This window comes from Scyliorhinus torazame, chromosome 2 (assembly GCF_047496885.1).
Source record: "Scyliorhinus torazame isolate Kashiwa2021f chromosome 2, sScyTor2.1, whole genome shotgun sequence".
In the NCBI taxonomy this organism is placed as follows: Eukaryota; Metazoa; Chordata; class Chondrichthyes; order Carcharhiniformes; family Scyliorhinidae; genus Scyliorhinus; species Scyliorhinus torazame.
Genome location: NC_092708.1, coordinates 25,941,183 through 26,013,271, shown reverse-complemented (window position 1 = coordinate 26,013,271; position 72,089 = coordinate 25,941,183). Strand labels below are relative to the sequence as shown.

Sequence of the window (72,089 nt, the reverse complement as noted above, 5' to 3'; positions counted from 1 at the left end):
CTGCCCGCTTATTATCTATAACTCTTTTCTATAATTCCTCAGTCATTTATGTATATTGATTTAATATATAGCCTCCCCGACCTTCTCCGAATTCCCACAGTATCCAAATTCCCAATTAAGCCACTCTGTTCGGAGGTCGCTCCGATCCACATCCGTTCTGCAGAACCATTGCTGTGATTTGGGGTAAAGTGCTTTGGGCAGTGCTGCGGTTGTGAAGCGTGATAGTTAGCACTGTTGCTTCACAGCGCCAGGGTCCCAGGTTTGATTCCCAGTTTGGGTCACTCTGCGGAGTCCTGCATGTTCTCCCCATGACTGGGTTTCCTCCGGGTGCTCTGGTTTCCTCCCACAAGTCCCGAAAGAGTTGCTTGTTAGGTGAATTGGAAATTCTGAATTCTCCCTCAGTGTATCCAAACAGGCGGCGGAATGTGGCGACTCGAGGATTTTCACAGTAACTTCATTGCAGTGTTAATGTAAGCCTACTTGTGACAATAAAGATTATTATTTATTTATGTAAGCCTGCTTGTGATATAAAGATAATTTATTATTATAAAAGTCTGTATTCGAACAGGCGCCGGAATGTGGCTACTAGGGACTTTTCACAGTAACTTCATTGAAGCCTACTTGTGACAATAAGCGTTTATTATTATATTACTATTCATTGGCCACATTGCTATTGGGACCATTTAAAATCAGAGGGGGGGGGCATGTACCTGAAGGCGGCCCCGCCCACACCAGCCTCCCATGACGTCAGTAGTAACAACGTCACATGAGGGACAGCGGACCGGGCCAATCAGGAAGGGAGGCGGCCCCGGGCCTGTCACATCAATCACAGGCCGGGACCAATGAGAGGCGGGCCGAGAGGCGGATCCCGTGTCATTGTTCTCTTCCCCCCCCCCGGGACTCAGCCGTAAAGTTTGGTGGAGCGGCGCCCGCGGCCACAGAGGCGGCAGCCGGGGAGAAGCGGGGCTGGCAGGATGAATGGGGGAGCCCTCTCTCACTTTGACCACAAGGAGCACCTCCTCAAGCTGGGCTCCAGCTTTGACAGGCAGCCCAAGTGCGGCTTTCACACCATCAGATGTAAGTGGCGGCCCTCTGCCGGCGGCTGGCTCGGGGTCAGCCCAGGGAATGCGCCCCCTGGCTGCGGGAGGAGGGAACTGTGGGCAGGGGCAAATTATACTGAGGAGGGGATTGAGGGAGATGACAGAGAGAGGAGGGGGATTGAGGGAGATGACAGAGAGAGGAGGGGATAGAGGGAGATGACAGAGAGAGGAGGGGATTGAGGGAGATGACAGAGAGAGGAGGGGATTGAGGGAGATGACAGAGAGAGGAGGGGATAGAGGGAGATGACAGAGAGAGGAGGGGATTGAGGGAGATGACAGAGAGAGGAGGGGGATTGAGGGAGATGACAGAGAGAGGAGGGGGATTGAGGGAGATGACAGAGAGAGGAGGGGATAGAGGGAGATGACAGAGAGAGGAGGGGGATTGAGGGAGATGACAGAGAGAGGAGGGGATTGAGGGAGATGACAGAGAGAGGAGGGGGATTGAGGGAGATGACAGAGAGAGGAGGGGATTGAGGGAGATGACAGAGTAAGGAGGGGGATTGAGGGAGATTATAGTGAGGAGGGGGATTGAGGGAGATTATAGAAAGGAGGGGGAGTGAGGGAGATTATAGTGAGGAGGGGGATTGAGGGAGATTATAGAGAGGAGGGGGAGTGAGGGAGATTAGAGAGGAGGTGGATTGAGGGAAATTATAGAAAGGAGGGGGGGTGAGGGAGATTATAGTGAGGAGGGGGTTGAGGGAGATTATAGAAAGGAGGGGGAGTGAGGGAGATTATAGTGAGGAGGGGGATTGAGGGAAATTATAGAGAGGAGGGGGACTGAGGGAGATTATATAGAGGAGGGGGATTGAGGGAGATTATATAGAGGAGGGGGATTGATGGAGATTATAAAGAGAAGAGGTGGATTGAGGGAGATTATAGAGAGAGGAGGGATATTGAGGCAGATTATAGTGAGGAGGGGGATTGAGGGAGATTATAGAAAGGAGGGGGATTGAGGGAGATTATAGAAAGGAGGGGGAGTGAGGGAGATTATAGTGAGGAGGGGGATTGAGGGAGATTATAGAGAGAGGAGGGATATTGAGGCAGATTATAGTGAGGAGGGGGATTGAGGGAGATTATAGAAAGGAGGGGGAGTGAGGGAGATTATAGTGAGGAGGGGGATTGAGGGAGATTATAGAGAGAGGAGGGGGACTGAGGGAGATTAGAGAGGAGGGGGACTGAGGGAGATTAGAGAGGAGGGGGATTGAGGGAGATGAGAGTGAGGAGAGGGATTGAGGGAGATTATAGAGAGAGGAGGGGGATTGATGGCGATTATAAAGAGAAGAGGTGGATTGAGGGAGATTATAGAGAGAGGAGGGATATTGAGGCAGATTATAGTGAGGAGGGGGATTGAGGGAGATTATAGAAAGGAGGGGAAGTGAGGGAGATTATAGTGAGGAGGGGGATTGAGGGAGATTATAGAGAGAGGAGGGGGACTGAGGGTGATTAGAGAGGAGGGGGGTGGAGGGAGTTTATAGTGAGGAGAGGGATTGAGGGAGATTATAGAGAGGAGGGGGATTTATGGAGATTATAAAGAGAAGAGGTGGATTGAGGGAGATTATGGAGAGGAGGGGGATTAAGGGAGATTATAGAGAGAGGAAGGGGATTTATGAAGATTATAGAGTGGAGGGATATTGAGGCAGATTATAGTGAGGAGGGGGATTGAGGGAGATTATAGAGAGGGGGGGTTGAGGCAGATTATAGAGAGAGGAGGGGGATTGAGGCAGATTATAGAGAGGAGGGGGATTGAGGGAGAATATAGAGAGGAGTGGGTTTGAGGGAGATTATAGAGAGGAGGGGGATTGAGTCAGATTATAGAGAGGAGGGAGATTGAGGCAGATTATAGAGAGAGGAGGGTGATTGAGGGAGACTATAGCGAGGATGGGTATTGAGGGAGATTTTAGTGAGGACGGGTATTGAGGGAGATTTTACTGAGGAGGGGGTTGAGGGAGATTATAGGGAGAGGAAGGGGATTGAGGGACATTGTAGATAGAGGAGGGGGATTGAGGGATATTAGAGAGAGAAGGGGGATAGAGGGAGATTATAGTGAGGAGGGGGACTGATGGAGGATATAGAGAGGAGGGGGATTGAGGGAGATTATAGAGAGGAGGGGGATTGAGGGAGATTATAGAGAGGAGGGAGATTATAGGGAGGAAGGGGATTGAGGGAGATTATGGAGAGTAGAGAGAGAGGAGGGGGGTTGAGGCAGATTACAATGAGGGGGATTGAGGGAGATTATAGTGAGGAGGGGGTTTGGGGCAGAATATATTGAGAAGAGGCGGTTAATGGAAATTATAGAGCGGGATTGAGGGGGATTATAGAGAGGAGGGGGATTGAGGGAGATTATAGTGAGGAGGGGGTTTGATGGAGGTTATAGAGAGGACGGGAATTGAAGGAGATGAGTGAGGAGGGGGACTGAGGGAGATTATAGAGAGGAGGGGAATTGAGGGAAATTAGTGTGGAGGGGGATTGAGAGATATAGAGGAGGGGAATTGAGGGAAATTAGGAGGGGGATTGTGGGAGATTATAGAGAGGAGGGGAATTGAGGGAGATTCGTGAGGAGGGGGATTGAGGCAGATTATAGAGAGGAGGGGAATTGAGGAAGATTAGTGAAGAGGGGGATTGGGGGAGATTATAGAGAGGAGGAGAATTGAGGGATATTCTAGAGAGAGGAGGGGAATTGAGGGATATTATAGAGAGAGGAGGGGGATTGAGGGAGATTATTGTGAGGAGGGGGATTTAGGGAGATTACAGAGTGAGGAGGGGGATTGAGGAAGATTATAGAGAGGAGGGGAATTGAGGGAGATTAGTGAGGAGGGGAATTGAGGGAGATTAGTGAGGAGGGGGATTGAGGGAGATTATAGAGAGGAGGGGAATTGAGGAAGATTAGTGAGGAGGGGAATTGAGGGATATTCTAGAGAGAGGAGGGGGATTGAGGGAGATTATAGAGAAAGGAGAGGGATTGAGAGAGACGATAGTGAGGACGGGTAGTGAGGGAGATTTTAGTGAGGAGGGGGATTGTGGGAGATTATTGTGCGAAATGTGGGATTGAGGGAGATTATAGAGAGGAGCGAGATTGAGGCAGATTATAGAGAAAGGAGGGGGTATTGAGGGAGATTTTAGTGAGGACGGGTAGTGAGGGAGATTTCAGTAAGGAGGGGGATTTAGGGAGATTATAGAGTGAGGAGGGGGATTGAGGGAGATTATAGAGAGGAGGGGGACTGAGGGAGATTATAGAGAGGAGGGAGATTATAGAGAGGGGAATTGAGGGAGATTATAGAGAGAGGAGGGGGTTGAGGGAGATTATAGAAAGGAGGGTGATTGAGGGAGATTAGTGAGGAGGGGGATTGAGGGAGATTATAGAGAGGAGGGAAATTGAGGGAGATTAGTGAGGAGGGGGATTTAGGGAGATTATCGAGTGAGGAGGGGGATTGAGGGAGATTATAGAGTGAGGCGGGGGATTGCGGGAGAATATACTGAGGATGGGAAATGAGGCAGATTATAGCGAGGAGGGGAATTGAGGGAGATTATAGAGAGGAGGGGGATTGAGGGAGATTATAGAGAGAGGGGAGGATTGAGGGAGATTATAGGGAGCGGAGGGGAATTGAGGGAGATTATAGAGAGAGGAGGGGGATTGAGGGAGATTATAGAGAGAGAGGAGGGTGTATTGCAATCCCAGACAAGACCCCAACAGTGGCTGTGATGCTGGACAGAAACCCCAAATTTTACTTTTATTTCGTAAAACTGAGGAAAGGTTACCTCACTCCAAGAGTGATTTCGCGAAGAAATAGGAATATGGTATGTCAAAACAAACTTTATTCCTCGTACAGTATTAAAATATCTTGAACATCACACCAGAAAAGTGCTTACTATTACTCCTTAAACAATGCTAATTAAGACAGTGAATGCAGTAACCCTCACAATTCCCACTCAAACAACAAGAATTTCACCTCAGCCATCAAACCATTCTCAAAACACAGTTAGCACAGGAATACCTTTTTAAAAAAAAAAAAACATTTAGAATACCCAGTTCATTTTTTTCCAATTAAGGGGCAATTTAGCGTGGCCCATCCACCTACCCTGCCCATCTTTTGGGTTGTGGGGGCAAAACCCACGCAAACACGGGCAGCACGGTAGCATTGTGAATAGCACAATTGCTTCACAGCTCCAGGGTCCCAGGTTTGATTCCGGCTTGGGTCACTGTCTGTGCAGAGTCTGCACATCCTCCCCGTGTGTGCGTGGGTTTCCTCCGGGTGCTCCGGTTTCCTCCCACAGTCCAAAGATGTGCAGGTTAGGTGGATTGGCCAGGATAAATTGCCCTTAGTGTCTAAAATTGCCCTTAGTGTTGGGTGGGGTTACTGGGTTATGGGGATAGGGTGAAGGTGTTGACCTTGGGTAGGGTGCTCTTTCCAAGAGCCGGTGCAGACTCGATGGGCCGAATGGCCTCCTTCACTGTAAATTCTATGAAAATTCTATGAATGTGCAAATTCCACACTGACAATGACCCAGAGCTGGGATCGAATGTGGGACCTCGGTGCCGTGAGGCCGTAGTGTTAACCCACTGCGCCACTATGCTGCCCCGCACAGGAATACCTGCTTACAGAGGCGTCTGGATACTTAACTGTGGGAAAGGGAGATCTTTCACCTTATATTTAAAAAAACTGACTCCTGTCAGAACCATGCAGGAACTCTTGCTGTATTCCTTCAGAAGATGCTTATCAGCTTGTTTCAGCTCACCTTCCAACCAGACAATTCTGAACTGCTTGGAAAGAAACTACTAACATGTCTGCAGACACATCTTAAACTGAACTGAGAAGGGTTCTGCTCACAGCTCCATTTAAAACTCCACTAACACTCCTTTCCTGAGAAATACCTGAAACCGTGGCTCCTCCCAGTAATTACATCATCTCAGCAAGCTGAAACATAGTTAACTCCGCAGGGAGCCCCCTTAATCCAAGCAACATTCCATCAGCCCAAGCTATTTACAATGCTTTAATTGCACCCCTGAATCCCACCCTTTCAAACCAGCCTTTTAAAAACATAACTGCAGCAGTCACATAGACACTAACCCAGGTGTTTAGCCCTTACTGCACCACATACATATAAAACAGTACATCCAAAATTCCTAAATTCATCTCAGTGGATTGAAAGCGGAGGGGGGTTGAGGGAGATTATAGAGAGAGGAGGGTGATTGAGGGAGATCAGAGAGAGAGGGGGATTGAGGGAGATCATAGTGAGAGCAGGGATTGAGAGAGATCATAATGAGAGAATCATAGAAGTTTACAGCATGGAAACAGGCCCTTCGGCCCAACCAGTCCATGCCGCCCAGTTTTTACCATTAAGCTAGTCCCAGTTGCCCGCACTTGGCCCATAACCCTCTATACCCATCTTACCCATGTAACTATCTAAATGCTTTTTAAAAGACACAATTGTACCCGCCTCTACTACTACCTCTGGCTGCACATTCCAGACACTCACTACCCTCTGAGTGAAGAAATTGCCCCTCTGGGCCCTTCTGAATCTCTCCCCTCTCACCTTAAACCTATGCCCTCTAGTTTTAGACTCCCCTACCTTTGGGAAAAGATGTTGACTATCTACCTTATCTATGCCCCTCATTATTTTATAGACCTCTATAAGATCACCCCTAAGCCTCCTACGCTCCAGGGAAAAAAGTCCCAGTCTATCCAGCCTCTCCTTATAACTCAAACCATCAAGTCCCGGTAACATCCTAGTAAATCTTTTCTGCACTCTTTCTAGTTTAATAATATCCTTTCTATAATAGGGTGACCAGAACTGCACACAGTATTCCAAGTGTGGCCGTACCAATGTCTTGTACAACTTCAACAAGACGTCCCAACTCCTGTATTCAATGTTCTGACCAATGAAACCAAGCATGCCGAATGCCTTCTTCACCACCCTGTCCACCTGTGACTCCACCTTCAAGGAGCTATGAACCTGTACTCCTAGATCTCTTTGTTCTATAACTCTCCCCAACGCCATACCATTAACTGAGTAGGTCCTGGCCTGATTCGATTTGCCAAAATGCATCACCTCACATTTATCTAAATTAAACTCCATCTGCCATTCGTCGGCCCACTGGCCTAATTGATCAAGATCCCGTTGCAATCCTAGATAACCTTCTTCACTATCCACTGTGCCACCAATCTTGGTGTCATCTGCAAACTTACTAACCATGCCTCCTAAATTCTCATCCAAATCATTAATATAAATCACAAATAACAGTGGACCCAGCACCGATCCCTGAGGCACACCACTGGTCACAGGCCTCCAGTTTGAAAAACAACCCTCTACAACCACCCTCTGTCTTCTGTCGTCCAGCCAATTTGAATCCAATTGGCAACCTCACCCTGGATCCCGTGAGCTTTAACCTTCTGCAACAACCTACCATGCGGTATCTTGTCAAAGGCTTTGCTAAAGTCCATGTAGACAACGTCTACTGCCCTGCCCTCATCTACCTTCTTGGTCACCCTCTCAAAAAGCTCAATCAAATTTGTGAGACATGATTTTCCACGCACAAAGCCATGCTGACTGCCCCGAATCAGTCCTTGCCTCTCTAAATGCTTGTAGATCCTGTCTCTCAGAATACCTTCTAGCAACGTACCTACTACAGACGTTAGGCTCACCGGTCTGTAGTTCCCAGGCTTTTCCCTGCTGCCCTTCTTAAACAAGGGCACAACATTCGCCACTCTCCAATCTTCAGGCACCTCACCTGTGGCTGCCGATGATTCAAATATCTCTGTTAGGGGACCCGCAATTTCCTCCCTAGCCTCCCTCAACATCCTGGGATACATTTCATCAGGTCCCGGAGATTTATCTACCTTGATGCGCTTTAAGACTTCCAGCACCTCCTCCTCTGTAATATGCACACTTCTCAAGACATCACTATTTATTTCCCTTAGTTTCCTAACATCCATGCCTTTCTCCACTGTGAATACCGATGAGAAATATTCATTCAGGATCTCACCCAACTCTTGTGGCTCTGCACATAGATGTCCTTGTTGATCCTTAAGAGGCCCTACTCTGTCCCTAGTTACTCTTTTTCCCTTTATGTATCTGTAGAAGCTCTTTGGATTCTCCCTTGCATTATTTGCCAAAGCAATTTCATGTCCCCTTTTTGCCCTCCTGATTTCCCTCTTAACTCTATTTCGACCATCTCTATACTCTTCAAGGGATCCACTTGATCCCAGTTGTTTATGTACGTCATATGCCTCCTTTTTTTTGACCAGAGTCTCACTATCTCGAGTCATCCAGGGTTCCCTACTTCAACCAGCCTTGCCCTTCACTCTAAAGGGAATGTGCTTACCCTGAACCCTGGTTAACACATTTTTAAAAGCCTCCCATTTACCAGCCGTCCCTTTGCCTGCCAACAGTCTCCCCAGAGAGGAGGGGGATTGAGGGAGATTATAGAGGGAGCGAAGGGGGATTGAGGGAGATAATGGAGAGGAGGGGGATTGAGAGAGGTTATAGAGAGGAGTGGGATTGAGGGTGGTTATAAAGAGATGGGGAATTGAACTGAATGAAAATGAAAATCGCTTATTGTCACAAGTAGGCTTCAAATGAAGTTACTGTGAAAAGCCCCTAGTCGTCACATTCCGGCGCCTGCTCGGGGACGCTGGTACGGGAATTGAACCGTGCTACTGGCCTGCCGAGGTCTGCTTTAAAAGCCCGCTATTTAGCCCACTGTGCTAAACCAGCCCCTATTGAGGGTGGTTATGGAGAGAGTAGGCGGATTGAGGGAGATTATAGAGAGGGAATGGATGAAAGCGAAAAGTGACTTGAAAATAGAGGAGGACTGAAAATTGAAATGGGCTTGGAAGGAGCAATGGAGGAGAGCTGGAGAAGGCGAGGCGGAAGAATTGGAGAAAATGGGGAATAACGAAGGAAAGAGGGATGAAATGAAGGGAAAGGGGAGGGAGTGGAGAGCACTGTGATTGTCGAGGAAATCCTGGTTTCCAGTCTGCAATGGGCGTGTGACTCATGGCAGTTTGCTAAACTTGCATTTACGTACGAATTGTGTAATTAAACCGTACGTGTGCTCCATGATTGCTGAGTAGATAAATGTAATGGGACTGACTATTCAGGACGGCACATTTCCCAGGTTTATCTTCATCTTGGCTGGAGTAGCCAATAGGATGTTGCAGTTCTGCTCAGTGCCGTGGGTTAGGGAGAGGATGAATCAGCCAATGGGTAAGCTCCTGGTGGTTCTGATTGCTCCTGATGAAGTGCAGGCTTTCAGGAAATGTTTGTGGCTGGGCGTGAGGATAGCACCCTCAAGTGTATTGACAGTCAGAGAGATCTAGGTGTACTGGTCCACAGGTCACTGAAAGGGGTAAGGTAGTCCAGAAGGCATACGGCATGCTTGCCTTCATTGGCCGGGGCATTGAGTATAAAAATTGGCAAGTCATGTTGCAGCTGTATAGAACCTTAGTTAGGTCACACCTGGAGTATAATGTTCAATTCTGGTCGCCACACTACCAGAAGGATGTGGAGGCTTTAGAGAGGGTGCAGAAGAGATTTACCAAGGTATTGCCTGGTATGGAGGGTATTAGTTATGAGGAGAGGTTGAATAAACTCGGTTTGTTCTCACTGGAACGAAGCAGGTTGAGGGGCGACCTGATAGAGGTCTACAAAATTATGAGGGGCATAGACAGAGTGGATAGTCAGAGACTTTTTCCCAGGGTAGAGGAGTCAATTACAAGGGGGCATAGGTTTAAGGTGCGAGGGGCAAGGTTTAGAGGAGGTATACGAGGCAAGTTTTTTATACAGAGGGTATTGGGAGCGTGGAACTCGCTGCCAGAGGAGGTGGTGGAAGTAGGGACGATAATGACATTTAAGGGGCATCTTGACAAATACATGAATAGGATGGGAATAGAGGGGTACGGATCCCGGAAGTGTAGAATATTTTAGTTTAGACGGTCAGCATGGTCGGTGCAGGCTTTGAGGGCTGAAGGGCCTGTTCCTGCGCTGTACTTTTCTTTGTTCTTTGTTAGGTAGTTCCCGTCTTGTAATTCAATAAGGTGTATCCTTTATGATTAAAATGATGTACAAAAGTAACCCTGCTACCACCCTGGCCTCTCTCCTCACACCCTCACCATACCCGCCTGAAGGATATGCTGATGGTCAGCATCAAGGCTGACAGCAGATATTAACCATTTGAACATAGAACCATGCAGCACATAGAGGTCAATTGTCTCTTTGTTGGGGAAATCCAAAACTAATGCCACTGCCCAGATATCTCCCCAGAATCCTGCCTCTGGCCTCGCATGGAGATTTCCCTCAAAAGATGCAGTGGTCCTAATCGTTTTTCAATCTCTTACTGACCCTTTCAAAAATTCGTTCATGGGATTCACCATCACTGGCTGCCTTTGAGAAACGGTGGTGAGCTGCCATCTTGAACTCTTTGTGTTCAGTACATCCAGTGCTGTTAGTGTTGGGAGAGTTGCAGGATTTTGATCCAACAACAGTGAAGCAACAGCTATACAGTTCTACGTTAGGATGGTGCGCAATTTGGAGGGGAACTTACAGGTGCTGGTGTTCCCATGCCCCTCCTGCCCTTCTAGGATGTGAGTTTGGATGGTGCTCTTGATGGAGCCTGGGTGAGTTGCTGCAGTGCAGCTTATAGATGGACACACTGTAAGCACGGTGAATATTAAATTACTGATACCCTGTCCTCTTGTCTCTGACCCCTCAATTGGAGGAAACAGACACCCCCTGCAACTTCCCCCCAGTCACTTCCATCAAAATTGGATTTTGACAAAATGCGGTTGAACAGTTGGCAAACTTTATCCACATTTGTAGGTTAGTTTCAGAGGACAGGGTGAAGACATTAACAGGAGGACTTGTGCTGCTTTTGGACGATTGAGCAGGATGTGGTCGGCTAAAGATATAGTGGTTCAAATGGCGTGAATTTGTCAAGTGATGGTTAACCCCATATTAATTATATGGGCAGCACGGTGGCACAGTGGTTAGCACTGCTGCCTCACACTCCAGGGACCCGGATTCAGTTCCAGCCTTGGGTGACTGTCTGTGCGGAGTCTGCATGTTCTCCCCGTGTCTGCGTCGGCTTCCTCCGGATGCTCCAGTTTCAAAGCATGTCCAAAGATGTGCTAGTTAGGTGGATTGGCCTTGCTAAATTGCCCTTATTGTCCAAAAAAGGCTAGGCTGGGTTACGGGGATAGGGTTGGAGGCGTGGGCTTAAGTAGGGTGATCTTTCCAAGGGCCGGTGCAGACCCAATGGGCCGAATGGCCTCCTTCTGCACGGTCCATTCTATGTGGAGATGCCGGCATTGGACTGGGGTGGGCACAGTAAGAAGTCTTACAACACCGGGTTAAAGACTTCTTACAATGCACAGGGTTATGGGAATAGGGAAGGGGGAAATGGGCATAGGTGGAGTGCTGTTTTGGAGGGTCTGTGCAGTCTCGCAGTGCCTCCTGCACTGTAGAGATTCTTTGGATCCATTAGGATGTAAAAGCAATTCCCTGTGGTAAACACTAAACCACAGGAATAACAGTCTCAGCTGCTGACAGCTGTGTTTGTGTGTGAGAGAAGGAAGTGATTCGGTCCATTGTGGTCCAGTCATTTAGGAATATAATGTTTGGTATTTTGCATATCTCCTTTGCACAGAAATACATATGACGATAATAAATTGGTGAGAGCAATCTTTCTATTCATTACTTTTCACCCCAATTATTAAATGGCCCCAAATTGCTGGATTCCATCTCCCTCCCTTCCCAATAAATCAGTCTAATATTAAGCTAACTGGCAGGCTTTGTTTCCAGTGATGCTGCTGTCTCCCCTCGATCACTGGAAATCAGGTTCATTATTTTCAGGCTTCAGTGCATCAGCCCAGTCAGTCTCCAGAGAATGACAGAGAATTTCAATCAGCGAGTCCGTTCTCCTTCTCACCTCTCTCTCCAGTCTCAGAATAATTTCACCTGAGCCCCCATCACCTTGCGGCCGCTCTCTCTCTCTTCCCCTTCGCCATATTTTTATTGCTTCTAATCTCTCGGGTATCCCTTTGTATAAATATCGCCAGCTCTGGGGCTGAGAAATGCCACAGCTTGTTCTCTTCTCTGATTCGTAGAACTTGGTAAACATAGAACATTACAGCGCAGTACAGGCCCTTCGGCCCTCGATGTTGCGCCGACCTGTGAAACCGCTCTAAAGCCCATCTACACTATTCCCTTATCGTCCATATGTCTATCCAATGACCATTTGAATGCCCTTAGTGTTGGCGAGTTCACTAGCGTTGCAGGCAGGGCATTCCACGCCCTTACTACCCTCTTGTAAAGAACCTACCTCTGACATCTGTCCTATATCTATCTCCCCTCAATTTAAAGCTATGTCCCCTCGTGCTAGACATCACCATCCGAGGAAAGGCTTTCACTGTCCACCCTATCTAATCCTCTGATCATCTTGTATGCCTCAATTAAGTCACCTCTTAACCTTCTCTCTAACGAAAACAACCTTAAGTCCCTCAGCCTTCCCTCATAAGATCTTCCCTCCAAACCAGGCAACATTCTGGTAAATCTCCTCTGCACCCTTTCCACATCCTTTCTATAATGCGGCGACCAGAATTGCACACAATACTCCAAATGCGGCCGCACCAGAGTTTTGTACAGCTGCAACATGACCTCATGGCTCCGAAACGCAATCCCTCCACCAATAAAAGCTAACACATTGTACGCCTTCTTAACAACCCTCTCAACCTGGGTGGAAACTTTCAGGGATCTTTGTACATGGACACCGAGATCTCTCTGCTCATCCACACTACCAAGAATCTTACCATTAGCCCAGTACTCTGTCTTCCTGTTATTCCTTCCAAAATGAATCACCTCACACTTTTCTGCATTAAACTCCATTTGCCACCTCTCAGCCCAGCGCTGCAGCTTATCTATGTCCCTCTGTAACTTGTAACATCCTTCTGCACTGTCCACAACTCCACCGACTTTAGTGTCATCTGCAAATTTACTCACCCATCCTTCTACGCCCTCCTCCAGGTCATTTATAAAAATGACAAACAGCAGTGGCCCCAAAACAGATCCTTGTGGTACACCACTAGTAACTGGACTCCAGTCTGAACATTTCCCATCATACACCACCCTTTCTTCCAGCTAGCCAATTTCTGATCCAAACTGCTAAATGACCCTGAATCCCATGCCTCCGTATTTTCTGCAATAGCCTACCGTGGGGAACCTTATCAAACGCTTTACTGAAATCCATATACACCACATCAACTGCTTTCCCCTCATCCACCTGTTTGGTCACCTTCTCAAAGAACTCAATAAGGTTTGTGAGGCACGACCTACCCTTCACAAAACAGTGTTGACTATCTCTAATCAAATTATTCCTTTCTAGATGATTATACATTCTATCTCTTATAAACCTTTCCAAGACCTTGCCCACAACAGAAGTAAGACTCACTGGTCTATAGTTACCGGGGTTGTCTCTACTCCCCTTCTTGAACAAGGGGGACAACATTTGCTATCCTCCAGTCTTCTGGCACTATTCGTGTAGACAAAGATGACTTAAAGATCAAAGCCAAAGGCTCAGCAATCTCCTCCCTAGCTTTCCAGAGAATCCTAGGATAAATCCCATCCGGCCCAGGGGACTTATCTATTTTCACACTTTCCAGAATTGCTAACACCTCCTCCTTATGAACCTCAAGCCCTTCTAGTCTAGTAGCCTGAATCTCAGTATTCTCCTCGACAACATTGTCTTTCTCCTGTGTGAATACTGACGAAAAATATTCATTTAGCATCTCTCCTATCTCCTCGGACTCCATGCACAACTTCCCACTACTGTCCTTGACTGGCCCTACTCTTACCCTAGTCATTCTTTTATTCCTGACATATCTATAGAAAGCTTTAGAGTTATCCTTGATCCTCCCTGCCAAAGACTTCTCATGACCCCTCCTGGCTCTTCTTAGCTCTCTCTTTAGGTCCTTCCAAGCTAACTTGTAACTCTCGAGCACCCTAACTGAACCTTCATATCTCATCTTTACATCAGACTCCTTCTTCCTCTTGACAAGTCATAGAATTTACAGTGCACCATTCGGCCCATCGAGTCTGCACCGGCCGTTGGAAAGAGCACCCTACCTAAGCCCACACCTCCACCCTATCCCCGTAACTCCACCTAACCTTTTTTGGACACTAAGGGCAATTTAGCATGGTCAATCCACCTAACATGCCCATCTTTAGACTGTGGGAGGAAACCGGAGCACCGGGAGGAAACCCATGCACACACGGTGTTTTGATTGCTTTAGTAAACCACGGTTCCCTCGCTCGACCACTTCCTCTTCCTCCCTGCCTGACAGGTACATACTTATCAAGGACATGCAGTAGCTGTTCCTTGAACAAGCTCCACATTTCCATTGTGCCCATCCCCTGCAGTTTTCCTCTCCATCCGATGCATCCTAAGTCTTGCCTCATCGCATCATAATTGCCTTTCACCAGATATAACTCTTGCCTTGCGATATACACCTATCCCTTTCCATCACTAAAGTAAACGTAATCGAATTGTGGTCACTATCACCAAAGTGCTCACCTACCTCCAAATCTAACACCTAGCCTGGTTCATTACCCAGTACCAAATCCAATATGGCCTCGCCTCTCGTTGGCCTACCTACATACTGTGTCCGGAAACCCTCCTGCACACATTGGACAAAAACGGACCCATCTAAAGTACTCAAACTATAGTGTTTCCAGTCAATATTTGGAAAGTTAAAGTCCCCCATAACAATTACCCTGTTATCATAGAATTTACAGTGCAGAAGGAGGCCATTCGGCCCATCGAGTCTGCACCGGCTCTTGGAAAGAGCATCCTACCCCAAGGTCAACACCTCCACCCTATCCCCATAACCCAGTAACCCCACCCAACACTAAGGGCAATTTTGGACACTAAGGGCAATTTATCATGGCCAATCCACCTAACCTGCACATCTTTGGACTGTGGGAGGAAACCGGAGCACCCGGAGGAAACCCACGCACACACGGGGAGGATGTGCAGACTCCGCACAGACAGTGACCCAAGCCGGAATCGAACCTGGGACCCTGGAGCTGTGAAGCAATTGTGCTAGCCACAATGCTACCGTGCTGCCCCTATCCGTTGCTTTCGCTCCTATCCAGAATCATCTTTGCAATCCTTTCCTCTACATCTCTGGAACTTTTCGGAGGCCTATAGAACACCCCCAACAGGGTGACCTCTCCTTTCCTGTTTCTAACCTCAGCCCATACTACCTCAGTAGACAAGTCCTCCTCAAACGTCCTTTCTGCCACCGTAATACTGTCCTTAACTAACAATGCCACCCCTCCCCCTCTTTTACCACCTTCCCTGAGCTTACTGAAATATCTAAACCCCGGCACCTGCAACAACCGTTCCTGTCCCTGCTCTATCCATGTCTCCGAAATGGCCACAACATCGAAGTCCCAGGTACCAACCAATGCCGCAAGTTCACCCACCTTATTCCGGATGCTCCTGGCATTGAAAAAGACACACTTTAAACCACCTTCCTGCCTGCCGGTACACTCCTGCAACTTTGAAACTTTACTCATGACCTCACTACTCTCAACCTCCTGTATACTGGAGCTACAATTCAGGTTCCCAATCCCCTGCTGAACTAGTTTAAACCCTCCCGAAGAGCATTAGCAAATTTCCCCCGCAGGATATTGGTACCCCTCTGGTCCAGGTGTAGACCATCCCGTTTGTAGAGGTCCCACCTACCCCAGAATGAGCCCCAATTATCCAGGAATCTGAAACCTTCCTGCACCATCCCTGTAGCCATGTGTTCAACTCCTCTCTCTCCCTATTCCTCGTCTCGCTAGCACCTGGCACGGGTAACAACCCAGAGATAATAACTCTGTTTGTCCTAGATCTAAGTTTCCACCCAAGCTCCCTGAATTCCTGCCTTACATCCCAATCCCTTTTCCTACCTATGCCGTTGGTACCTATGTGGACCACGACTTGGGGCTGCTCCCTCTCCCCCTTAAGGATCCTGAAAACACGATCCGAGACATCATGGACCCTGGCACCTGGGAGGCAACACACCAACCGTGAGTCTCTCTCGTTCCCACAGAATCTCCTATCTATCCCCCTAACTATGGAGTCTCCAATGACTAATGCTCTACTCCTCTCCCCCCTTCCCTTCTGAGCAACAGGGACAGACTCAGTGCCAGAGACCTGCACCCCATGGCTTACCCCTGGTAAGTCTCCCCCCCCCCCCCCCCCCCCCCAACAGTATCCAAAGGGGTATACTTGTTACTAAGTGGAACGACCACAGGGGATCCCTGTACTGACTGCTTCCTCCCAGCCCCTCTCACCGTCACCCATCTATCTTTATTCTTCGGAGTAACTACATCCCTGAAGCTTCTATCTATGACCACCTCTGCCTCCCGAATGATCCGAAGTTCATCCAGCTCCAGCGCCAGTTCCCTCACGCGGTTTCTGAGGAGCTGGAGATGGGTGCACTTCCCACAGTAAAGGAAAGGTCAGTCGTCTTACTTTACTGTCGATGCTACCTGAGCATTCAGGAACCCCCTGCTAATCTCAGCCACTTTACCTTTGCTGATTTACTGTCGCAAATAAGGGCATGTTTTTCTCCTTTGATTGTCACTAATTTGTTTTTCCAATATGCCGAACTGTCCACTAAACAAACCCATTAATAATTATATTTCCAAAGCTCTGCCCGATTCATCGGTCTAACCCAGTGTATAGTTGCACTGTACAGATCAGGCAGGTACCAATAACAGCTTCCATTTTATCTAGTGCCTTGAATGAAGTGAAACATACCAAGGCACTTTACTGGAAAGCTTTCTTTAAATGCCTTTAAGGGATGAGGACATCGCTGGATGGGCCAGCGTTTGTTGCCCATCCCTAAATACCCTTGAACTGAGTGGTTTGTTCGGCCACTTCAGAGGGCAGTTAAGGGTCAACCACATTGCTGTGGGTCTGGAGTCACAGGTAGGCCAGACCAGATAAGGACAGCAGATTCCCTTCCCTAAAGAACATTAGTGAACCAGGTTGATTACTACGGTGTTAAAATCTTCCTGTTTATTTCCTTTGTTCCAGTCCTTTTATTTTATTATTTTTGGTCCGTGGACCGATGTGTCTTTAAGCAGAGGACTAAGTTAAAACAGCCTTGCTAGGACGGTGTGTTCCCAAGTTTTGTTTTTTGAGAGGAGAAACCAGACTCTCAGGTGCCGAGTGGATCTTGGGAGTGGAGGCATTGGGAGAGGGCGGAGAGAGGTTTACCAGGATGTTGCCTGGTCTGGAGGGTGTTAGCTATGTGAAGCGCCTGAATCGCCTCGGACTGTTTTCATTCGAACAACAGAGGTTGAGGGGTGATCTGCTAGAGGTCTACAAGATTATGAGAGGCATGGATAGATGGATGGACAGGCATTCTTTTCCAGTGTGGAGGGGTATAGGTTTAAAGTCCGTGGGGCAAAGTTTAGAGATGTGCGAGGCAGGTTTTTTTACACAGAAGGTGGTGAGTGCCTGGAGGTTGTGGAAACATATATTAACGGCATCTCAACAAATACATGGATAGTGTGGGTTTAGAGGGACATGACACTAGGAATTGTTGAGGGTTTTGGCCATGGGTGGTATCATGACCGGTACAGACTTGGAGGGCTGGAGGGCGTGTTCCTGTGCTGTATTTATCTTTGTTTTTTGAACCAGCTTTGGACGGACTTGGTTCAATTGATTAACTGGAACTGCTGGGTTGGCCAGGCTCAGGTTCTGCCTGCCAACAGCGAATAATTGGTTCCTGCATGATGCTTTCTGAGAGAACTGAGCAGAAGTTTTTAGACCTTGGAAGTATAAAGAAAAGCTCTCTTTCTCTCTCCTTGCTGAAGTGAAAGAACTGCTCTATTGTTCTGAAAGCAGTGAGTGCCTGGCACATCCTTCACTGTGAACCTGAAATGAAGCTGATTCTGCAAAGAAATGAAATGAAATGAAAATCGCTTATGAAAGCAGGCAGCCTTGCCAGAAAAAAAACATCTCAAGTCTTGAAGGAAGAAGTACTGAAACAAAAGCCTGAACTTCAAAAAGACATTAACTGCAAGTCATCCCAGTGCATCAAAAATCCTTATCCGTTTATTTTTATTAATATTTTCTTCCCTTCTCAACCACCCTTTCCTCTCTGTGTTGTTTGTCTGTATGTGTGCAGAGAGTGGGGGTAGTAAGGGGGGGTGGGGGTGGTTGATAAAGGGGTATTAGTCAGTTACATTTTCCGTCAGTTTAATTAAAAGGTTACCTATGTTAAAGTCACAAAACTGGTGACTGCAGTTAAGTGGGCTCAACCAAGGACCTCGGGTGTCACGACACCCTGGGCTAGTGCACAGGTCACAACACAGGTGAAATTAGGAACATACCAGATCATAACTCTCAATACAAGAGGAGATTCTCTCTTCCCGCTCTGGTTCCTTCGTCAATTAACTTAGATCTGTCTGGCCTCTGATTTACCGACCCTCCTGCCGATGAAATAGTCCCTTCCCTACCAACTCTGGCAAAACCCCTTCTGTATTTTGAACCCCTCTTCCCTTGATCTTCGAATTGGGTAATTTGGGAGCTGGCTCCAGGCAACTGTGATCACTAAACCTGTTGGATTGGCTTAAAAATCCACCTCCAGGGAGGGGAGCCTCCCAACCCCTTGGAATGCTGTCAGCTCCAAGTTGTATGACTCTTAACACTAAGATTTTCACAGTAACTTCATTGCAGTGTTAATATAAGCCTGCTTGTGACACTGATTAAAATCGGCCGAGCAAACAATTCTGCTGTAAGTCACTACACAAGAATCCGGGTTTTGGTTCTGTTGGCATTTCCCACTCCTCTTGAATTAGAGATTGTACGTTTAAGTTTATATAGCACGACCTCGAGATGCCCTAAATCACTTTGCATTCAATTAAGTAATTTTCAAGTGTAGCCATTGCCCAAAACGTAGGTCAAATGCACACAGCATGCTCCCACACAAACAGCAATATGATCATGGCCAGATCATCAGTTTGGTGATATTGATTGAGGGATAAATATTGACCAGGACACCGGAGATACCACTGCTCGTTTTCAAAAGAGGGGCCAGGGTTCTTTTATATGTCCACTTGAGAGAGTAAAGGTGGTACCTCTCTGCCAGTGCAGCACTCCCTCAATTCAGCTGCAGATCATTATGGTTAAAACAGGCAGAGATTTTAATTCAGGTCAGAGTTAGAAAGTAAAAGCTACATACAGATCTAAAATTTTAATAAAAACTAGAGAAGCATCGCATGAAATGAAGAATAGCCTCGATGGTGAAGGACTCTTGGACCTTTATCTCATCGCTAACTAAAGGGGGGTTGGTGAGAAGAGCCCGTGTAAACTGTCCCACCCATAACTTAACTCTTGTGTTGACTTGTCACTCTGCTCGCTGACCTTCATTGGCTCCTGGCCAGAGAACAACTCTGCATGTTCATCTCTGTGTGGCTCGCCCCATACTATTTATTTAATCCTTTCCAGCTCTACAACCCTCCGAGATCTCTGTGCTCCTCCAGCTCAGGCCTCGTGCATCCTCCACTTCCTTTGTCCCACCATTACAGGCTGTGCCTTCTGCTTAGCCCTCAAGCTCTGGAATTTCCTTCCCAAACCGACCTGTTCCTTGTCGTTTCAGTTGAGCTTCTGATCACCAGTCCGAATATTTCATCGCGTGGCATGGTGCAAACTGTTGTCTGATAACGGCTCTAAATAAAGCGCCAAATACAAATTGTTGTTGGGGCATTACTTCATATCATACTTGGACTGACCATTTAACATCTGGTGATCAGAAGCTTCTAAAAGTAGAGTGAGATCTCCACCCACCTCTCCCCATTTAATATTCTTGCTGCTTCATCCCAAATTAAGGCCGATTAATGTTCCCATAAAGAAATAGAGTTCCAAGTTTGCTAGTTCTGGCCATCGGAGTGTTGAACCATCATGTCATAGATGTTTACAGCATGGAAACAGGCCCTTCGGCCAAGCTTGTCCATGCAGCCCAGTTTCTATCACTAGGCTAGTCCCACTTGCCTACATTTGGCCCATATCCCTCTATACCCACCCTGACCATGTAACCGTCTGCTTTTTAAAGGACAAAATTGTACCTGCCTCTGGCAGCTCGTTCCAGATGTTCACCACCCTGTGAAGGAATTTCCCCTCTGGTCTCTTCTGTATCTCTCTCCTTTCATCTTGAACCAATGCCCTTTAGTTTTAGACTCCTCTACCTTTGGGAAAAGATGTCAACTCTCTACCTTATCGATGCTCATTATTTTATAGACCTCTATAAGTTCACCCCTAAGCCTCCTACGCTCCAGGGAAAAAAGTCCCAGCATATCCAGCCTCTCCTTATACTCAAACCATCAAGTCCTGGTAGCATCCTTGTCAATCTCTTCTGCACTCTTTCTAGTTTTGAGTTTCAAATTTCAACCCTGTGCATTGACTCCCTAAATTAGCACTAGTAAAACCACCTCTAATCATATCAGCTGATTGGTCCATGAAAATCGGAGTCTGCCAATGATGCGATTGCTGGAATACAGTAGATTTTACAATGCAACGCGGGTAGCCAAGGCATTGATATTACTTTGCCCCAGAACACAAATCTGACCACCTGGAGCATTTTCTCCTGTGTTAGGTTTGCAGAGCTGGGAATTCTCCCAACTCTGCAGCAAAATTCTAGGCCTTGGTCTCCAGTGATGTTGGATCTATTGTGGTCATTTACATGAAAACGCCATCAAATGACACTCCATCCCATCAATGTAAACCATCCCGGTAACAGAAAACCATCTAATCTAGCAGGCATATGCCAACAACTGTTTGGCTTTGGATGATGACCTTTCATCGAAACACAAGGAGGCTTTCCTTTCTGTCAATCACAAGATGAGCATCAACACTGCAGGGATTACATCAACATTGGCTAAACCAGAGATGGCATGCAGAGCTGCGAGCTGAGGCAGTGTCTTGCCGTTTCACAGAATAGTGGGTAGTCAAGGAGGCTCATTTAATGATTGCACTGAGAGTAGAAGACCAGAAATGTGGGCATATTTCTTCTCTCTCTTCTCCCCCCTTGCCATCCTCTCCCCAGCAGCCTTAGATTCAATGGCAGGAAAAGTCCACGGTAGGGTGAGCCCATTTTCAAAGCCGCACTTTTGATAGCCAGGAAAATGTGCATGAAACATTAGGGCAAAAGTAATGCTGACCTCTTTATTAAATATTTTACTAAATACATTTTTAATATAAGTCTCATCACACCTGGTACAAACACACATCGCAAAGAGAGAGAAAAAAATATAACTTTACTGGCAGCATCGCTCAGATCAAGGCGGGACCAAAAGTGCAATTGTAATCAAATTGCCATGGTTATTTTCTTCTTTACTAAACTGGTCACAGTGCAAACAGCCAAAGGAAATCTCTATTTTAAAAAAAAGTGCTTTCCAATAAAAGAAACCTCCGAGTACGTATTTATAAAGCAGATATTTATACGCACGTGTGTGTATGTATATATCAGAATTCCTCTGAAATAGAACAAAGAACAAAATGTTTGAAACCTCATGGCCTGATTACAGCAAAATCTAATTGTGATGTAAGTTCCTCCCTTTCTTGATCCTCTGCAGGAAGAGCACTCAATTGATTTAATGAAGACATCAAGTATTGCTCAAGACATTAAGGCATTGAACAGTTCAATTCATTTCACCTGACAAGACCCATTCACTCACCATTTACACTCATTACTTCCAAGTTCTTGCAGTAGCCGTTTTCTTGCTACAAAAAGTTTATTAAATTATATTTATCAGAATGTACAAACATGCGCGCACACCCACACACACACACACACACACACAAAGCACCGCTACATATTGGCCACTGTATTCCTATTCCTTTCTCTTGGCATAGTTTCCGTTTTTAAAAAAAGTTTGTAGTATAGCCAAGCTCCGTCTCTGCAGTCATATTGGAGGCTTCTTTAGTTGTCGGTGTCACTTCCAGAGTCACTTAGCTGCAAATCACTTCCTGAAAATGTAATAAAGAAGAAGCATTTTAATCCGCACGAGTGTAAGAGATTCCTGTGCAATAACTTCAGAAAATCCCAATAAATTTATTGAATTCTACAGAAATCGCTCTCCCTCGCTTGAAAAAAAGCCCCTAAAGAGCCTCCTGAGTGGCACGGTAGCACAGTGGTTAGCACTGTTGCTTCACAGTGCCAGGGTCTCAGGTTCGATTCCCGGATTGGGTCACTGCCTGTGCGGAGTCTGCACGTTCTCCTCGTGTCTGCGTGGGTTTCCTCCCGCAGTCCAAAGATGTGCAGATTAGGTGGATTGGCCATGATAAATTGCCCTTAGTGGCCAAAAGAAAAAGGTTTGGTGGGATTACTGGGTTGTGCAGATACGGTGGAGGCGTGGGCTTAAGTAGGATTCTCTTTCTTGCAGACTCGATAGGCTGATTGGCCTCCTGCACTGTAAATCCTATGATTCTATGAGCTGAGAAAAACAGGATAATGGGAGCTGTTATTTTTCCTCTCATACTAACCCCCCCCTCCCTATTCCAACCTCCATTAAAGTAGATGGATTTGGAAGTTACTCAACACCAACAGGCCAAGTTACCAAACCTATGAAATCATGCTGTTGATTAAAAAAATTTAAGGACTTCCGGGTGCGGCGATGACCAGCTGAGTCGCATGTTTCGGCAGCTCCCTGTGAAACGGACTTTTGGGCTCTTGATAGGAGCCCCAACGGCAATTTTGACGGCTAAAAACACTGTGCGGTAAACCAGAAGGGAATCCCCCCTGGATACGGATGGAAAAAGGAGAGAGTGGCCAGATTGCAGTGGATCCTTTAGAACAGCGGCAAGGAAGGCAAGCAAAAACCAAGATGGCGTCGGAAGGTGGCAGTTTAACATGGGGCCCTGAACAACAAGAGTTCTTGACATGCTGTGTGGAAGAGATAAAAAAGGAAATGAAGAAAGAGCTGTTGACCCCGATACTACAGGCGATCGAAGGGCTAAAGGAGGAACAAAAGACCCAGGAGCGGGAGCTTCGGGTCGTGAAGGCAAAGGCAGCCGAGAATGAGGACGATATACAGGGCCTGGTGGTGAAGACGGAGACGCAGGAGGCACATCAGAAACGATGTGTGGAAAGGTTGGAGGCACTGGAAAACAACGCAAGGAGGAACAACCTGAGGATTCTTGGTCTTCCTGAAGGTGTGGAGGGAGCGGACGTCGGGGCATATGTGAGCACGATGCTGCACTCGTTAATGGGAGCGGAGGCCCCGGCGGGTCCGTTGGAGGTGGAGGGAGCATACCGAGTGATGGCGCGAGGACCGAGAGCAGGAGCAATTCCCAGAGCCATAGTGGTGAGATTCCTCCGTTTTAAGGATAGAGAAATGGTCCTTAGATGGGCGAAGAAAACTCGGAGCAGTAAATGGGAGAACGCGGTGATCCGCGTTTATCAAGACTGGAGTGCGGAGGTGGCGAGAAGGAGGGCGAGCTTTAATCAGGCCAAGGCGGTGCTTCATAAAAAGAAGATAAAATTTGGAATGCTGCAACTGGCAAGACTGTGGGTCACATATCGAGGGAGGCACCACTACTTTGAGACGGCGGATGAAGCGTGGACTTTTATTGTGGAAGAAAAACTGGAATGAGCGGGTTATTAAAAAGAACGTTCGAACAAAGTGGTGGGGCGAATGTGGGGGGCAAAGAGGGGTTTTATGTACTAATCCTGCGATGTGGTAACTTTTCTCTCTCCCACAGGTGGTGATGGGGGGAGGAGGGGAGGTGGAGGAGATGGGGCGTTGGCCATTGGGGGCGGGGCCAAGGGAGAAGCGCGGGCTTGGTTCCCGCGCTATGATAATCATGGCGGGAATAGAGAAGCAGGAAGGAGGGGGCGTCGCACGGTGCGAGCCGAGGTCACGGGGGGAAGCCGAGGTCAGCCAGAGTTTGCTGACTTCTGGGAGCAACATGGGGGGAGTAATTACGCTAGCGGGGGATCTAGCGGGGGGGGGTGGGAGGGGGGAATTACTGGGTTGCTGCTGCTGGGGAGAGGGGGGAGCTGGTATGGGAGAGGATGGGCGGGGGGGCACCGCCTGGGGGAGATACAGCTGCGTGGGAACTGGGTGAGGAGCTGGAAAAAGGTGATGGCTAATCGACAAGGGGGGGGGGGGGGCGGTAGGAAGCCCCCCAACTCGGCTGATCACGTGGAACGTGAGAGGGCTGAACGGGCCGATAAAGAGGGCACGGGTACTCGCACACCTTAAGAAACTTAAGGCAGATGTGGTTATGTTACAGGAAACGCACCTGAAACTGATAGACCAGGTTAGGCTACGCAAAGGATGGGTGGGGCAGGTGTTCCATTCGGGGCTAGATGCGAAAAACAGGGGGGTGGCTATATTAGTGGGGAAGCGGGTAATGTTCGAGGCAAAGACTATAGTGGCGATAACGGGGGCAGATACGTGATGGTGAGTGGCAAACTACAGGGGGAGACGGTGGTTTTGGTAAACGTATATGCCCCGAACTGGGATGATGCCAATTTTATGAGGCGGATGCTAGGACGCATTCCGGACCTAGAGATGGGAAAGCTGATAATGGGGGGAGATTTTAATACGGTGTTGGAACCAGGGCTGGATAGGTCGAAGTCCAGGACTGGAAGGAGGCCGGCAGCAGCCAAGGTGCTTAAAGATTTTATGGAGCAGATGGGAGGTGTAGACCCGTGGAGATTTAGCAGACCTAGGAGTAAGGAGTTCTCGTTTTTCTCCTATGTCCATAAAGTCTACTCGCGAATAGACTTTTTTGTGCTGGGTAGGGCATTGATCCCGAAGGTGAGGGGAACGGAGTATACGGCTATAGCCATTTCGGATCACGCTCCACACTGGGTGGACTTGGAGATAGGGGAGGAAACAGGAGGGCGCCCACCCTGGAGAATGGACATGGGACTAATGGCAGATGAGGGGGTGTGTCTAAGGGTGAGGGGGTGCATTGAAAAGTACTTGGAACTCAATGATAATGGGGAGGTCCAGGTGGGAGTGGTCTGGGAGGCGTTGAAGGCGGTGGTTAGAGGGGAGCTGATATCAATAAGGGCACATAAAGGGAAGCAGGAGAGTAAGGAACGGGAGCGGTTGCTGCAAGAACTTTTGAGGGTGGACAGACAATATGCGGAAGCACCGGAGGAGGGACTGTACAGGGAAAGGCAAAGGCTACATGTAGAATTTGACTTGCTGACTACAGGCACTGCAGAGGCACAATGGAGGAAGGCACAGGGTGTACAGTACGCATATGGGGAGAAGGCGAGCAGGTTGCTGGCACACCAATTGAGGAAAAGGGGAGCAGCGAGGGAAATAGGGGGAGTGAGGGATGAGGAAGGAGAGATGGAGCGGGGAGCGGAGAGAGTGAATGGAGTGTTCAAGACATTTTATAAAAAATTATATGAAGCTCAACCCCCAGATGGGAGGGAGAGAATGATGGGCTTCTTGGATCGGCTGGAATTTCCCAAGGTGGAAGAGCAGGAAAGGGTGGGACTGGGAGCACAGATCGAGGTAGAAGAAGTGGTGAAAGGAATTAGGAGCATGCAGGCGGGAAAGGCCCCGGGACCGGATGGATTCCCAGTCGAATTCTACAGAAAATATGTGGACTTGCTCGCCCCGGTACTGACGAGGACCTTTAATGAGGCAAAGGAAAGGGGACAACTGCCCCCGACTATGTCTGAAGCAACGATATCGCTTCTCTTAAAGAAGGAAAAGGACCCGCTACAATGCGGGTCCTATAGACCTATTTCCCTCCTAAATGTAGATGCCAAGGTCCTGGCCAAGGTAATGGCAATGAGAATAGAGGAATGTGTCCCGGGGGTGGTCCACGAGGACCAAACTGGGTTTGTGAAGGGGAGACAGCTGAACACGAATATACGGAGGTTGTTAGGGGTAATGATGATGGCCCCACCAGAGGGAGAAACGGAGATAGTAGTGGCGATGGATGCCGAGAAAGCATTTGATAGAGTGGAGTGGGATTATTTGTGGGAGGTGTTGAGGAGATTTGGTTTTGGAGAGGGGTATGTTAGATGGGTGCAGCTGTTGTATAGGGCCCCAGTGGCGAGCGTGGTCATGAATGGACGGGGATCTGCATATTTTCGGCTCCATAGAGGGACAAGGCAGGGATGCCCTCTGTCCCCATTATTGTTTGCACTGGCGATTGAGCCCCTGGCGATAGCGTTGAGGGGTTCCAAGAAGTGGAGGGGAGTACTTAGGGGAGGAGAAGAGCACCGGGTATCTTTGTATGCGGATGATTTGCTACTATACGTGGCGGACCCGGCGGAGGGGATGCCAGAAATAATGCGGATACTTGGGGAGTTTGGGGATTTTTCAGGGTATAAATTGAACATGGGGAAAAGTGAGTTGTTTGTGGTGCATCCAGGGGAGCAGAGTAGAGAAATAGAGGACCTACCGCTGAGGAAGGTAACAAGGGACTTTCGTTACCTGGGGATCCAGATAGCTAAGAATTGGGGCACATTGCACAGGTTAAATTTAACGCGGTTGGTGGAACAGATGGAGGAGGATTTCAAGAGATGGGATATGGTATCCCTGTCAATGGCAGGGAGGGTGCAGGTGGTTAAGATGGTGGTCCTCCCGAGATTCCTCTTTGTGTTTCAGTGCCTCCTGGTGGTGATCACGAAGGCTTTTTTTAAAAGGATTGAAAAGAGCATCATGGGTTTTGTGTGGGCCGGGAAGACCCCGAGAGTGAGGAAGGGATTCTTACAGCGTAGCAGGGATAGGGGGGGGGCTGGCACTACCGAGCCTAAGTGAGTATTATTGGGCCGCTAATATTTCAATGGTGAGTAAGTGGATGGGAGAGGAGGAGGGAGCGGCGTGGAAGAGATTAGAGAGGGCGTCCTGTAGGGGGACTAGCCTACAGGCTATGGTGACAGCCCCATTGCTGTTCTCACCGAGGAACTACACCACAAGCCCGGTGGTGGTGGCTACACTGAAGATTTGGGGACAGTGGAGACGGCATAGGGGAAAGACTGGAGCCTTGGGGGGGTCCCCGATAAGAAACAACCATAGGTTTGCCCCGGGGGGAATGGATGGGGAATATGGAATGTGGCAAAGAGCAGGAATAACGCAACTGAAAGATCTGTTTGTGGATGGGAAGTTCGCGAGTCTGGGAGCGCTGACCGAGAAATATGGGTTGCCCCAAGGGAATGCATTCAGGTATATGCAACTGAGGGCTTTTGCGAGGCAACAGGTGAGGGAATTCCCGCAGCTCCCGACACAAGAGGTGCAGGACAGAGTGATCTCAAAGACATGGGTGGGGGATGGTAAGGTGTCAGATATATATAGGGAAATGAGGGACGAAGGGGAGACTATGGTAGATGAACTAAAAGGGAAATGGGAAGAAGAGCTGGGGGAGGAGATAGAGGAGGGGCTGTGGGCAGATGCCCTAAGCAGGGTAAACTCGTCGTCCTCGTGTGCCAGGCTAAGCCTGATTCAGTTTAAGGTATTACACAGGGCACATATGACTGGAGCACGGCTCAGTAAATTTTTTGGGGTGGAGGATAGGTGTGCGAGATGCTCGAGAAGCCCAGCGAATCATACCCATATGTTTTGGTCATGCCCGGCACTACAGAGGTTTTGGATGGGGGTGACAAAGGTGCTTTCAAAAGTAGTAGGAGTCCGGGTCGAACCAAGCTGGGGGTTGGCTATATTTGGGGTTGCACAAGAGCCGGGAGTACAGGAGGCGAGAGAGGCCGATGTTTTGGCCTTTGCGTCCCTAGTAGCCCGGCGCAGGATATTGCTAATGTGGAAAGAAGCCAAGCCCCCGGGGGTGGAGACCTGGATAAATGACATGGCGGGGTTTATAAAGCTAGAGCGGATTAAGTTCGTCCTAAGGGGGTCGGCTCAAGGGTTCACCAGGCGGTGGCAACCGGTCGTCGAATACCTCGCAGAAAGATAGACGGAATGGGAAAAAGAAGGCAGCAGCAGCAGCCCAGGATCGGGGGGGGGGGGGGGGGGGGGGGGGAGGAGGAACCAGAAGGACTCTCAGGGTTGTTAATATATACTGTATAGTATGTATAGGTCGTTGCTACAGATAATTATATATTGGACTGTTAAATTATATTTTTGGAGAGTGTTACTTGTGACAAGGCAGTTGCCAATTAGGGCTAGTTTTCATTTTTGTTATTTATTATTTATTCATTTTTTGTTTATAAAATAGGTCATTGTTATTTGTGTTGTTATAATATTGTGTAAAGGATGCACAATGTACTGTGTTGGTTGACCAAAATTTTTCAATAAAATATTTAATAAAAAAAATTTAAGAAGAAAACTTACGCAATGTATTCAAAGTCTCCTCGGGTCTGTTGCTGAAAGCATCTGCCGTTGAGGTGTGATGCTGAGGTAGTGGAGGTGGTATTACTGGCATTGAAACCAGATGAGAGGAAGGCATTGGAGGTGGCGGTACAGCAGGTTTGTGTGTCTCGTCCTCAGAATCACTGGAGCTATCGCTACTTGAGGAAGAGGATGAAGAGCCATTGGAGTCGGATGAACTGTCCGATGTACTCATCTGGTTCATGGTGCCAACCTCTGCCATCAGCTCTATAAAACAAGAATATTTCCATGCAAGTCAAATATGAATGTTTTTTTGGAGGAGATGCTGAGATGACTAGTCGGCTGGATGTAATGCAAGAGATTCCAAAGTGCTTTTTGCAAGGACTTCTCACAGTACCCTGGTCTAAATTCCTTAAACGCAATTGCCAGGAACACATTTTGTCACAGGTCTCACTGGCAATTGCTACATGCAAACGGACTTCTGCAAATACATATCATTTTGCTCAGCCTCCATGAGGGATGGGCATAGTGTTCAACTGTGATGCTGAGCAACTGACACTGGCTCAGTATCTAAGCTTAGACAAGAATGGACATTCAAGCAAAATGCTAAAGACGCAGGTGCCCATTGAAGCACACATACTATCAAGAGTTGACATGGCACCTACGAAAGAGGAAGAGAGAAAACAGGAGGAAAAGAATGAGCATTAAATAGAATAGAATAGAACATTACAGCGCAGTACAGGCCCTTCGGCCCTCGATGTTGCGCTGACCTGTGAAACCAATCTAAGGCTCATCTACACTATTCCATTATCATCCATATGTCTATCCAATGACCATTTAAATGCCCTTAATGTTGGCGAGTCCACTACTGTTGCAGGCAGGGCATTTCACGCCCCTACTTCTCTCCGAGTAAAGAACCTACCTCTGACATCGGTCCTATATCTATCTCCCCTCAATTTAAAGCTATGTCCCCTCGTGCTAGCCATCACCACCCGAGGAAAAAGGCTCTCACTGTCCACCATATCTAATCCTCTGATCATCTTGTATGCCTCTATTAAGTAACTCTATGCCTCTATTAATGAAAAGTCCAAAAGAAATTTCACATTTTAAATGACAAGGACAAACTCAAATCACAGAATCACAATTGTTACGGCGCAGGAGGCGACTATTTGGCCCATCGTGACTCAGTGCCATTCCCCTGCCCTTTCCCTGTAACCCTGCATATTGTTTCTATTCAAATAATCATCCAATACCCTCTTGAAATGCCTCGATTGAACCTGCCTCCACCACACCGTGCATTCCAGACCTGAACCACTTGGGTGAAAAGGGTCTCTCTCAAATCACATTTGCTTCTTTTGCAAATCACCTTAAATCCGCGTCCTCTCGTTCTTGCTTCATCACAGAATGGTTACATCACAGGAGGTGGTCGTTTCGCCCACTGCGGCCATGCTAGCTCAGTGCATAGGCAACTACCTCATCCCATTCCCCGGCCTCTCTCTGTAACCCCGCAGTTTCTTTCCTTCAACTCCCTTTTGAAAGCCACAATGGAACCTGCCTCCACCACATTCTCAGCCAGTGAATTCCAGAGCCCAACTCTGGCTGCGGAAAACATTTTTCCTCATGCCTCCATTGCTACTTTTGTCAAATCACCTTAAATTGGTGTCCTCTGGTTCTCAATCCTTTCCCAATCTCCTCTGTCCAGACTCCTCATGGTTTTGAGCACTTCTAAAGTGTGGTGACTAGTACTGGATACGAAAGGAGTAGGCCATTTGTTCCACCATTTAACTAGATCATGGCTGATCTTCTACCCGAGCGCCATTTTCCCGTACTATCCCATCAGGGTGGGTGCCTGGAACGCACTGCCAGAGGTTGTGGTAGAAGCAGGCACATGAGCAACATTTAAGAGGCATCTGGATGGGTACATGAATAGGGAAGAAGTAGAGGGATGTGGACCGAATAAGGGCAGAAGGATTTTTAAAATAGTTATGGAATCATGATCGACACAGGCCTGAAGGGCCTGTTCCTGTGCTGTACCTTTCTTTGTTCTTTCTTTGTATCCCTTAATATCTACACATCTATCATAAAAATATAGGAGCCAGGAGTAAGCCATTCATTGTGGTAATGGCTGATCCTCTATCTCAATGCCATATTCCCTCTCCCTTATCTCATAGCACCTTTTGTCTAGAAATCTTATCTATTTCTTTCTTAAATACATTCAGTGACTTCGCCTTCACAGCCTTACGTGGTACAGAATTCCACAAGTTCACCACCCTCTGGAGTGAAGAGGTTTCTCCTCATCTCAGTCCTAAGTGGCCCAGCTCAAATCCTGATCCAATCTCTCCTCGTATGACAATCCTGCCATCCCAGGAATCAGTCTGATGAACCTCTGCTGCACCCCTATGGCAAGAATACCCTTTTCTCAGGTAAGGAGACCAAAACTGCCTGCAATACTACAGGTGTGGTCTCACCAAGGCCCTGTACAGCTGCAGTAAGACATCCTTGCTCCTGTACTCAAGTCCTCATGTAATGAGGGCCAACATTTGCCTTCCTGACTATTTGCTTTCAGTGACTGGTGTACGAGGACACCCAGTCACTTTGTACATCAACATTTCCCAGTCTATCTCTATTTAAATAATCCTCTGTCATTCTGTTTTTCCTACTGAAATGGATAACTTCACACTTCTCCACCTCATACCGTGTCTGCCATGTGTTTGCCCACTCACTCAACTTGTCTAAATCACCTGGACACCTCTTTACAGGGTAACACGGAGGCGCAGTGGTTAGCACTACTGCCTCACTTAGTGCTGAATTTGGTGCATTTGAGTGCGATAGTGAGAGTTTGGTGACCGAGGGAGTTAGGTGAGGAGGGAGTAAGGCGCTCCTTTCATTTTGTTTCCGACATTGCCGCAAAGAGTGCGAAGAGAGCCAGGAGTTTACAGAAAGTGTAGCTGACTGGGAGCAGGGTCGGAGGGCGGAGATCTAGTTAGTCCACAGGGCAGCTATATTCTGTCAGTTAAGAGGGGATGGAGGCTAGGCCAGTTACATGCTCCTCCTGTAGGATGTGGGTGGTGAGGGATACCACCGGTGTCCCCGCTGACTATACCTGCGGGAAGTGCACCCAACTTCAGCTCCTCAAAGACCGTGTTAGGGAACTGGAGCTGAAGCTGGATGAACTTCGGATCATCCGGGAGGCAGAGGGGGTGATTGAGAAGAGTTACAAGGAGGTAACCACACCCAAGGTACAGGACAAGAATAGCTGGGTTACAGTCAGGGGTAAAAAAACAAACAGGCAGAAAGTGCAGGGATCCCTCGTGGCCGTTCCCCTTCAAAACAAGTATACCGTTTTGGATGCTGTTGGGGGGGGATGACCTACCGGGGGAAGGCCCTAGCGGCCAGGTCTCTGGCACTGAGTCTGGCTCTGGGTCTCAGAAGGGAAGGGGGAGAATAGAAAAGCAATAGTTGTAGGAGATTCAATGGTTAGGGGAATAGATAGGAGATTCTGTGGTCGCGAGCGAGACTCCCGGAAGGTATGTTGCCTCCCGGGTGCCAGGGCCAGGGATGTCTCGGATCGTGTCTTCAGGATCCTTAAGGGGGAGGGGGAGCAGCCAGAAGTCGTGGTGCACATTGGTACCAACGACATAGGTAGGAAAAGGGGTGTGGAGGTAAACAGGTTTAGGGAGTTAGGCTGGAAGTTAAAAGCCAGGACAGACAGAGTTGTCATCTCTGGTTTGTTGCCGGTGCCACGTGATAGCGAGGCTAGGAATAGGGAGAGAGTGCAGTTAAACACGTGGCTGCAGGAATGGTGTAGGAGGGAGGGCTTCAGGTATTTGGATAATTGGAGCGCATTCTGGGGAAGGTGGGACCTATACAAGCAGGACGGGTTGCATCTGAACCAGAGGGGCACCAATATCCTGGGAGGGAGGTTTTCTAGTACTCTTCGGGAGGGTTTAAACTAATTTGGCAGGGGCATGGGAACCGGATTTGTAGTCCAGCAACTAAGGTAGCCGATATTCAGGACGCCAAAGCGTGTAATGAGGCAGTGGGGAAGGGAACACTGACAAAGGAGAGTACTTGCAGGCACGGAGAGGGGTTGAAGTGTGTATACTTCAACGCAAGAAGCATCAGGAATAAGGTGGGTGAACTTAAGGCATGGATCGGTACTTGGGACTACGATGTGGTGGCCATCACGGAAACTTGGATAGAAGAGGGGCAGAAATGGTTGTTGGAGGTCCCTGGTTATAGATGTTTCAATAAGATTAGGGAGGGTGGTAAAAGAGGTGGGGGGTGGCATTATTAATTAGAGATAGTATAACAGCTGCAGAAAGGCAGTTCGAGGAGTATCACCCTAATGAGGTAGTATGGGTTGAAGTCAGAAATAGGAAAGGAGCAGTCACCTTGTTAGGGGTTTTCTATAGGCCCCCCAATAGTAGCAGAGGTGTGGAGGAACAGATTGGGAAACAGATTTTGGAAAGGTGCAGAAGTCATGGGGTAGTAGTCATGGGCGACTTTAACTTCCCAAATATTGAGTGGAAACTCTTCAGATCAAATAGTTTGGATGGGGTGGTGTTTGTGCAGTGTGTCCAGGAAGCTTTTCTAACGCAGTATGTAAATTGTCCGACCAGAGGAGGGGCAATATTGGATTTAGTACTGGGTAATGAGCCAGGGCAAGTGATAGATTTGTTAGTGGGGGAGCATTTTGGAGATAGTGACCACAATTCTGTGACTTTCACTTTAGTAATGGAGAGGGATAGGTACGTGCAACAGGGCAAGGTTTACAATTGGGGGAAGGGTAAATACGATGTTGTCAGACAAGAATTGAAGTGTATAAGTTGGGAACATAGGCTGGCAGGGAAGGACACAAGTGAAATGTGGAACTTGTTCAGGGAACAGGTGCTACGTGTCCTTGATATGTATGTCCCTGTCAGGCAGGGAAGAGATGGTCGAGTGAGGGAACCATGGTTGACAAGAGAGGTTGAATGTCTTGTTAAGAGGAAAAAGGTGACTTATGTCAGGCTGAGGAAACAAGGTTCAGACAGGGCATTGGAGGGATACAAGATAGCCAGGAGGGAACTGAAGAAAGGGATTAGGAGAGCTAAGAGAGGGCATGAACAATCTTTGGCGGGTAGGATCAAGGAAAACCCCAAGGCCTTTTACACATATGTGAGAAATATGAGAATGACTAGAGCGAGGGTAGGTCCGATCAAGGACAGTAGCGGGAGATTGTGTATTGAGTCTGAAGAGATAGGAGAGGTCTTGAACGAGTACTTTTCTTCTGTATTTACAAATGAGAGGGGCGATATTGTTGGAGAGGACAGTGTGAAACAGATTGGTAAGCTCGAGGAAATACTTGTTAGGAAGGAAGATGTGTTGGGCATTTTGAAAAACTTGAGGATAGACAAGTCCCCCGGGCCTGACGGGATATATCCAAGGATTCTATGGGAAGCAAGAGATGAAATTGCAGAGCCGTTGGCAATGATCTTTTCGTCCTCACTGTCAACAGGGGTGGTACCAGGGGATTGGAGAGTGGCGCATGTCGTGCCCCTGTTCAAAAAAGGGACTAGGGATAACCCTGGGAATTACAGGCCAGTTAGTCTTACTTCGGTGGTAGGCAAAGTAATGGAAAGGGTACTGAAGGATAGGATTTCTGAGCATCTGGAAAGACACTGCTTGATTAGGGATAGTCAGCACGGATTTGTGAGGGGTAGGTCTTGCCTTACAAATCTTATTGAATTCTTCGAGGAGGTGACCAAGCATGTGGATGAAGGTAAAGCAGTGGATGTAGTGTACATGGATTTTAGTAAGGCATTTGATAAAGTTCCCCATGGTAGGCTTATGCAGAAAGTAAGGAGGCATGGGATAGTGGGAAATTTGGCCAGTTGGATAACGAACTGGCTAACCGATAGAAGTCAGAGAGTGGTGGTGGATGGCAAATATTCAGCCTGGATCCCAGTTACCAGTGGCGTACCGCAGGGATCAGTTCTGGGTCCTCTGCTGTTTGTGATTTTCATTAATGACTTGGATGAGGGAGTTGAAGGGTGGGTCAGTAAATTTGCAGACGATACGAAGATTGGTGGAGTTGTGGATAGTAAGGAGGGCTGTTGTCGGCTGCAAAGAGACATAGATAGGATGCAGAGCTGGGCTGGGAAGTGGCAGATGGAGTTTAACCCTGAAAAGTGTGAGGTTGTCAATTTTGGAAGGACAGATATGAATGCGGAATACAGGGTTAACGGTAGAGTTCTTGGCAATGTGGAGGAGCAGAGAGATCTTGGGGTTTATGTTCATACATCTTTGAAAGTTGCCACTCAAGTGGATAGAGCTGTGAAGAAGGCCTATGGTGTGCTCGCGTTCATTAACAGAGAGATTGAATTTAAGAGCCGTGAGGTGATGATGCAGCTGTACAAAACTTTGGTAAGGCCACATTTGGAGTACTGTGTACAGTTCTGGTCGCCTCATTTTAGGAAGGATGTGGAAGCTTTGGAAAAGGTGCAAAGAAGATTTACCAGGATGTTGCCTGGAATGGAGAGTAGGTCTTACGAGGAAAGGTTGAGGGTGCTAGGCCTTTTCTCATTGGAACGGAGAAGGATGAGGGGCGACTTGATAGAGGTTTATAAGATGATCAGGGGAATAGATAGAGTAGACAGTCAGAGACTTTTTCCCCGGGTGGAACAAACCATTACAAGGGGACATAAATTTAAGGTGAAAGGTGGAAGATATAGGAGGGATATCAGAGGTAGGTTCTTTACCCAGAGAGTAGTGGGGGCATGGAATGCACTGCCTGTGGAAGTAGTTGAGTCGGAAACATTATGGACCTTCAAGCAGCTATTGGATAGGTACATGGATTACGGTTAAATGATATAGTGTAGATTTATTTGTTCTCAAGGGCAGCACGGTAGCATTGTGGATAGCACAATTGCTTCACAGCTCCAGGGTCCCAGGTTCGATTCCGGCTTGGGTCACTGACTGTGCGGAGTCTGCACGTCCTCCCCGTGTCTGCGTGGGTTTCCTCCGGGTGCTCCGGTTTCCTCCCACAATCCAAAGATGTGCGGGTTAGGTGAATTGGCTAATGATAAATTGCCCTTAATGTCCAAATTGCCCTTGGTGTTGGGTGAAGGTGTTGAGTTTGGGTAGGGTGCTCTTTCCAAGAGCCGGTGCAGATTCAAAGGGCCGAATGGCCTCCTTCTGCACTGTAAATTCAATGATAATCTATGATTAATCTAGGACAAAGGTTCGGCACAACATCGTGGGCCGAAGGGCCTGTTCTGTGCTGTATTTTCTATGTTCTATGCTCACAGCGCCGAGGACCCGGGACCGAACCCGGTCACTGCCTGTGTGGAATTTGCACATTCTCCCCGTCTGTATGGGTCTCACCCCCACAACCCAAAAAGATGAGCACGTTAAATTACCCCTTAATTGGAAACTCTAAATTGATGAGAACATTTTTAAAAAGACACCTCTTTACACTCTTCTCACCATTTTTGTGTCACCAGCAAACTTGGAATAGTACATTTGATTTCCTCATCCAAATCGTTGATATATATTGTGAATAGCTGGTCACTGCCCGTGTGGTGCCCCAATATCGATCTCAGCCTTGAACATACTCAATGCCTGAGCCGTCAAAGCCTTCTGGGGTAGAGAATTCCAAGATTCAGCACCCTTTGGGTGAAAGACTTCCTACTCATCTCAGTCCTAAATGGTTCCCTCCTTATTTTGAGACTGCAGCCCATGTTTCTGAGCACCCCCCTCCCCCCCCCCCCCCCCCCCCTCCCGCCAGGGGAATTTTTCCCGTATCTACCCTGTGAGAATTTTCTACGCTTCAATGGAGATCACCCCTCATTCTTCTAAACTCCAGTGAATACAGGCCCAGCCTCCTCAACTCTCCTCTCAAGGACAATCCTGCTATCCCAACAATCAGTCTGATGAACCTCTGCTGCACTCCCTCTACATTCTTCCTCAAGTGAGGCTCACGTCTGTAGTGGGTAAAGTCTTGGAGGGGATTATAAGAGACAAGATTTATAATCATCTAGATAGGAATAATATGATCAGGGATAGTCAGCATGGCTTTGTGAAGGGTAGGTCATGCCTCACAAACCTTATCGAGTTCTTTGAGAAGGTGACTGAACAGGTAGACGAGGGTAGAGCAGTTGATGTGTATATGGATTTCAGCAAAGCGTTTGATAAGGTTCCCCACGGTAGGCTATTGCAGAAAATACGGAGGCTGGGGACGGAGGGTGATTTAGAGATGTGGATCAGAAATTGGCTAGCTGAAAGAAGACAGAGGGTGGTGGTTGATGGGAAATGTTCAGAATGGAGTTCAGTCACAAGTGGAGTACCACAAGGATCTGTTCTGGGGCCGTTGCTGTTTGTCATTTTTATCAATGACCTAGAGGAAGGCGCAGAAGGGTGGGGGAGTAAATTTGCAGACGATACTAAAGTCGGTGGTGTTGTCGATAGTGTGGAAGGAAGTAGCAGGTTACAGAGGGATATAGATAAGCTGCAGAGCTGGGCTGAGAGGTGGCAAATGGAGTTTAATGTAGAGAAGTGTGGTGAGGTGATTCACTTTGGAAGGAATAACAGGAATGTGGAATATTTGGCTAATGGAAAAGTTCTTGAAAGTGTGGATGAGCAGAGGGATCTAGGTGTCCATGTACATAGATCCCTGAAAGTTGCCACCCAGGTTGATAGGGTGGTGAAGAAGGCCTATGGAGTGTTGGCCTTTATTGGTAGAGGGATTGAGTTCCGGAGTCAGGAGGTCATGTTGCAGCTGTACAGAACTCTGGTACGGCCACATTTGGAGTATTGCGTACAGTTCTGGTCACCGCATTATAGGAAGGACGTGGAGGCTTTGGAACGGGTGCAGAGGAGATTTACCAGGATGTTGCCTGGTATGGAGGCAAAATCTTATGAGGAAAGGCTGATGGACTTGAGGTTGTTTTCGTTGGAGAGAAGAAGGTTAAGAGGAGACTTAATAGAGGCATACAAAATGATTAGGGGGTTGGATAGGGTGGACAGTGAGAGCCTTCTCCCGTGGATGGAAATGGCTGGAACGAGGGGACATAACTTTAAACTGAGGGGTAATAGATATAGGACAGATGTCAGAGGTAGGTTCTTTACGCAAAGAGTAGTGAGGCCGTGGAATGCCCTACCTGCTACAGTAGTGAACTCGCCAACATTGAGGGCATTTAAAAGTTTATTGGATAAACATATGGACGATAATGGTATAGTGTAGGTTAGATGGCTTTTGTTTCGGTGCAACATCATGGGCCGAAGGGCCTGTACTGCGCTGTATTGTTCTATGTTCTATGTTCTAAGTAGGGAGACCAAAACCATACACAATTCTCCCAAGTATGGTCTCACCAAGGCTCTATGTAATTGCAGTAAACCATATTTACTCCAGTGCTCAAGTCCCCTTCCAGTTAAGGCCAGCGTACCATTTGCCTTTCTAATTGCTTGCTGCATCTGCATGTTGGCTTTCAGAGATTCATGAACATGGACACCCTTCGGGCATCAACACCTCCCAGTCCAAACTTCTATTTTTTCCCCTACCAAAGTGGATAATTTCACATTTTTCACAGTAATAATCGCTTGTCACAAGTAGGCTTCAATGAAGTTGATGTAAAAAGCCCCTAGTCACCACATTCCGGCGCCTGTCAGGGAGGCCGGTACAGGAATTGAACCCGCGCTGCTGGAATTGTAAGCCAGCTATTTAGCCCACTGTGCTAAACCAGCCCCTGGTATATTCAATTTGCCGTGTTCTTGCCCGCTCAATTGGCCTGTCTAAATCCCCTTGAATTCGCTTTGCATGCTCCTAACAACTCACTTTCCTACCTAGTTCTGTCTGATCGGCAAACTTTGAAATGTCACAATAAAAGTAAAATACTGCGGATGCCGGAAATCTGAAATAAAATGCTGGAAAGGCTTAGCAGGTCTGGCAGCTTGTGTGGAGACAGAAAGTGTTAAAGTTTTGAAGTCTGCGCACACTTCAAATTAATGATTTGAGGTCACGAGTTCAATTTAGTTTGACAGTTAAGGATTCATGACAGTCAAGGTTACACCCATACCTTTAGAACCTTTCTCACCTACGTTTCTTCATCAGATATGCTCTTTCCTGACTTGACACTTACATAAGGAAATGGTACTGCAGAGAACTACAAAATCGTTGATCGTCAGTAAACGGTCGTCAGATTAAGGTCCTTGCAACCAATTGCAATGTGTTCTTTATTACACAACGCGGAGCCTGAGGGACCAGGACCCGTCACAAACCATCGTAAAACGGAGAAAAAAAGGGCAGGATCGGGAGGTGACCATTCTCCAGATCAGAACAATTTTACAGTCAAGTGTGAAAGCATTCTTCTGAGCTCCCACCCAATTTGAAACAATCTTTAGCCAGGTGAGAACAGGGGTAGGTGTTCAACCCCTTGAGCTTCAATTACACCTGATGCCCCAAGTCAATTTTCCCCACCTTTGCTTCAAATCCCTAAATATTTTCACTGAAACTCCATCGAACACAACCTGGAGCATTTCAATTGACTCCCAGCATCCAGAGCCTTATGAGGACACAAGAATTCCAGATTTTGTATGCCCATTGTGTAAAAGAGTATTTCCTGATTTCCCCAAAAGGTCCAGATCTCATTTTAAGATTATGTCTCCTTGTTCTTCTTCATTTAGTATAATTTAATATTTCTGTAAGCTTCAGTTCTGCTTTTCAAGTTGACAGGATAGGTTAACAAATTAGTTTAAACACCCAATTACCAACAACTAGTCAACAGCACCTAACGCGCTCCAGCAATATACTGTCAACCCGTATCAATTCTGATTTCATCAATTCTGATGATAGTCCGTCAAACTGAAACATTACCTCTGTTTCTTGCTCCACAGATGCTGCCTCATCTGCTGAGATTTTCCAGCATCTTCTGTTTTTATTTCAGATTTCCAGCATCCCTCATATTTTGCATTTTTTTACGGACGGTCGTTGTGTTACTGGATGGAGGGGTCAGTCATTAGGGGGCATAGGTTTAAGGTCCGTGGGGAAATGTTTAGAGCAGATGTGCGAGGCAGGTTTTTTTACATAGAGGGTGGGGAGTGCCTGGAACGCATTGACAGGGAAGATTGTGTAAGCATTAACACAAATACATTAACAGCGTTCAAAAGGCAAATTGACAAATACATGGATAGGATGGGTATAGAGGGATACGGCACAAGGAAGTGCTGAGGGTTTTGGCAAAGGTTGGTATCATGATGGGTACAGGCTTGGAGGGCTGAAGGGCCTGTTCCTGTGCTGTTTTGTTCTAGTTATACATAGGCTAGCTGTGGAGACACGAGTTCAAATCCCACCATGGCAGCTGGGGAATTTAAATTCAATTTGTTAAATAAAATCAGTAATGGTGATTGTGAAATTACTGGATTGTCGTAAACACCCATCTGGGTCGGTAATGGCCTTTAGCGAAGGGAATCTGTTGTTTCACTGGAGGACTTGGGGAATGCTGTAATGTTGAAGGTCCATCTTTTGGATGAGCTGTTAAACCAGCCGGCTGCCCTTACCCAGGTCAGATTCTATGTAACTCCAGAGCCACACCAACTCTGAACTCACATCAGAAATGGTTGAGCAAGACTCAGTTCTATTCACGAAGACAGTTTGCCATTTCTATGCACCTTCTCAAGGGTAAATTAGGGATGGGCAATAAATGCTGATTTGACATTGATGCCCATGTTCTGTGAATGGATTATTAAAAAACAAACAGCGCGCACGACAGGTTGAATAAGTTCTGTCCTGCTTCCGGGTGCGGCGATGACCAGCTAAGTTGCACGTTTCGGCAGCTCCCGTTGGAACGGACTTTTGGGCTCTTGATAGGAGCCCCAACGGCAATTTTTAATGGCCAAAATCACTGCGGTGAAATAGAAGAGAATCCCCCCCCGGATATATATGGAAAAAGGAGAGGATAGCGGCCGGATTGCAGTGGATCCTTTGGAGCAGCGGCAAGGAAGGGAAGCCTGAAGCAAGATGGCGTCGGAAGGTGGCCGTTTGGTATGGGGCCCAGAGCAACAAGAGTTCCTGCGGCGCTGTGTGGAAGAGCTGAAGAAGGAGGTGTTGGCCCCAATGCTACAGGCGATTGAAGGGCTAAAGGAGGCGCAGAGGACCCAGGAGCTGGAGCTTCGGGTCGTGAAGGCAAAGGCTGCTGAAAATGAAGGTGAAATACAGGGCCTGGTGGTGAAGACAGAGACGCACGAGGCACAGCACAAAAGGTGTGTGGAGAGGTTGGAAGCCCTGGAGAATAATTCGAGGAGGAAGAATTTAAGAGTCCTGGGTCTTCCCGAAGGCGCAGAGGGGGCGGACGTCGGGGCATATGTGAGCACGATGCTTCACTCGCTAATGGGATCGGACGCCCCGACGGGCCCTTTGGAGGTGGAGGGAGCTTATCGAGTTCTGGCGCGAAGACCAAAGGCTGGAGAAATACCTCGAGCCATCGTGGTGAGGTTTCACCGCTACAACGACAGAGAGATGGTCCTAAGATGGGCGAAGAAAACTCGGAACTGTAGGTGGGAGAACGCGGTGATCCGCGTATACCAGGATTGGAGTGCGGAGGTGGCGAGAAGGAGGGCAAGTTTCAATCGGGCTAAGGCGGTGCTTCACAAAAAGGTTAAATTTGGAATGTTGCAACTGGCGAGACTGTGGGTCACACACCAAGGGAAGCACCACTACTTTGAGACGACAGAAGAGGCGTGGGCATTCATTGTGGACGAGAAGCTGGAATAGTCTGGCGAGAGAAAGAGCTTCTGGGATAAAGTGGTGGGGTGATTATGTGGGGCGAGGAAGGAGAAGGGGGGGATGGTTTTTCAATTTGTAAATTTTTCAATTCTGTAACTTTTCTCTCTTCCCTCGTTGGGGGGGGGGGGGGAAGAGGAGGATGAGGAACTGTGGGCGCCGGTGGGAAGGAAAGGGGAAGGAGAAGGGAACTGCGCCATTAGGGGCGGGGCCGAGTGGAAAACGCGGGCTTTGGTAATTATGGCGGGAACAGGGGCGCAGGAAGGAGGGGGCCTCGCACAGTGAGGGGCCGAGGGCAAACGGGGAAGCCGAGGTCAGCCAGAGTTCGCTGACTTCTGGGAGCAACATGGGGGGTGTAACTACGCTAGAGGGGGATCTAGCGGAGGGGGGGGGGGTTAACTGGGTTGCTGCTGCTAAGGGGAAGGGGGAGCTGTTATGGGGCGGGGTGGTCGAGACGGGAGGGCACCGTCGGTGGGATATATGGATACATGGGAACCGGGTGAGGAGCTGGGTTAAAAAAGGGGATGGCTAGTCGACAAGGGTCGGGGGGGGGGGGGGGGGGGGGGGGAGGCGGGTAAGGAGCCCCCCAACCCGGCTGATCACGTGGAACGTGAGAGGGCTGAATGGGCTGATTAAAAGGGCACGGGTACTCGCACACCTAAAGAAATTAAAGGCAGATGTGGCTATGTTGCAGGAGACGCACCTGAAACTGACAGACCAGGTCAGACTACGTAAAGGATGGGTGGGGCAGGTGTTTCATTCGGGTTTAGATGCGAAACATAGGGGGGGTGGCTATTTTAGTGGGGAAACGGGTACTGTTTGAGGCAAAGACCATAGTGGCGGACAGTGGGGGTAGATACGTGATGGTGAGTGGCAGATTGCAAGGGGAGGTGGTGGTTCTGGTGAACGTATACGCCCCGAACTGGGATGATGCAAACTTCATGAGGCGTATGTTGGGGCGTATCCTGGACCTGGAGGCGGGAAAGTTGGTAATGGGGGGAGACTTTAATACGGTGCTTGATCCAGGGCTGGACCGGTTGAGGTCCAGGACCGGGAGGAGGCCGGCAGCGGCCAAGGTGCTTAAGGACTTCATGGAGCAGATGGAAGGAGTAGACCCCTGGAGATTTATTAGGCCTAGGAGTAAGGAGTTCTCATTTTTCTCCCATGTTCACAAGGTATATTCACGGATAGACTTTTTTGTCCTGGGAAGGGCACTGATTCCGAGGGTGACAGGGACGGAGTATACGGCCATAGCCATCTCGGACCACGCTCCACATTGGGTAGATCTGGAGGTAGGAGAGGAAAAAGAACAGCACCCACTCTGGAGAATGGATATGGGCTTATTGGCGGATGAGGGGGTATGTCTAAGGGTGAGGGGGTGTATCGAAAGGTACTTGGAGCTTAATGACAACGGAGAGGTTCAGGTGGGAGTGGTCTGGGAGGCGTTGAAGGCGGTGGTCAGAGGGGAACTGATATCCATAAGGGCACATAAAGGGAAGCAAGAGAGTAAAGAAAGGGAGCGATTGTTGAGAGAACTTCGGAGGGTGGACAGGCAATATGCAGAGGCACCGGAGGAGGGACTGTACAGGGAAAGACAAAGGTTACATGTGGAATTTGACCTGCTGACCACGGGTAAGGCAGAGGCACAGTGGAGGAGGGCACAGGGTGTACAGTATGAGTATGGAGAGAAGGCGAGTCGGCTACTGGCCCAACAATTGAGGAAGAGGGGAGCGGCGAGGGAGATAGGTGGGGTTAGAGATGAGGAGGGAGAGATGGAACGGGGAGCAGAGAGAGTGAACGGGGTGTTCAAGGCATTCTATGAGAGGTTGTATAAGGCTCAGCCCCCGGAAGGGAAGGAGGGAATGATGCATTTCCTGGATCAGCTGGAATTCCTGAAGGTGGAGGAGCAGGAGAGGGCGGGACTGGGAGCACAGATTGAGGTGGAGGAGGTGGTAAAGGGGATTGGGAGCATGCAGGCGGGGATGGCCCCGGGACCGGATGGGTTCCCGGTGGAATTTTATAGGAAATATATGGACCTACTGGCCCCGCCTTTGACAAGAACCTTTAATGAGGCCAGGGAAAGGGGGAAGTTGCCCCCGACTATGTCAGAGGCGACGATATCGTTACTTTTGAAGAAGGAAAAAGACCCGCTGCAGTGTGGGTCCTACAGGCCCATTTCCCTTTTGAACGTAGATGCTAAGCTCCTGGCCAAGGTGATGGCGACGAGGATAGAGGATTGTGTCCCGGGGGTGGTCCATGAGGATCAAACTGGGTTCGTTAAGGGGAGACAGCTGAACACGAACATACGGAGGCTGCTAGGGGTGATGATGATGCGCCCACCAGAGGGGGAGGCGGAGATAGTGGTGGCGATGGACGCCGAGAAAGCATTCGACAGAGTGGAGTGGGACTACCTGTGGGAAGTGTTGAGGAGATTTGGTTTTGGAGAAGGGTTTATTGGATGGGTACAGCTGCTATATAGGGCCCCGGTAGCAAGTGTGATCACGAACAGGCAGAGGTCTGACTACTTCCGTCTTTATAGAGGGACGAGGCAGGGGTGTCTCCTGTCTTCGTTACTGTTTGCATTGGCAATTGAGCCCCTGGCCATAGCACTGAGGGGCTCCAGGAAGTACTCAGGGGAGGAGAAGAACACCGGGTATCATTGTATGCAGATGATTTATTGCTGTATGTTGCGGACCCAGTGGAGGGGATGCCTGAGATAATGCAGACACTCCGGGAGTTTGGGGAATTCTCGGGGTACAAATTGAATATGGGGAAGAAGAGTGAGTTGTTTGTGGTGCATCCGGGGGAGCAGAGCAGGGGAATAGATGATTTACCGCTGAGGAAGGTAACAAGAGATTTCCAGTACTTAGGGATTCAGATAGCCAGGAGTTGGGGAACCTTACATAGGCTTAATCTGACACGATTGGTGGAACAGATGGAGGAGGATTTTAAGAGATGGGACATGGTGCCCCTGTCACTGGTGGGTAGGGTGCAGGCGGTCAAAATGGTAGTCCTCTCGAGATTCCTTTTTGTGTTTCAGTGCCTCCTGGTGATGGTCACGAAGGCTTTTTTCAAGAAAATCGAGAAAAGTGTCATGAGTTTTGTGTGGGCTGGGAAGACCCCGAGAGTGAGGAGGGGATTTTTGCAGCTTAGCAGGGATAGGGGGGACTGGCACTACCAAGCTTAAGTGAGTACTACTGGGCCGCCAATATCTCAATGGTGTGTAAGTGGATGGGAGAAGGGGAGGGAGCGGCGTGGAAGAGATTGGAGATGGCGTCCTGCAAAGGAACCAGCCTACAAGCACTGGCGACGGCGCCGTTCTCCCCGAAGAAATACACCACAAGTCCATTTGGGGGCAGTGGAGACGGCATAGGGGAATGACGGGAGCCTCGGTGCGGTCCCCGATAAGAAATAATCATAGGTTTGTCCCAGGGAGAATAGATGGGGGATTTAGAGCATGGCAGAGAGCTGGGATTGTGCAACTGAGGGATCTGTTCTTAGACGGGACGTTTACGAGTCTGGGAGCGCTGACAGAAAAATATGGGTTGCCCCAAGGGAATGCATTTCGGTACATGCAACTGAGGGCTTTTGCGAGGCAACAGGTGAGGGAATTCCCGCAGCTCCCGACGCAGGAGATTCAGGATAGAGTGATTTCGGGGGCATGGGTGGGGGATGGAAGGGTGTCGGATATATACAGGGAAATGAGAGACGAGGAGGAGATCATGGTGGATGAGCTGAAGGGAAAATGGGAAGAAGAGCTGGGGGAAGAGATTGAAGAGGGGCTGTGGGCAGATGCCCTAAGTAGGGTAAACTCTTCGTCCTCATGCGCCAGGCTTAGCCTGATACAATTCAAGGTTTTGCACAGGGCGCATATGACCGGAGCAAGGCTCAGTAAATTTTTCGGGGTAGAGGATAGGTGTGGGAGATGCTCGAGAAGCCCAGCAAACCACACCCACATGTTTTGGTCATGCCCGGCACTGCAGGGGTTCGGGGTGGGGGTGGCGAATGTGCTTTCGAAAGTGGTGGGGGTCCGGGTCGAGCCAGGCTGTGGGTTGGCTATATTTGGGGTTGCAGAGGAGCCGGGAGTGCAGGAGGCGAGAGAGGCTGATGTTTTGGCCTTTGCGTCCCTAGTAGCCCGGCGAAGGATGTTGCTTATGTGGAAGGAAGCCAAACCCCCGGGCGTGGAGACCTGGATAAATGACATGGCAGGGTTTATAAAACTAGAACAGATAAAGTTTGCACTAAGTGGTTCGGCTCAAGGGTTCACCAGGCGGTGGCAACCGTTCATTAACTACCTCGCACCTCGCAGAACGATAAAGGAAATGGGAAGGTAACAGCAGCAACCCAGGGGGGAGGGGGGGGGGGGGGGGGGGGGGAAGGGCTCGGGTGGGTCCTCAGGGGTGTTTTTGTATAGATATTTGTACTTGGTTATGTATATTGGATTGTTTGATTTTATTATTTGGGAGAGTTATTATTTTTGTTATGGCAGTTGCCATTTAGTTTATATATTATTTATTTACTTGTTAAAAACGGTCACTGTTATTTATATTGTTTTATTGTTGTAAAAAGGGAAAAACCTTTGTACTGTTTTTGTTTGGCCGAAAAATTTGAATAAAATATATTTTTATAAAAAGAATAAGTTCTGTCCTGTGAACCTCTCAATGATGCGAGCTGTCCTTGCTGTTAGCTCACCTTACTGGCCGTTTACAGACATTGTAGCTCAGCGAGAGGTTATTCAACTGATCCAACCTCATTTCCCAGCCCCCTTCCTCATTCCCGTGCCACGAGGTTGCGGGCGTGTTGGGTAGGGAGTGAGCACATCAGAACTAGATACCCAAGAGAAGTTCCAAAGCCTAACGTCCACACTGTTTCTTGTAGGATGCTTATCAGCAGAGAGCCGAGAGACTTGAGGTAGATTTGAAACAAGGTCGCGGTTGTAAGAAGGACAAGTGTACTAATAATTTCTAACAATGTGCTTAACCCACAGAAACACAGTAATTCACCTAAAGAAAGAAACCATTAAATTTGAGTCTCCACTTGATCATAGGGGGACAGCAAATGGAGAAGGTTAAAGAGAGATTTCATGCAAGAGCAACAGATTGGCTTGCCCCTGGAGTAAGTGGGAGAAGTGAAGTTTATTTTATTCATTCATAGGATGTGGGCGTCGCTGGTTCATCCAGCATCTCTCGCCCATCCCTCATTGTCCTCGAGAAGGTGGTGGTGGCAACTGAGTGGCTTACTCAGCCATTTCAGGGGCATATCGAGTCAACCACATTGCTGTGGATCTGGAGTACCATAGAATCCCTACAGTGCAGGAATCCATTCGGCCCATCAAGCCTGCACCGACCCTCTGAAAGAGCACCCTGCCTAGGCCCACTCCCCCGCCCCACCCCTCAACCCCACCTAACCTGCACATCCTGGACACTAGGCTGGTTTAGCTCAGTGGGCTAGACAGCTGGTTTGTGATGCAGAAGGAGGTCAGCAGCGCGGGTTCAATTCCCGTACCAGCTGAGAATTCTCCCTCAGTGTACCCGAACAGGTGCCGGAAAGTGGCGACTCAGGGCTTTACACAGTAACTTCACTGCAGTGTTCATGTAAGCCTGTTTGCGACAATAAAGATGATTTATTTTTATATTATTTACTCAGGGGCAATTTTAGCACGGCCAATCCACCTAACCTGCACATCTTTGGACTGTGGGAGGAAACCGAAGCACCCGGAGGAAACCCACGTGGACACGGGGAGAACGTGCAGATCCCACACAAACAGTCAACCAAGGTCGGAATGGAACCCGTGTCCTTGGCACTGTGAGGCAGCAGTGCTAACTAACCACTGTGCCGCCGTGCTGCTGGTATAGGCCAGATCGGGCAATGATGGCAGATTTCCTTCCCTAAAGGAAATAGTGAACCAGATGGGTTTTTACAGAAAATCAGAAACCATTATGGTCACCATCAGACTAACTTTGTAATTCCAGATTTATGAATTGAATTTAAATTCCACCAGCTGCGGTGGTTATGGAGTGTTAGGTGATAGAAAGGTGTTGCTGAAACTGAAAGAATCTCTTGGACATTTACGTGACCGGCCTTGTTATATTGAGCAGAAACCAGGGCAACGTGAAGAAGAAAGCAACAACGACTGGATGCCAATGAGAGGTGGATACTGAGATGGATGTGTGGAGTGAAGAGAAGGGACAAAAATCAGGAACCACTACATCGGGAGGTCAGTGAAAATAGGGGCAGCATCGAAGGAAGTAGCCAGGAGGAGATTGAAATGGTCTGGTCAACTGTGGCGGAGAGGGGTAGGAAAGAGGGCTGGTTTAGCTCAGTGGGCTAGACAGCTGGTTTGTGATGCAGAAGGAGGTCAGCAGCGCGGGTTCAATTCCTGTACCGGCTAAGAATTCTGAATTCTCCCTCTGTGTACCTGAACAGGCGCCGGAATGTGGCGACTAGGGGATTTTCATGGTAACTTCACTGCAGTGTTAATGTAAGCCTAAAAGTGACAATAATAAAGATTATTATTATGTGGTGAGGAGAGCAATGGAGATGGGACTGCCAGGAAGCAAGAGGAAGAAAGCTTAAGACCAGAGAGAACGACGTGGTGCCGAGAGGCTTAAAAGCAGCAGGATTGTGTGATGGAATACTCTCTACTTGCCTGGATGAGTGCAGTTCCAACAACACTCAAGATGCTCGACATCACCCAGGACAAAGCAACCACTTCTTCCCACCACCCACACACAGTGGCAATAGTGTATACCATCTACAAGATACACAGCTGTAACTCACCAAGGCTCCTCAGGCAACACCTTCCAATTACGACCACAACCATCCAGCACAACAAGGTCAGTAGACATGGGGACAGCACCACCTGGAGGTTCCCCTCCAAGGTACACACCATGCTGACTTGGAAATATATTTTCCTTGACTGCCACTGGGTCAAAACCCTGGAACTCCCTCTCTTACAGCACTGTAGGTGTACCTACGCTGCGTGGACTGCAGCGGTTCAAGAAGGCAGCTCACCACCTTCTCAAGGGAAATAAATGCTGGCTCAGCCAGCGATGCCCATATCCCACAAATGGATAAAATAAGGAGAAACTGTTTCAGGATTGGTAGCCAGAGGACAGATTCCAGATGATTGATAATCAGAGGCAAAATGATAATTTTTTTATACCCAGCTAGATTCTAATCTGCAACGCAATGGCAGAAACACATTGGGCTGGATGAACCTCCCTAGGATGCCCGGTACACGTTCCCCAATGGGACAGAGAATTGGGCATCGGGGCAAAATCAGGATCGGAACGCGATGCTCCGATCTCCTAATGGCGGAGTGAACGAGTTCCACACCTCACGCCAGTGGGAGATGTAAATCTGGTCGCCGTGTCCGAGAATCACGTGGGCATGGTTCACTTGTAGTCTTCTACAATCGTGGCCCTGGCGTGGTGGACCTCACGGGGGCCAAGGGGCTCCAACGGCCCACTGTGAGGTCCACCACACCAGGGCCACAATGTTTTTTTTCAAATCGTTCATGAGATATGGGCGTCGCTGGGCTGGACCAGCATTTATTGCCCATCCCTAATTGCCCTTGAACTGAGTGACTTGCTAGGCCATTTCAGAGGGCAGGAGTCAACTACATTGCTGTGCATCTGGAGTCACATGTAGGCCAGACCAGGTAAAGACACCAAATTTCCTTCCCTACAGGACATTAGAGCCTATCCAAGGACCGCCCCCCCGACCCCCCCCCCCCCCCCCCGCATAGCGGTCCCAACCACTGGATGATCCCCCCCCCCCCCAAAAGTACGGGGGTGACCCGACCCACAATCTCCCCCCCCCCAAACCGGGACCCCTATTATTAGGGAGACCCCGTCCCCTCCGGGACTCCCATGATAAGGACCACAAGGGGATTGTAAAACTGGTGCAATTCAGCTCCGGCAGGAGAACATAGGGCCGAATTCTCCGCCATTGGGATTCTCCATTTTGCCTGCAGCCCGGGGGTTTCCTGATGGCGTGGGGCTGCCCCTCAATGGGAAACCCCATTGACCAGCTGGCGAAATGGGAGAATCCTGACGGCGTGCCGAACCAAAAATCTGGTGCAGCGGGACAGAGAAACCCGCCCATAATCTCCCAAACGGAGAATCCACCCCATTCAATCTTCACTCTCAAAAAGGGTTTGGAGAAATACTTGAGAAGGGAAATAATTGCAAGGGCGATGCGTAAAGAGCGAGAGTGCGAGGGGATGGCGGCAGGGCGGGTTACTTGGCTATCTCTTTCAAAGATCATCCAAATGACATCAGCATGTTAGAGACAAGAGAGAGACAACAAATCAACACCACGTACCTCGCTCAATGTCATCCATTTGAGAAGCTGGTGACATTTTCTCCTTTGGAGGAGAACTCTTTGGTGCAAAGGAGGCCCTGGCGTTGAGGCGCATTTGTTGCCCCAGGCGATTGGTTTGCTGATCAAGGAGAGACTGGATTTTGCTACTTCCTTCCGCCCTGAATAGAAGCATTGAATTTTTACACAATAGAAGCTGCCCCTGTGCTTCCCTCCACACCAGACACACAATGTAATCCAGACACAATATGGATCCTATTTACTCATCATCAACGTTTAAAATTGTTATTCACAAACCACCTGCGTCCTCCGAGCAGGATTCTCAAATAATGATGAATCAGCCCAAGCGGAGCAGAGCGGTTGGGCCGAGTGGCCTAATTCTGCTCTTATGTCTTATGGTCTAAGCCTCCATTAGAATGAGGCAGCACGATGGCGCAGTGGTTAGCATTGCTGTCTTATGGCGCCGAGGTCCCAGGTTCGATCCCGGCTCAGGGTCACTGTCCGGGTGGAGTTTGCACATTCTCCCCGTGTTTGCGTGGGTTTCACCCCCACAACTTAAAGATGTGCAGGCTAGGTGGATTGGCCACGCTAAATTGCCCCTTAATTGGAAAACTTAATTGGGTACTCTAAATTATTAAAAAAACAAGGAATGGTACAGCATAGGTGGGCATTGGGTCCATCGTGTCTGTGCTAGCTCTTTGAAAGGGCTACGCAATTAGTCCCATTCCCTCGCTCTTTCCCCATAACCATGTAACATTTTCCCATTATGTTTACATTCAATTTCTTTTTGGAAGTTACCATTAAATCAGGTCATGAATTCCAGATCGCAACTACATAAAACACTCTTCGCACCTCCCCTGGTTCTTCTGCCAATTATCTTAAATCTGGTCCGACGGCCTTTGCGGCAAGAGAAACAAAAGTCATATTCGACCCAAAACATTAAGTCTATTTCTTTTCCCACAGATGCTGCCAGAGGTACTGAGTGTTTCCAGCACCATCTGTGTTTAATTCAGATTTCCAGCATCTGCAGGATTATGCTGCCAGAACAAACAGTTTATCTTTGCTTGCTCTATCAGTATATTTAATAATTCTGACCATCGCTATTAAACCTCTCCTTCACCAAAAACCACCATCCCAGCCTCTTGGGTCTCTAAACATAACCAAAATGCTTCCTCCCTGATATCATTCTAGTACATCTCTGCATCCCAGGACCCTCTCTAAGAATTCCGGTGCTCCTTTTACAGTCAATTCCTTTCACATTTATTGCAATGCATTTCTGTTAAAGATAGTCCTTGGTCATTGATGTACACAGGTGTCGTGGAGTGAGAGAGCACACTGGACTTCAGGTATTGTATTAACACACGTGACAGGGTGTATCACCCACCTGGTTTTCTTCACGGTGATGTTGCTGCTAAGTTTCTCCAGTCGATATTCCCCAGTGTCGTGATTTACAATCAGAACGCACTCCTTCAGGTAAGGTCTCTTTGAGCCTTTAAACACCGACACGGGTGGCGTTGAACCCTGTGAAGCAAAGTCGGTCATTTCAGTTTGGAAGGGGAAGCAAATCAATCGCGCTGGGGCCGACCGGCATTATGTCAACAATGTGTGTGGCCTGGGGCAAGACCAGAACATGCGGTGGAAGCGGATTCAATTATTAACTTTGAGAAATGAGAACTGGATCAATGATTGAAAAGGAGAACTTTGCAGGGCCATAGGGTAAGAGCAAAGGCTGATGTCAAAGGGCCAGTACAGGCAGGGTGGGCTGAATGGCTTCCTTTCTCCATAATTCAATGAGGTTGCAAAGAGAGACAGGAACAAACATGGAGAAACGGTTTCTAGTGACAGAATGGTTGGTAAGAAGAGAACACAGATTTAACAGTAATTGACGAAAGAAACAGACATCTGATTATGATGCTCTGGAATGTGATGTCTGAAAGGGTGGTGGAAGCAAATTCAAAAATAAATTTCAAAAGGGAATTGGATAAGTACTTGAAGCAGGAAAACAATGGCATGACTGCAGGGAAAGAGGAGAGTGGGAGTGATTGGATAGAATTACCAAAGAGCCGGTACAAGACGCGACTGACGGGTCACCGTCCTTCACTGCTCTAGGATTTGTGAAGTGAACTGAGAAACTCGGTGACTGGTTGACACGCCCAGTTAGAATTATGAAGATCGAGGCAAGAGGCTGATCGAGGCTCAGTCTCCCATCTTAGACGGGCGTTGTGGCTCCTTCGCTAAAGGAATTTCCCCTATTCTCATCCCAACTGAAAAACCCAAGCAAAGGGTCAAGACTGGTGGAGCTGAGCACCAAAACTGAAAAAAAAAAAGAGAGAGAGAAGAGAAAGTTAGCCTGAAGTTGCGCAATCTAAACTGGTGTTTGAAAAAGCTGTAGGTCATCAGAGTAAGGGGACAGTGAGTACAGAAAATATTTCTGTAGTTTTGCCATTCAAGAAAAGAGGCATTAGAGTAACAGGCGGTGCAATGAATGTTCATCTCCACACAAAGGCGACGGGGATATGGCGATATATTTTCAAGTCGGGATGGTGAGTGACTTGGAGGGGAACCTCCAGGTTCCAGGTGGTGGTGTTCCCAGGTATCAGCTGCCTTTGTCCTTCTAGAAGGGAACAGTCATAGGCCTTGAAGATGCTGTCTAAGGAGCCTTGGTGTGTTCCTGCAGTGCATGTCAGTGGCGGAAGGGGTAAATATTTGTGGGAGGGATGGTAATCGAGTAGAGCTGCTGGAATGTTGTTGGAGCTACACTCATCCAGGCAAGTGGAGATTACTCCATCACACTCCCGACTTGTGCCTTGTAGCTGTCTGAGGTTTTGGGGAGTCAGGTGAGTTATTTGCCATAGAAACCGCCAGCCTCTGACCTGATCTTGTGGCCACAGTAATTATATGGCTAGTCCAGTTCAGTGTCTGGTCAATGAAACTATCATAGATTGTCATAAAAACCTATCTGGTTCACCAATGCCCTTTAGGGAAGGAAATCTGCCGTCCTTACCGGGTCTGACCTACATGTGACTCCAGACCCACACCAATCTCTTAACTCTTAACAGCCCACTGAAGTGGCCCAGCACACCACGCAATTCAAGGGAAATTAGGGACGATCTTGCCAGCAACACCCACATCCCATGAAGGAATAAAAGGAGAGCAGTTAGTTATATTCTCAAACAGACCAGTTCACAACGTACAATGGCAACATTGCATGTGTGAAAATACGGTTGAATATTTATCATAGAATCCCTGCAGTGTAGGAGGAGGCCATTTGGCCCATCAAGTGTGCACCAACCCTCAGAGGACCTACCCAGGCCCACTCCCCATCCCTGCAAACCCACCCAAACTTTAGGGGCAATTAACCATGTCCAATCCATCGAACCTGGACATCTTGTAAATATTTATCTCCAGTAAGCGTCAAACTGTATTTGACAGAGACCTTGGGCGAGTGCCGTTCAGTGCTGGTCTCTACAAATGGGGATCACATGGAATGGCACTCATGGGCATCTCCCAGGGGATCGCACGTCTCTAGGCCTTTTGGGTAGGGTGGTCAGCCTGGCACTGCCAATGCTCTCAGATGACACTGGCAGAGGCACTGCCAGGGTACCAGGTTGGCACTGCGAAGGTGCCTAGCTGGCATTTTTCATATGCCGGTGATTGGGTTGGGGGTACCCTGTGTGGGTGTTGGGGGCGTTGACCCTCCTCTACTGCGTTGAGGAAGGGCTGGGGGGGTCATGTCGGGGACCTAAGAGACTAAAAAAAAACAGCGCAGCACGGTAGCATGGTGGTTAGCACAATTGCTTCACAGCTCCAGGGTCCCAGGTTCGATTCTCGGCTTGGGTCACTGTCTGTGCGGAGTCTGCACGTTCTCCCCGTGTGTGCGTGGGTTTCCTCCGGGTGCTCCGGTTCCCTCCCACAGTCCAAAGATGTGCAAGTTAGGTGGATTGGCCATGCTAAATTGCCCTTAGTGTCCAAAATTGCCCTTAGTGTTGGGTCGGGTTACTGGGTTATGGGGATAGGGTGGAGGTGTGGGTTTGGGTAGGGTGCTCTTTCAAAGAGCCGGTGCAGACTCGATGGGCCGAATGGCCTCCTTCTGCACTGTAAATTCTATGATTCTATGACACAAAACCACAAGAAGAGCAATTGGGACAGATGATTAAAATATCAGTCAAACAAGAAGTCACTCTTAAGGAGAAGAAGAAAAGAGAGGTGCATGGGTGTGGCCATTTGTCTACTTGGGTACCCAATTTGAGCAGGGTGCCTTATTGGCCGATTTGATGTACCCAGCCTCGAGGGGTGTGTTTATGTCCGATTTGATGTGCCCAGCCTCGAGGGGTGTGTTTATGTCCGATTTGATGTGCCCAGCCTCGAGGGGTGTGTTTATGTCCGATTTGATGTGCCCAGCCTCGAGGGGCGTGTTTAAAATCGAAATTATCGGTCTCGTCTGTGCCTGTGAAAGTCCAGGTCAGGGCAGTCCTCGCAGCTCCGCAGAGACCTCACTGAGCCTTATGACAACCTCATGCTACGTTGCTTGTACCGTGATACATGTATATGTAAAGCCACACTCCACAATGTTCTAGAGCAGCTGACATGAGGAGGGGCATAACAGCAGCCTGGTAAAACTCTCCACACCTATCTGTGTCTTCTCAACCAGGACATTGCGAACCATAAAATGCATCAGGTTACTAGGCAGCATCAACACTTGCACACTTAATTCTTCATTATAAGCACATTTAGAATCTTATCTTAAACCTGCTTTGGCCTCTCCAAGGCTTACTCTAACCTGGAAATGTACAATTCCCCACATTTAGTCTACTCCAAGTCTCTTGGTTCATTACATGAGGTATTTATACTCGTTTGAGCAAAAGATTCAAATCAGTAGCTATCATTCATTTATTTTTATGAAAAAGAGTGAGTGGGCAGCACGGTAGCACAAGTGGATAGCACTGTGGCTTCACAGCGCCAGGGTCCCAGGTTCGATTCCCCGCTGGTTCACTGTGCGGAGTCTGCACGTTCTCCGTGTCTGCGTGGGTTTCCTCCGGGTGCTCCGGTTTCCTCCCACAGTCCAAAGGCGTGCAGGTTAGGTGGATTGGCCATGATAAATTGCCCTTAGTGACCAAAAAGGTTAGGAGGGGTTATTGGGATAGGATGGAAGTGAGGGCTGAAGAGGGTTGGTGCAGACTCGATGGGCTGAATGGCCTCCTTCTGCATTGTATGTTCTATGTACATCTGCACTTTGGATTTGGCGAGGTGTCCGATATTCTCAAGGGATGTCAATGGCCACCTGAGGAACTGAATTACAGAATTGAGAGCAACTGAAGGGGCGACTCCAATGGTGGAGCGATTAATATTGGGGATACGCAAGAGACCAACATTGGAGAAGCGCAGAGATTTTGGAGGGTTATAGGGGTTGAGGAAGTTGTACAGATAGGAAGGTATGAGGCCATGAAAGGATCTCCGAGTCGCCACACTCCGGCACCTGTTCAGGTACACAGAGGGAGAATTCAGAATGTCCAATTCATCTAACAAGCACATCTTTCGGGGCTTGTGGGAGGAAACCGGAGCGTCCGGAGGGAACCCACGCAGACACGGGGAGAACGTGCAGACAGTGACCCAAGACGGGAATCGAACCCGGGACCCTGGCGCTGTGAAGCAACAGTGTTAACCACTGTGCTACCGTGCGGCCCAAAGTGCCATCAGCAGGAGCAATTTACAAGCTTACTTCAATGTTTGGAAAGGTGATTGTGATTTGTTCCCCTTTCCCAACTTCGAGATCTCCTTCGCATGCCGTGTCGATGGATGCTGGTTTGAAATCATCTGGAATGAAAAAGCAGGCATCGTTTTACAGTGACCAAGGGCTGTGGCAGACTGCAAACCCCTTTGTCCAATAAATGAGGCACTGACTGACTGCCTGGTATTACATGAAGCTACGCACAGCTGATCCAGGCAGTTCCAGTGCCCGGTTCATGCATGAAAACAAGTAGCTGACCTCCGAGATTGAAATAGCAATCAAACTGTGAAAGGTTAACAAAAAATGTGTGTGTGTGCGGGAGTAAAAGTGACCAGGACACTAGAGACCCCCATTTACATGTGGGTTTCAGGCGAGTATAGATCCATCCCGTCTTCCAAAGTCAAATCGCTGCTGAATCTTTGCTGACTGGGCTCGCGAGAAGGATGGCCACCCGGGTCAAGGGGGTCTTTGGGAAGTTGTATCTAGAAACAAAACAGAACGGGGAGGTAGAAGTGGAGAATCCAAGTTGGGGGAGGGTACCCTGAACTCAGAAACTTCTGTTTGAGGTAAATTGCGTACAAAACTGGCAGGGAAGAAAATCAGCTTCTCCATCAAGTCTGCCTGGCACCAAGATGCCGGAGTGATGTGGTTAAACACATCCTCCTCTCCGCCACAGCTGTGAGAGCTGGGAGGGGGCGGGTGGGGGGAGCAAAACACAGAAAAAAAACCAAGTGGGTTCAGGGAAAATAATCCTCTGGAAAACGCCTCTCAATTAGGACCACTGCATCTTTTGAGGGAAATCTATGTGCAAGGACAGATGCAGGATTATGGGGAGAAATCGGGGCAGTGGCATTAGTTTTGGATTTCCCCAACAAAGAGACAATTAATTGACCTCTATGAGGTTCTATGTTCAATTGGTTAATATCTGCTGTCAGCCTTGATGCTGACCATCAGCATTAGGGGCTGGTTTAGCACAGTGGACTAAACAGCTGGCTTGTAATGCAGAACAAGGCCAGCAGCGCGGGTTCAATTCCCGTACCGACCTCCCTGAACAGGCGCCGGAATGTGGCAACTAAGGACTTTTCACAGTAACTTCATTGAAGCCTACTTGTGACAATAAGTGATAATTATTATTATCCTTCAGGCGGGTATGGCGAGGGTGTGAGGAGAGAGGCCAGGGTGGTAGCAGGATTAATTTTGTGCATCATTTTAATCATGAAGGATACACCTTATTGAATTACAAGACGGGAATTCCCTCACGCCCAGCCACAAACATTTCCTGAAAGCCTGCACTTCATCAGGAGCAATCAGAACCACCAGGAGCTTACCCATTGGCTGATTCATCCTCTCCCTAACCCACAGCACTGAGCAGAACTGCAACATCCTATTGGCTACTCCAGCCAAGATGAAGATAAACCTGGGAAATGTGCCATCCTGAATCGTCAAGTCCCATTACATTTATCTACTCAGCAATCATGGAGCACATGTACTGTTTAATTACACAATTCATACGTAAATGCAAGTTTAGCAAACTGCCATGAGTCACACGCCCATTGCAGACTGGAAACCAGGAATTCCTCGACAATCACAGTGCTCTCCACTACCTCCCCTTTCCCCTTCATTTCATCCCTCTTTCCTTCGTTATTCCCCATTTTCTCCAATTCTTCCGCCTCACCTTCTCCAGCTCTCCTCCATTGCTCCTTCCAAGCCCATTTCAGTCTTCATTCCTCCTCCATTTTCAAGTCATTTTCACTTTCATCTGTTCCCCCTCTCGTCAAATACCCTCCCTCTCCTTATTCTCCAGTCTTTCCCCCTTGCTTTTCCTTCCTACTCACCTTCCAAGTTGTTCCTCTTTATTCCTCTGCTCCTCTATTCCTCTTCAAAGTGCTTCTCCCTAATCACCATTTCTCTCAACCTTTTCCATTCCTTCTCCTCCACGTCCCAATGTTTCTTTCAACTCTTCCTTTGCCATTTCTCGTTCATTAATCTCCAGCCACGGAATGGTGACAGCACAGGAGGCAATGTGGTTCATCGTCTCCGTGACGGCTCTGCAAGACCAACCCGGCTCGTCCCAATCCCCCATCCTTCCCCCATAGGCTGGCAAATTTCTCTTCTCTTCACTGATCATCTAATTTCCTTGTACAAAGCGCCGATAGGAGTTGCCTCCAACACAACACTCAGACAGATCGTTAATTACTCACTGCGTAGAAGGATTTCCCCATTTCTCCTCTGGCTCTTCTGCAATTCATCTTACATCAATCAGTGTACTCTGCTTCTCGACACTTCCGCCAATAGGAACAGTTTCTCTCGATGCTGTCTGGACCCGGCTTGATTTGGAACACCTCCATCACCCCACTCAACCCTCTCTGGTCCAAGGAGAACACACACAGCTTTTCCAATCGATCCCACAGAACTGAAATTCGTCCTCCTGGAATCCAATCTCTCAAATATTTTCTGCACCCTCTAATATTTCCAACCACTTTCCATATTCCCCCTCCAAATTCCTTTATCCTTCTTCATCCGAGTGCTTCTCGCTGATTATCCTTACCTCTCGCCCCATGTTACTCTTCCCAAGTCCCCTCTGCCCCAAGTCTCCCAATTCAAACCCCTCCTCTATTAGATTTGCTTTCACAGTCCACTCTCACTATAATTTCCCTTAAACCCCCTCCTCTATAAATTCTCTCAATCCCCCTCCTCCCTCAATCCCCCTCCTCCTACTATATCACTCAATCCCACTCCTCACTATAATCTCCCTCAATCTCCCTCCTCACTATAATCTCCCTCAATCCCCCTCTATATAATCACCCTCAATTCCCTATCTCTATATCCCTCAACCCCCCCTCCGCTCTATATAATCTCCCTCAATCCCCCTCCTCTCTCTGTCATCTCCCTCAATCCCCCTCCTCTCTCTGTCATCTCCCTCAATCCCCTCCTCTCTCTGTCATCTCCCTCAATCCCCCTCCTCCCTGTCATCTCCCTCAATCCCCCTCCTCTCTCTGTCATCTCCCTCAATCCCCCTCCTCTGTCATCTCCCTCAATCCCCCTCCTCTCTCTGTCATCTCCCTCAATCCCCTCCTCAGTATAATTTGCCCCTGCCCACAGTTCCCTCCTCCCGCAGCCAGGGGGCGCATTCCCTGGGCTGACCCCGAGCCAGCCGCCGGCAGAGGGCCGCCACTTACATCTGATGGTGTGAAAGCCGCACTTGGGCTGCCTGTCAAAGCTGGAGCCCAGCTTGAGGAGGTGCTCCTTGTGGTCAAAGTGAGAGAGGGCTCCCCCATTCATCCTGCCAGCCCCGCTTCTCCCCGGCTGCCGCCTCTGTGGCCGCGGGCGCCGCTCCACCAAACTTTACGGCTGAGGCCGGGGGGAGGAGACAAAGATACAGGATCCACCCCTCTGCCTGCCTCCTATTGGTTCCGATCTGTGATTGACGGGACAGGCCCGCAGCCGCCCCTCTTCGTGATTGGTCCACTGCGCTGTCTCTCAGGTCAGGATTGTCAGGTGGACGCTGCGTATTTGGACCCGCCTCTCTGACGTTCAGGCGTACACGTTGACGGCATGAGGCTGGCGTGGGCGGGGCTACATTGGCGTGACCAGGCTGGTGGCCCCGCCCCCTTATAGTAAATGGTCCCAATGGCAATGTGTGGCAATGAAGACTTGATTTATATAGCACCTTTCACAACCACAGCACCACCCAAAACAGCATCCTTGTGGCACAGAAGGAGGCCATTCAGCACATTGTGTCTGTACCAGATCTCCAAATAAGCAATTCTGTCAAAGCCATTCTGCTTGTAACCCTGCACGATCTTCCTTTTCAGACAATAATCCAATTCCCCTTTGAATGCCTCTACACGATGGCACGGTGGTTAGCACCGCTGCTTCACAGTGCCAGGAGCCGGTTCCATTCCGGCCTTGGGTGACTGTGTGGAGTTTGCACGTTCTCCCCGTGTCTGCGTGGGTTTCCTGCGGGTGCTCCGGTTTCCTCCCACCGTCCAAAGATGTGCAGGTTAGGTGGTTGGCCATGCTAAATTGCCCCTTAGTGTCCAAAATTTCAGGTGGGATTACTGGGTTGCGGGGATAGGGTAGAGGTGTGGTCTTAAGTAGGGCTTTCCAAGGGCTGGTGTAGACTCGATGGGCCGAATGGCCTCCTTCTGCACTGTAAATTCGATGATTATTTGATCCCATTCCGTCCTTGGGTGACTGTCTGGAGTTTGCACTTTCTCCCCGTGCCTGTGTGGGTTTCCTCCGGGTGCCCCAGTTTCCTCCCACAGTCCAAAGATGTGGAGGTTAGTTGGATTGGCCATGCTAAATTGCCTCTTAGTGTCCAGGGATGTGCAGGTTGGGTGGGGTTACAGGGATAGAGTGGGGCAGTGGGGAGCAACGTTCTTTCAGAGGGTCACTGGGCTTGATAGGCCGAATGTCCTCCTTCTGCCCTGTAGGAATTCAATGGCTCTTTTCCAGACTCTCAGGCAGTCCATTCCAGATCTTAACACCTCACTGCGTGAGAAAAGTTTTGCTTCTTTTGCCATTTACTTTAAATCCGGGCCCTCTCGATCTCAGCCCTTTTTGAAGGGTGGTCATTATGGTAATGGAGGGAAAATGGCAGCCACATTGCGCACAGCAAGATCCCGCAAGCAGCTATGTGATAATCTGGGTGACTGACTGCTTTGTGTTCTTGTTCCCTTTAGACTCAGAGCCGGTAATGATCACATTGTAAGCTTATAACGATGAGAGCACTTTATGTTTATTGCTTGCCATGCTGCCTTGTACCAAGGAAGGGCCGGTTGGAACTAGTTATGTTACACACACACACACACACACACACACATGAGTCTGCAATGCAGCTGTGGCCTCCAGAATATGCACAGATAACAATTAGTTCTTAGGTAATTATTTCCAGATAATCATAGAATCCCTTCAGGGCAGGAGGTCTTTCGGCCGATTGAGCCTGTACAGACCCTCCGAAAGAGCACCCCACCCAGGCCCATGCTCCAGCCTATCCCCGTAACCCCACCTAACCTTTTGTTTTTGGACACTAAGGGGCGAACCACTGTGCCACCGTGCTGCAATACATAACACCAGCCACGCCGGGTTTTGTGGAACTGTCCCATATCTGAGGCGGTTATCCGGTGTCCTGGGTTGTTTGCTACTGGGACACTTTTTGATCTCAGATTTTCCATGCTTAATTTAGATTTCACGCAAGTGCAGTCAAAGGCTCATCAGCAACCGCTGCTCATTCATAATCTTTATTGTCACAATGTGGAGATGCCGGCGTTGGACTGGGGTGAGCACAGTAAGACGTCTTACAACACCGGGTTAAACTCCTGGTTTAGCACAGGGCTAAAGAGCTGGCTTTTAAAGCAGACCAAGGCAGGCCAGCAGCACGGTTCAATTCCCGTACCAGCCTCCCCGAACAGGTGCCGGAATGTGGCGATTAGGGGTTTTTCACAGTAACTTCATTTGAAGCCTACTTGTGACAATAAGCGATTTTCATTTCATTTCATTTCAACAGGTTTGTTTCGAATCACTAGCTTTCGGAGCACTGCTCCTTCCTCAGGTGGATGAAGAGGTAGGTTCCAGAAACATATATATAGACAAAGTCAAAGTCAATTACTAGGGGGTATAGGTTTAAGATGCGAGGGGCAAGGTTTAGAGTAGATGTACGAGGCAAGTTTTTTACACAGAGGGTAGTGTGTGCCTGGAACGCGCTACCGGAGGAGGTGGTGGAAGCAGGGACGATAGTGACATTTAAGGGGCATCTTGACAAATACAAGATTAGGATGGGAATAGAGGGATACGGACCCAGGAAGTGTAGAAGATTGTAGTTTAGTCGGGCAGCATGGTCGGCACGGGCTTTGAGGGCTGAAGGGCCTGTTCCCGTGCTGTACTTTTCTTTGTTCTTTGTATGCAAGACGATACTCTGAATGCGAGCATTTGCAGGTCATTAAGTCTTCACAGATCCAGAGAGAGGGCTAATCCCAGGTTGAAGAGGTGTGAATTGTCTCAAGCCAGGACAGTTGGTGGGGGATGACATTTTGCAAGGACAGATGGTGGGGGATGAATGTAATGCAACACGAATCCCAGGTCCCGGTTGAGGCCGCACTCATGTGTGCAGAACTTGGCTATAAGTTTCTGCTCGGCGATACTGCGTTGTCGCGCTTCCTGAAGGCTGCCTTGGAGAACGCTTACCCGGAGATCAGAGGCTGGATGCCCTTGACTGCTGAAGTGTCCCCCGACTGGAAGGGAACATACCTGCCTGGCGATTGTCGCGCGATGTCCGTTCATCCGTTGTCGCAGCGTCTCAACCAATGTACCACACTTCGGGACATTCTTTCCTGAGTCTATGATAGTCTCTATTGTCATACTTTATTGTCACAAGTAGATTACATTAACACTGCAATGAAGATACTGTGAAAAAACCCTATTCCGCTCCTGTTCGGGTACATTGAAGGCGAATTCAGAATGTCCAAATGACCCAACAGCATGTCTTTTGGGACTTGTGGGAGGAAAGCGGAGCTCCCGGAGGAAACCCACGCAGACAGGGGGAGAATGTGCAGACTTTGCACACAGTGACAGTACTCTTTTTTCCCCTGAGTTGGCCACCAAGGTGGTAACAATCGTTTTTTGTGAGGCTGACTGAGGGATGAATATTGGCCGGTACACCCAGAATAACTCCCCGGCTCTTCTTTGAAACTTTGCTGTGGGATTGTATTTCATGTTCACTTTAGGGGGGGGGTGGACAGGGCCTCGAGTCTCAGGCAGAAGATAGAACCTGCAGAATCAGAGGAGTCGGCCATTGAACCCAGTGTGTCCAGGCAGGCTCTCTGCACCCGCCACTTCGCGAGTCCCACTCACCCAACCCACTTGCTGTAAACCGGGATTTTTTTCATACCTTAAGAAGTATATCAAATTCCCTCGTGAAAGCCACATTCCTCAACCCGCCCTCACAGCCTTCCTAAAGTCACCTCTTACAGTTCAGCACTCAGTGCTGCATTAGGAGCACCGTTCTGGGTAATATTCTCAAGTCTCTGGAGTGGGCAAGAAGCCTGCAACTTTTCTGATTCAGAACTCTGTCCACTGTGCCACAGCAGACACGAACTGCTCATGTTTTCCTCTTGGGGAAGAACTGGAAGGGATTTATTGGATTCAATCAGCAAAGATCTCACACTCACTATACCTGGGAGTCTTGGATGCCGAGCACGGGGTGTCTTTTATCTCCGTGGGATGTTGAACCGGTGCAGTCCATTTGGTGCAGGTATATACCCAGAGTGCTGCTGGGGAGAGAGTTCCAGGACTTTGATGCTCCGCCAGTGAAGGAACGACGAGATAGTTCCCAGGCAGGATGGTGTGTGGCTTAGAGGGCAGCTTGCAGCTGGGCGTGGTCACCATAGAGAATTTCTTTCCCTCAGGAGGTTGTTGGTCTGTGGAATTCCCTTCCCCAGGGAGCAATGGAGACTGGCTCTTTGAATGTGTTTAAGGCTGAGTGAGGCGGATTCTTGACTGATAGACGAGGGGGGTTCAAAGTGTTGTTGGGGGTAGCAAGATGATCTTATGAAATGGTGGAGCAGGCTGGAGGGGCCAAATGGCCTATTCCTGCTCCGAATTTGTGTGTTAATTGGCTAAAACCAGTCATCTGACTGGAGAGCTGGTATGAGAACAGAAAACTGGAAATACTCAGCTGTATCCATGGAGAAAGAAACAGAGCTAATATTACAGCTCAACAACCTTTCAGCATCAGTGGCTAGCACTGCTTCCTCACGGCGCCGAGGACGCGGGTTCGATCTTAACCTATGACTTTGCGACCTTGTTACTACATAATCTGGAACAATCCCAGGATATTCATCCTTCAATACTTCAGGTGTCTGATTTTCCACTGGCTTATCAACCACAGTAGGCATCACTCCCACCTGTGATCCAGCTATATCATTACCCAAGTTAAACTGTAAAGATAGTTTATCTATTACTCCTAATACCACTTCACCAGTCTTCACTGGACTTTCCAACCTTACCTTATATAATGGAACACTACTCTTCTGACCCTGAATTCCACATATTACCACCTTTTCTGCCAATATTCCGCCCAAACTACATAATTCCTCATCTCTTACCATTAAAGATGACCTCTTTACCTACTCCTCCTTGTACACATGAGCAAACTTTACCCACACAAGTAAATTCTTTAAATAAATCTAGCACCTTCTTATCAATCATCTCTTGATCAGGCTGTCAAATCTTTTGCACCTCCTTCACTTCACTTGGGCTTTCCTTTACCACTCTAATAAATCCCACTGTCTTATCCTGTTTGATCACATCAGCCTTCCCAGTGCTTTTCTTCAACCCCAACACTGTGACTTTTCATGGCCTAGTTTATTACAGTGAAAACATTTGAAACTTTTCATTTCTTTTCCACCCTCCTGGATTTCTTTTTTAATCTGAGGTACACTCTCCTTATTATCTCCCATCAGATCATCTTTACCTTTACCACTTGAATATTTCTCTTTTCCCCGTTTCTATCCCTCACAGGCTGAAACTGATGTCAGAAACCAAACTTTGATTAATTAACTAATTCATAATCATCTGCCATTTCTGCTGCTAATCTTGCAGTTTTAACCCTCTGCTCTTCCACATGAGCTCTCACTACATCAGGAATTGAATTTTAAAACGCCTCCAAAATTATCATTTCTCTAAGTGTTTCATGCATAGGTCTATTTTCAAAGACCTTTTTCACCTATCAAAATTACTCTGTTTGATCCTTTCGAACTCCTTGGGCGGGATTCTCCCGGAATCAGCAGGGCGGGCAGAAACGGCGCAGTGGAGTGGTGGGAACCACTCTGGCGTCGGGCCGCCCCAAAGGTGAGGAATCCTCCACACCTTCAGGGGCTAGGCCGGTGCCGGGGTGGTTTGCGCCCGCCGCCCGGCATTGAACAAAGAACAAGAAAATTACGGCACAGGAACAGGCCCTTCGGCCCTCCCAGCCTGCGTCGATCCAGATCCTTTATCTAAACCTGTCTTCTATTTTCCAAGGGTCTACTTCCCTCTGTTCCCTGCCCGTTCATATATCTGTCTAGATGCATCTTAAATGACGCTATCGTGCACACCTCTACCACATCCGCTGGCAAAGTGTTCCAGGCACCCACCACACTTCTCGCATTGAAACAAATGCACCTCAGACCACCTGTCCCTTTGCGTTCATCATCTCTTCCCTGTCTACTCTTCCCCTTAGTCACATTGAGTTTATTATCTAGTACCTTACTGGCTTTAGTTGCTGCCTCTTTACTGACCTCTAACTTCCTAATCTGGTTCCCATCCCCCTACCACATTAGTTTAAAACCTCCCCAACAGTGTTAGCAAAAGCATCCCCTAGGACATTGGTTCCAGTCCTGCCCAGGTGTAGACCATCCGATTTGTAATGGTCCCACTGCCCCCAGAACTGGTTCCAATGTCCCAGAAATCTGAACCCCTCCCTCCTGCACCATCTCTCAAGCCACATATTCATTCTGACTATTCTTGAATTTCTACTGTGACTGTCTCGTGGCACTGGTAGCAATCCTGAGATTACTACCTTTGAGGTCCTACTTTTTAACTTATCTCCTAACATCCTAAATTCTGATTGTAGGTCCTCATCACATTTTTTACCTATATCGTTGGTGCCTATATGCACCACGCCAACTGGCTGTTCACCCTCCCCCTTCAGTATGTCCTGCAGCCGATCTGAGACATCTCTGACCCGTGCACCCAGGAGGCAACATACCATTCGGGAGTCTCGTTTCCGACCACAGAAATGCTTGTCTACTCCCCTTACGATTGAATCCCCAATGACTATAGCCCTGCCAGTCTTTTTCCCGCCCTTCTGTGCAGCAGAGCCAGCCACGGTGCCATGAGCCTGGCTACTACTGCCTTCCCCTGGTGAGTCATCTCCCCCAACAGTATCCAAAACGGTATATCTGTTTTGGAGGGAGATGACCGCAGGGGACACCTGCACTGCCTTCTCTTTCTCTGCCTTTTGGATTGGATTGGATTTGTTTATTGTCACGTGTACCGAGGTACAGTGAAAAGTATTTTTCTGCGAGCAGCTCAACAGATCATTAAGTACATGAGAAGAAAAGGGAATAAAAGAAAATACATAATAGGGCAACACAACATATACAATGTAACTACAAAAGCACTGGCATCGGATGAAGCATACAGGGTGTAGTGTTAATGAAATCAGTTCATAAGAGGGTCATTTAGGAGTCTGGTGCCAGTGAGGAAGAAGCTGTTTTTGAGCCTGTTCGTGCGTGTTCTCAGACTTCTGTATCTCCTGCCCGATGGAAGAAGTTGGAAGAGTGAGTAAGCCAGGTGGGAGGGATCTTTGATTATACTGCCCGCTTTCCCCAGGCAGCGGGAGGTGTAGATGGAGTCAATGGATGGGAGGCAGGTTCGTGTGATGGACTGGGCGGTGTTCACGACTCTGAAGTTTCTTGCGGTCCTGGGCTGAGCAGTTGCCATACCAGGCTGTGATGCAGCCTGATAGGATGCTTTCTATGGTGCATCTGTAAAAGTTGGTAAGAGTTAATGTGGACATGCTGAATTTCCTTAGTTTCCTGAGGAAGTATAGGTGCTGTTGTGCTTTCTTGGTGGTAGCGTCGACGTGGGTGGACCAGGACAGATTTTTGGAGATGTGCACCCCTAGAAATTTGAAACTGCTAACCATCTCCACCTCGGCCCCGTTGATGCTGACAGGGGTGAGTACAGTACTTTGCTTCCTGAAGTCAATTACCAGCTCTTTAGTTTTGCTGGCATTGAGGGAGAGATTGTTGTCGCTACACCACTCCACTAGGTTCTCTATCTCCCTCCTGTATTCGGACTCATCGTTATTCGAGATCCGGCCCACTATGGTCGTATCGTCAGCAAACTTGTAGATGGAGTTGGAACCCATCTATGGTCACCCATTCCCTGTCTTCCTTACCAATCCTAATCTGCGGTGTGACCAACTCACTGAACGTGCTATCCACGACCTCCTCAGCATCGCGGATGCTCCAAAGTGAGTCCATCCGCAGCTCCAGAGCCGTCATGCGGTCTAACAGGAGCTGCAGCTGGACACACTTCCCACACATGAAGGAGTCAGGGGCATCGGCCGCGTCCCTGAACTCCCATATTGAGCAAGAGGAGCATAACACGGGTCTGGGATCTCCTGGCATTTTTACACTCCCAACAATAAGTTTTTTTAAAAAAATTTACTCCTCGTCTCAGCAAGCACACACTCAGCAACCACTGCGCCCCGCACGATAACGCCTCAGGGAAAAGGAAAACTACTTACCAGTCACAGCCAATCACTTACCTGCAGACTATGACATCACAGTTCAACTTCTTTCTACTTCTACCTGCCCTCGAGTCTCCCTCTTGATCTTTACTCGGCTGGGATCCTTACAGTGATTGTGTTTTTTTTTGGTTAGAGGAGGAGGTAGGGAGGGAAACACTGAAGAATTGTTTTGGGTTTAACTGTCATTTGACAACAGCTCCTCCACAAACCACCTTTTGGATGCAGTGACCGCAATTCACGGATGCAAATGTTCCCCGCAACAGCCAATCAGCAGCTCCACTCTACTGCCCTCTGCTGGATGCTTGCCTTGACTTGAACACTTAGGGTGTCTTGCTCAGGTAGACTTTCTGGATGCAGTGACCGCAATGCACGGATGCAAATTTTCCCCAGAACAGCCAATCAGCAGCTCTGCTTTACTGCCCTCTGCTGGAAGGCCTTTGGCACCGCGCCAGCCGGGGCCGAAGGGACTCCGCCGGCCGGCGCCAGTCCGCGCATGTGCGGGAGTTTCAGCGGCTGCTGACGTCGTCCCCGCGCATGCGCAGGGGGGATTCACCTTCGCGCCGGCCATCGCGGAGGCTTACACGGCCGGCGCGTAGGAATGGTGTGCCCCCACGGCACAGGCCCGCCCGCGGATCGGTGGGCCCCAATCATGGGCCAGGCCACAGTGGGGGCACACCCCGGGGCCAGATCATCCCACCCCCCCCCCAGGATCCCGAAACCCGCCCGCGCTGCCAGGTCCCGCCATTAAGGGACCAACTCTAATTTACGCCGGCAGGTCCTGCATAGAATGGGCGGGACTTCGGCCCATCGCGGGCCGGAGAATCGCCAGGGGGAGCCTGCCGATCGGCGCGGCGCGATTCATGCCCCTGCCAAATCTCCGGCGCCGGAGAATTCAGCAGCCGGCGCGGGCGGGATTCACTCCGCCCCCCGCCGATTCTCCGACCCGGCAGGGGTTCTGGGAATCCCGCCCCATGTATGTTTTACCTGGTTCTTTCCTTAAATTTCTAAATCTTTGTCTGTAGGCTTCATTAGTTCATATATTCCCAAGATGGATTTCTTCACTTCCTCATACGAGCCAGATACCTCATCTGATAGTGATGCAAACACTTCACTAGCTCTACCAACCAACGCTGTTTGAATCAGTAACACCCACATGTTCTGTGGCCATTTCATTTGTTTAGCTACCTTCTCAAAATAGATGAACAAGGCTTCTACATCCTTCTCATCAAACCTTGGCAATGCTTGGACATATTTAAATAGATCCCCACCAAGCCTTTGACTATGACTGGTTTAGCACAGGGCTAAATAGCTGGCTTTTAAAGCCGACCAAGGCAGGCCAGCAGCACGGTTCAATTCCCGTACCAGCCTCCCCGAACAGGCGCCGGAATGTGATGACTAGGGGCTTTTCACAGTAACTTCATTTGAAGCCTACTTGTGATAATAAGTGATTTTCATTTCATTTTCATTTCTTTTTTATTTCATTTCATTTCATGACGCTCTTTTTCACTATCCTCATCACTATCCTCAAACTGTATGTTTCTCTTTACATCTGCCAATTTTGATTGACTTTCACGTTTCATGGTCATTTTCTGAAGTTCAAAGTCTCTTTTTCTTTTTCCCTGGTCTGTACCTCCCTTTCTCTTTCTTTTTGTTCTGCTAGGGCTATTCTTTCTTTTTCACTTTCTTGATTGATTGATATTTATTGTCACATGTACCGAAGTACGGTGAAAAGTACAGGGAACGTACACAGTATGTACATAGTAGAAAAAAGAATAATCAACAGAGTACATTGACAATGGTACATCAACAAATAGTGATTGGTTGCAGTGCGAAACAAGGGCCAAACAAGAGCAGCAGAGGGCATCATGAATAGTGTTCTTACAGGGAACAGATCAGTCCAAGGGAGAGCCGTTGAGGAGTCTGGCAGCTGTGGGGAAGAAGCTGTTCCTATGTCTGGATGTGCAGGTCTTCAGACTTCCGTATCTTCTGCCTGATGGAAGGGTCTCTAAGAGGGAAAAGCCTGGATGTGAGGGGTCTCTGACAGTGCTGTCTGCCTTTCTAAATGAATGGATATTGCGCAACAATCGCCAGGCAGGAATATTCCCTTCCAGTCGGGGAACACTTCATCAGTCAAGGGCAGTCAGCCTCTGATCTTCGGGTAAGCGTTTTCCAAGGCGGCCTCCAGGACGCCCGACAACGCAGGATCGCCGAGCAGAAACTTATAGCCAAGTTCCACAGACATGAGTACGGCCTCAACCGGGACCTTGGATTCATGTCACATTACATTCAACCCCCACCATCTGGCCTGGGCTTGCGAAATCCTACCAACTGTCCTGGCCTTTGACAATTCACACCTCTTTAACCTGTGATAATCCCTCTCTCCATGTGCTCCGCCTGGACCTGTAAAGACTTAATTACCTGCAAAGACTCGCATTCAAAGTATCGTCTTGCATCTTTGACTTTGTCTACATATATGTTTCTGGAACCCACCTCTTCATTCACCTGAAGAAGGAGCAGTGCTCTGAAAACTAGGGATTTGAAACAAACCCTGTTGAAATTTAACCTGGTGTAAGACTTCTTACTGTGCCTTTCTGAGGTGCAGGAGGTGTATACAGAATCAATGGGAGGATGGCAAGCTTGAGAGATGCATTGGGCTGAGTTCACCACACTCTGCAGTTTCTTGTGATCTTGGGCCAAGCAGTTGCCATACCAGGCTGTAATGCAGCTGGATATGATGCTCTCTATGTCATATTTGTAGAAGTTTGTGAGAGTCGATGCAGACATGCCGAATTTCTGTAGTTTCTGTATGAAGTAGAGACATTGTTGCGCTTTCTTGACTGTTGCATCAACGTGAGTGGACCAGGACAGACTGTGATGATGTTCTTCTCTCTCCTTTTCTTTTTCTCTGATCTGTACCTCCCTTTCTCTTTATTTTTACCTCATTTCATATTCAAGCTGCTTTAACTCTTTTTCATGCTCAAGCTGCTTGATCTGTAATTAAATTCTTGCCATTTCCAATGATTCTGACTGTGTCTCAGGCAATTTTAAATGCTCAGCTACCGCCGCAATTACCTCTTTTTTTCGTATTTTGTCAGGTAATGTTAACTGCAATGTTTTTGCCAAATCTAAAAGCCTTTTTTTAGTCTCTGTTCATACGGACTGTGTGTGACCTTCTCCAACCCCAAAACCTCTGAGCCTCTGAAAGAGCCATTGTCCACAACACACTCCCTACTTAAACTGGAATACTACACCTGAAAAGCAAACACAAATATGTTCATCCCTCCCTGTCTTTCAGTTCACTAAACCAACACAATCACGAAAGATAGACTTTTATCCCGGATGAGCCCCCAATTTGTTATGGGCCAGGGTATAGAAAACTCCAAATTATATCATGGAGTTCACCTGACCCACAACTGTTTATTAATTTTGGGTACAAGGAGCAAAAGGGCCTGCCTTTCAGGAGTTATTCAACAGAGGCCTTAAGCACTTTTAATCAAAAACAAAGTTTATTCCATGAATTTAGTTAATATGTTTATAAACACACACAGTAGGCATTTTTATCAACTACAAACATACATACCCCACACAGCTACAGTAACTCTATATATAACCCTTAATAAATTTCCCCCTTAAGTTGTTCCAATTTAGTAACAACATCCCATAAACCAGAAAACCCTTTTACCAAAACAGTAGGTTCAAATTCCTTCCAGAAAACAGTTATCGCTTTTAAGTTAACAAGTAATTTGGAGACATCTTTTAAAATGCAGAGAGAGACTTCTCTGTCTGAATCCAGCATCCAAAATGTAAATGAAAGCAAAAAAACCCAGAGCCACAAAACAACCCAAACCAAATCGGAAGTAAAACCCAGAGCCACAGCCCAGCTGAACCCACACAATGACATCAATGAGGCCATTAGATAAGACAAAACATTTCTTAAAGGGACACTCCCATGGCAGTGGGGGAGACCATCCCCAGGAGACCTGTCAAGCCAAGTTTTCCACATGCACTGGAGGAATTTTGAAGATTCTTGGAACTACTGGTACACCAGTGGCCTACAGAGGGCAGGAGGCCAATCTGCCTTTGGTCGTTGTTAAGGGCATAGACCCAGCCTGATGGGAAGAGACTGGTTACAGAAGATCAGGTTCAACTGGCTGGAAATCTTCAAAATATCCAGCGGCATCCCCCAAGATGCCTGAAGGAGGAATGAAGATGTCTTCCACAACGGACTGGGCCAGATTAAAGACATCACAGCCAGGATCTATGTCAATCCGGATTCGACACCCAAGTCAGACCAATGCCATATGCATCGCATCAGAAGATTGAAGCAGAGCTAAAGAGATTGGAAGAGCTGGGGATAATCAAGCCGGTTCAGTTTTCAGAGAGAGCAGCACCAATACTCCTTGTCCTTAAACCTGATTGGTCGATCGGAATTTGTGGGGACTGAGCATAAATCAGGCTGCCCAGGTTGACCGGTATCCGATTCCCCAAAGCGAGGACCTCTACGCTAAGCTGGCGTGGGGGACTTACCTATTCAAAATTGGACCATAGTCACGCCTACCTGCAATTAGAGTTAGACGAGGAGTCTCAGTGATTTGCCACAATGAACACCCACAAAGGCCCCTTTCAATCTACCAGGCTACCATTCGGCATCGCTTCAGCCCGCGCTGTTTTCCAGCGAACAATGGAAATTCCTGCCCGATGTCCGCGGACTTTCTGCTGACTATCCATCCCGCCCACTACCATTCCTAAGGCAGGCGGGACTGGAAAATATAGGCCAATGTTACAGATCAATTAAAGCTCTTTGTCCTCAAATGTTTCTCTCTCTGTAGTGCAGAACCTGCAGAGCATTTCCAGCATTTTCTGTTTTCATTTGCGCCAAATTAGCAGATTTGAATGTGGGTCCTGGCCAGATTTTGCCTGAAGCTACCCAGGCAAGGCCCTGACGATCTGTAGGTTAATGGGTCAGAGCTCGATTTGAAAAAAACAATGTCTATGCTCCACTCCACTAACACTTCTCTCCCTACACCCTCCCCTCTCTGTTTCAGGCATGAATCATTTGTACTGCTTCATGGTTTGCTTTCAACAGATGCACAGAACCAGTAATGTCATGATTCAGTTGAGCTATTTTTGTACAATTTGTATGAACAGAGACTTGTGAAAACCACATAGATGGTGAAAATGTTTAAAAACAGCAGCGGGGGAGTCTACCAGATAAATCTGACAGACTAATAGGCCATATTTAATTTAAGCGCCTTTTCAAGTACGCAGATTAGTCAGAGGAGACAGATTCCAAACAAATTTCTTTCCATTTTTCAATTATGGTTTTGGAGGACCTGCAATTATACAAAATTAGTAAGATAACAATAACAGCACTTCAATGCTTGAAGACTGTTGTGTTTATGGTTTTGCTGTAGGTAATGTATTTGAGAAATTAATATTAAATATATCCTGTGGCTTATCTACTTTTAACTGCTGCTCGACCCATTTAGACCAGTCAGTAAATTGCAAAGGAGTATCCTGAGGATACATATATGCCAATATTATGATGGTTCCTAACCAGAG

At 48.2% G+C, this 72,089-nt stretch overlaps 1 protein-coding gene across 1 annotated transcript; it reads right to left on the bottom strand.

Moving 5' to 3' along the window:
• Positions 1–21,304: 21,304 nt before the first annotated feature.
• eaf2 (ELL associated factor 2) lies at positions 21,305–58,601 on the bottom strand. The gene is made up of 6 exons (XM_072469678.1): positions 58,408–58,601; positions 55,220–55,314; positions 50,885–51,021; positions 49,504–49,661; positions 28,419–28,682; positions 21,305–22,122 (listed from the first exon to the last, which is right to left on the bottom strand). Exons 1-6 carry the CDS (start codon positions 58,508–58,510, stop codon positions 22,076–22,078), a joined length of 804 nt encoding a protein of 267 aa, XP_072325779.1. The 5' UTR covers positions 58,511–58,601; the 3' UTR covers positions 21,305–22,075.
• Positions 58,602–72,089: the final 13,488 nt, after the last annotated feature.

Excerpts from the sequence above, each read along its gene's own strand:
- eaf2 (XM_072469678.1), bottom strand. The coding sequence starts at position 58,510 with ATGAATGGGGGAGCCCTCTCTCACTTTGACCACAAGGAGCACCTCCTC. Across the intron at positions 55,315-58,407 it reads CGGCTTTCACACCATCAGAT|ATGATTTCAAACCAGCATCC; the intron begins GTAAGTGGCGGC and ends TTTTCATTCCAG. Across the intron at positions 49,662-50,884 it reads ATCACCGTGAAGAAAACCAG|GGCGGAAGGAAGTAGCAAAA; the intron begins GTGGGTGATACA and ends GCTTCTATTCAG.